This window comes from Sebastes fasciatus, chromosome 1, assembly GCF_043250625.1.
Source record: "Sebastes fasciatus isolate fSebFas1 chromosome 1, fSebFas1.pri, whole genome shotgun sequence".
NCBI classification, from domain to species: Eukaryota; Metazoa; Chordata; class Actinopteri; order Perciformes; family Sebastidae; genus Sebastes; species Sebastes fasciatus.
This window is the reverse complement of record NC_133795.1, coordinates 14,677,858-14,738,805: the sequence shown is the minus strand read 5'-3', so window position 1 is coordinate 14,738,805 and position 60,948 is coordinate 14,677,858. Positions and strand designations below refer to the sequence as shown.

The following is a 60,948-nucleotide window of genomic DNA, read 5'->3' as shown; positions in this document are numbered from 1 at the left end:
TACTCCTGTGTGGATTAAATACTTGACGAATGAAAAGTACTGAATATTTTCTAATTTTAAGAACTTGAGTGCAAAATGAACACAACAGTTTTAAGTGAAAATATAGAGAAAAAAGAGATAAGTATTGGCCTAGCCTATATCGCGATAGAAATGATATAGAAAAATATATATGATAGACATTTTTACATTGTTTTGATGATATATATTGCCCTAAGTACAAAAATGTATTTAAATTCAGCACTTAAGTAAATGTACTGAGTTACTTTTGACCACTTAAAATAACATTTACTAGTTCAGTGTTGGACTACGTGTCCTACAGTATCCTGTCAATCAGTTAGAGCGTGATAGCAGCAGGTTCCTTATGACTCTTGTGTTCCTGTGAACACAGACTGTGACTGCAGGTTGTAGGGATTATAAAGCTAAAAGATGAATACACCAACAATTACAATTCATTTCACTCCTCTGACCCACAAAAGCTCCAGTGCAGCCAGCTTGTATCAGTTGTGCAAACTGATAATAAGGACACTCAGTACCTTTAAAGGGTAATTTAGTTCGACCAATCTTTTACCTTTACAGATTATCGCTGAATGCATTTACAAAAAAGCGCAGAAAAGACTTTTTGTGCTGCACAAGCTACGGAGTTTTGAGGTCAGCCAGTGCACTTTAGACCGAGTATACCAATCCCTAAAGACTCACTTTTAACATTGTGTCCTGGTTGGACTACCGCAGTGTCAAAAGCAAGAAAAAGCTTTCCAAAGTAGTCAAACTGGGCAGTACAATTACAGGCAACAAATAGGCCTCACTGTCCCTTCACCGCAGCAAAGCAGTAAGTACGCTAAAGTGGAAAAATGTTAGATGACCACAGCCATCCCTTAAATCACCACTTCCAGCTACTGCCGTCAGGGCAAAGGTACAGAGCGCCCTGTGCAAAGAAAACATCTATAAAAATAATTTGTCCCTGTCCGCTATAAAGTATCTTAATCTGCGAGGAGAGCAACTTTCTGAAGCCAGCCTGCGACCTCAGCACACAGCACTTTATGTCTATTTATTTAACCTTCATTCAGTCCTCACCACTGACTACCTGGTGCTCCTTTTTAATGTAGCGTCTATTGGTGTATTTTTATGTGAATGTTTTTTAATGTGTCCTGTCTGGATTTGATATGTTGCGTTTTAATGTACCCTTTTGATAGCAGTTTTTGCGCATGTGAACCAAAGAAAAGCCTTTTGTACGTGAAAAACAGACATTAATGTATCTTCTATTTCTATTTCTAAATTAATATTTTTTTCCTTTTCTTTCTTAAAGCTTCAGTAGGCAGAATGTTTTTGGCATCATTTGGCAAAAAATTCCATAATAACCTTTCAGCATATTGTAATTCAAGTGTTCTGAGAGATAACTAGACTTCTGCACCTCCTCATGGCTCTGTTTTCAGGCTTTAAAACATCTAGCCCGTGACGGGAGACTTTGGCCAATCACAGGTCATTTCAGAGAGAAAGAGCGTTCCTATTGGCTGTTCATTCAACGGAGGCAGCTGTCGATCACTCGCAAACTCCGATCAAACGGTCAAACTAGGCAGCGCTGATCAAATATGAATCAATATTCTGTTACTGTAATGTCTATTTCTCTCCTCAAATGTTTTCAGAAACATCATGTAGTGTACTGTTTAACTGTAAAATGAGAAAGTTTGCTCCGCCTGGTGGGCGGTGCTTGGTATTTCCTCAACTGATCTCAACATGGCTGCTGGGTCACAAACGTTCTCATTTTACAGCTAAACAGTAAACTACAAGATGTTTCTGACAACATTTGAGGCGAGAAATAGGCATTACAGTAACAGAATATTGTTGATCAGCGCTGCTTAGTTTGACGGTTTGATCGGAGTTTGCGAGTGATTGACAGCCGCTCGGAGACGGCAGGCTCCAGCTCGTCTCTGATTGGTTGTTTTCCTCCGGTCTGTGAACACCGGAGGACACAGAGGCACATTATTTCTTTTCAGATTATCTGTCTCATGCACTACTGTCAGGATATAGTGACCGCTTTATAAATATAACTTTTTTAAATCACATTTGCTCCAGTTCTACCCACTTTAGCTTCAACATAATATAAGTTGCTGTAATTGTTTAAATGAAGTTAAGCTGAAGTTATTAGAAGGCTTCATCAGTCTGAGTTAGACAAATCAAGTGATATTTTTATTATCATAATCATTTTAGAACCACATTCCCTGTCCTACAGCTCAGCGAGGAAACACTTTGGAAGATAATCACTTGATTTGACTCTTCTTTCACCTGGCTGAAGCCTCGGCTCAGTTCCAGGTCTTATCCAGCAGGGGACACACTGCGTCTTGTGTTTACTGAGTAGGTGTCAGATGTCCTGAGCTATTATCATACTTATTCCTACTGTGGAGCAACGCCATCTGCATACAGATGAGCTGGGAGCTGCAGATGAATCCCTAATGTGTGACTTTTATGCAGAGAGTTTGGTTTAAGGTCTGTCCTGCTACGTTTACACCATGTTTGTGGCAAAGAAAACAGAAATAGACCGTAAAAGTGAGTAAATTAAAAAGATTTTATTGTATAATAGCTCAAAATAGAATTTAACACAATCACTTTTAGATCACTTTTATGCTGAGAGAGGATGTGGGGCGTTAGGCGGGGGAATCAGGATGAGTATACTGTACTGCAAGATGGACAACCCAGTCCAAGGTACTGAAAGCTATAAGCAAAAGGGTTGTTTACATCAATGCAGGAGTTTCATTCAGTATCAGTCTCAAGACAGAGTTTCATCTACTTGGTTCAGTCTGTGGAACATGTAGACAGGAAACATGACAAATACCCTGGAGGTCTGAGCCGCTCTCCTCTGCACATATCTGCCCCTGGATTGAATCATTGTCTTTAGTTTCAGTCCGGCGGTCGTCGGCAGCTCATTTGTTTCTCTTGCACTCACTCGCTGTGTTGCAGGAGTATGATTGTCCACTTTTATTCCCCTGGTTAGGGTTTAGGCATTCTTTACAATACATCTTAACACGGAAACAATGTCAATATATACTTTATACGGTATATAAAATAAATACAAATCTCTTTCTACACCACTGCTCCGATCTATAACTCCCCTCTTCTAGCTGTGGTTCACAAAGTGTATATTTGACATTCTGTATGTGTGTGTGTGTCAGTGTTTTCTGTCTGGATTTGAATGTGCACAAACATAACTACCTCAGCAGTTCCTCACTCCGCTCTGGCTAATGTGCGTTGCCACCGTCTGTCTTTTCATTGATGATCAGAGCTTCAGGACTTTTGATTTCCTGGAGGATGATGCTGTGGTGCTTTCCTTCCCCATCGCCGCCGGGCTCGTTGTCCCAGCTCTGCCCTGCCAGCAGCAGCAGTATGAGTGCGAGGAGCAGTAGTGTGACTGCTGTGGAGGTCAGCTCTGGGCTCAGCTGCAGGCCGGGCTGAGGCTCCGGGACGTCCTTCGTCCTGAGTGAAACGCACTGAGGCTTTCTGCTCTCTCTTGATCTCCTGCTGGCCCGCTTGGTGCCCTCGCTGATCCCTAAATGTAGACACACTCTGTAAAATGTCTCTGCCTGCAGGTGGGTCAGGTTGAAGCTCTGAGTGCCGGCCAGGATGCGTGTGGTGTATGTGGGCGTGTGTGCGTTTGAGTACATGGCTTGCCAGGATAGGCGAGTCGAATGGAGGTTGCGTCCGCTCTGCCAGGACAAGATAGCGTAGTGTTCTCCGACCTCCCTCACCTCCAACCTGGCGTCCGCTCTGAATAACTGATATCCCCTCATATTAGCAGCCATCCCCTTCTTTCTTTTCTTTTCTCTGCCATGCACACCCACAGTAACGCTGCGTGTGTCTGCTCCCAGAGCGTTCTCAGCCACACAGGTATACAATCCTGCCTCGCTAGGGGTGACCTTGTTCATTTCCAGAGTTCCCTCGGGCAGTAGCCGGTAGTGTTTGGAGGGGTTACAGGGAGTATCATCTTGAGGCTGGCTGGAGACGGATGTGTGGTTGAATCCCTCAGAGGCTATCGGGCTGTGGCAGGAAGCCGGTGCCAGTAATCCTTTGGATGCATGGCTCGGCGCAGGACCAAGTCTCAGCCCAGAGGGAGTCACCCAGTACAGCTCAGGCTGTGGATCCGCAAGAGCTCGGCAGTGCAAGACCAGTTTTCCTCCTTCTCTGACCCCGACGTAGGAAGGGAGCGAGCTGGTAGGGATCATTGGGAGGCATGAGGCTGACATCTCCCTGGAGGATACCTCTCTCACCCTGCGAGCTCTCAGCTCCGGGGGTTCAGAGCACAGCGTGGCCTGGGGTTGGATGAAACGCACTGTCCGAGGTGTTTGTTTTTTGGTGTCTTTAATGTGATGGTGAGAGCGGTCTTCAGCGGCCCAGTGAAACAGGCAGTCGCATCGCAGCGGGTTGGAGTGCAAGCTGACCTCCTGGAGGCTCGGAAGGGAGAGCATGATGTGCTGGTGCAGAGCGCTCAGAGAGTTGGAGTTGAGCATCAGACTCTCCAGCCGGCTCAGCTGGAGGAAAGCCTGCGGATGGATGTAGGACAGTCGCGGGTTGTTGGTGATCTCAAGCTTTGTGAGCTCTGGCAGGTTGTCCAGGGCGGCTCTCTCAATGGACACCAGCTCCTCCATGTTGTTCAGGCCGAGCTCCTTCAGGTGGACCATGTCTCGGAAGTCTCCCGTCTCGATGAGTTTGATGCGGTTCTTGTTGAGGTCGAGGAACTTTAGACCCGGCACTCTCATCAGGGCCTGAGTGGGGACCTTTGTCAGCAGGTTATCGTAGAAGGAGAGGCTCTCTAGTTCTTCCAACCCTTCCAGTGCTTTTTCAGCCAAGCCTCTCAGACCCATGCCACCAAGGACAAGACTCCGCAGGGATATCAGGGCCACGAAGCCCCGCTCAGGCAGGGCCTCCACAGGGTTTCCCCCAAGCATGAGAACTTCCAAGCGGGGCAAAGCTCTGAACCACCGAGGGTCAACAGTGGTGAGTCTGTTGTTGTTGATGTGCAGACGCAGGAGGGAATCCAGACCAATGAAGGCTCCGGGTGCTATCGAGTGCAAGTTGTTGTGGCTGAGGAAGAGCTCCTGCAGAGCTGGCAGTGAGGAGAAGGAGGCCTCAGGGAGGTGACTCAGATGGTTTTCCTCCAGGTGTAGAGACAGCAGAGAGGGCAGGGAGGAGCTCTGAGTTATTGTCCTGACACGGCTGAAGCGGTTCTGGGAAAGGTCAAGGTCGGTGAGGTTGGCGAGTCCGTGCAGCACCGCGGTGTTGAGCTCAGACAGAAGGTTGCTCTGCAGGCGCAGGGTGTGCGTGTTCGGGGGTATGGGTAAGGGGAGCTTAGTCAGGAGCAGGTCGTTGCAGTCCACGGTGGGAGCTTCATGGTAGACGGAGTCAGGGGAGAACCACGGCTTGATCTGACACACACACCGCACCGGGCAGGAGACGTGCCATGGTAGCGCGTGAGGTAGCGAGCCCACAATGCCGGGCACACACACGCCAACTAACACACACAGGAGACACTGCGACTGTAGAAACACCAAAGTCGGCCTCATAATCCTCGCAGGTCACAGGAGCTGATTCAGGTGGAGGAAGAGTTTGTTATGAGGATGTGAGATGAATCATTTGGGCCAGAAATGTGTGTGAAAGTCTGTTACTGACAGTTTCAAGGTGTGTAAACTGTGAAAGGTAGGCCAGATGGTAAAATGTGAACCGATTAAAGAGCGATTATATTGTTGACAGCGTTCTAGAGCGGCTTCAAAAACTGAAATGTTTATGTTCACTCTGTAGTCAAAGAGCGTTTCTATGTGTAACTTTGTTTGCAGCGGTAGAACAGCGACTTCACAACGGGTGTAGCTTGACGACAGCCTTTGTTGTCACACCATCGATCTCACATTCTGGCCACAGGTGGAGGACTTGTGGCTCCCAGCGTGGCGGCTCCTCACTGTTTTGACAGAAACACAAGAAGAAAAAGACATTCAGAGAGAAATGAAAATGACCTAAAATCTGCTGTTTTCTACAGGATGTTAAAACAGAAGGTGTCACTTAAACACATTTTTAAGCATTATACCCCATCAGTTCCCACTCTAAACCAAATCTGTGTTAATTTGAAATGCAATAGATGTATTAGCAAGGTTACATGGAGTTTTCAAGGATGTAGTTTGCAGAAATGCTCTGCAGCCGAGAAGAGAAGGTGGATGAGCACGGAGACAAAAGGCTGAAAAACCAAAAAACATGCAGAGGGGAATCTCTGTTTTCCAAAGGAGATCATGCCTCAACTGTAGTTGCACATTTAGACAGAGTAATGACAAACAAATGAAGATCAAAACTGAAAGAAAGAAAGAAAGAAAGAAAGACAATCTGGGTTGAAGAGAAAGAGAGAAAAACAGCGCTCTGCTGTGATCTCCAGTGTTTCTTTCAGCCTACGGCAGAATAGGTAAACATGCAGGAGTGATGAAATCATGTTGCACTTAAATATTTCATGTCAGCGCTTCACATTCAGTGTTCAGTGTTAGAACATAGCGTCCCACAAATGTTATTTATTATGTAACAGTTAAAAAGACCCCAAGGATCTTTTATATTATCATATCTGTTATCTGTATTTAAGGCTGTTATGGGAAAGACTGTGTGAATGTAGCTGCTGCCGGAACAAACAAACACACACACACACACACACACACACACACACACACACACACACACACACACACACACACATGGAGAGACACACGCAAACACACCAGTTACATCAGTATTTATATTTAGAGCATTTGGCAGGCTCTTTTATCCAGAGCATGGTACAACACCATCACATTAACTGATCGCAGACGTTTGGCAGCATTGAGATCATTCCAGTAATCAGCTGACCTGTAGAGTCAAAGTAACAGGTATCAACCTGTCTGTTCTGTTTTCATTTAAATAGTAGATGGAGGTCAGGATATATTTTAAACAATAAAGTATAACTGTACAGGCTTAAGGATTACGTGCTAGTTCTTGTATATTAAAAGGATAGTTCAGGTGTTTTTGAAGTGGGGTTGTATGAGGTACATATCTATAGTCAGTGTCATCTGACAGGAGATGACGGCAGCAAAACATATTTTAGGCACCTTAAAGAAAGGCTCACCTGAAAAAATCAATTTCACTTTAAATGTATGTTATATTTAGAATATTTTCACCGCTTTATCTTGCCGTCAGACGGCCCTTTCAGACGGGGAACTGAACTGAAAGTGAAACTTTTCTATGCTCTCTTCAAAGCCACCAGACTCCGCTGACAAAAACAGTTTAGATAAGTTTCACTTTCAGTTCAGTCCCCCGTCAGAAAATATTGTAAATATAGTGTACACTTAAACTGATATTGATTTTTTTAGGTGAGACTTTAATTTAGGTGGCTAAAATATGTTTTGCTGCCGGCCCCGTCCACAGCAGTACATTGTTTTGCTTCCGTGCGCTAACTCCTGTCTGCTTCTCCAAACTGGGTGCTGACCATCATCTCCTAGGTAATACACTGACTGAAGATAAGTACCTCATACAACCCCACTTCAAAACACCCAAACTATCCCTTTAACGCCCATATGTATATAATTCTTATGTGATTGTCACCTTTCAAATTATTGTGATCATATACGTCCTGGTCATAGAGACATTAGACAATCTAATAAAGGAAAATTGCCTAAAGTCAGAAATGAACAAATCCTTCACAGAGAGGCTTTAACATTGAGCAGAGACCAAGTTCAAGACTGCATTATCTTGTGCACAAATAGCTTGTTAATGGGTTGAATTACATTACTATTGTTGCATTAACAACAATCTGATTATCACTAGTTACAGTATATGGTAAAAGTTTACTTGTAATTGAGTAGATATTGGGAGACGTTTTACTGTTGTCTCCCAAATGAGTTTCTTCTGTGGGACACGCTAGAGAGTTATATTATGCGATACTGGTATCATGCATGACACACACACACACACACACACACACACACACACACACACACACACACACACGCCGAGAAGGCTTACTGCATAGTTGCCATGGAAACAAATCTCCCAGCCTCACTCTGTCTCATGTTTTGAGATTTACTTTGGAGTTTGTTTTGCTGTGTGTATCTGTTGATAAGAACACAGATGAAACAACCCTGACTGGACCGAGGAAACGTGACTTCACATCTGAAGCTGCAAAACTGTATTTCCTCTTTAATTAATCTCCATGGGCTCAACAACATCAGCCCATTTTTCTGTGATGAAATTCTGTTTGATTATAACTAAAGTTTTCACAAGATGAACTTTTAACCTTTCCTGACACTTGCTGTGGAGTTTTTCCATCCTGGCAGCTGGCGTGATGAAACATGACTAACAGGAAGTACTGTACAGCTCCGCAGGCTGTAACGTCTGTTAGCGGATGAGGAGAAAGTTTGGAGAGATGCTTGCCAAGTTTTCCATAAACAAGAAGGAGAAAGAATCAGAACAGTTAATGAGATGGAGAGAAAAGCATTCAAACACTATGTGGTTTAATGTATGAGAAGCGCAAAGTGCAGGACTTTGTTGGCATGTTTTACCGAGCTCTGAGCTGTAACAGTTAAAAACAGAGGAGCAGTTACCTCCTGGGGCTCCTCTTACTCTTCTATCACCCATACACTTTCATCTGCATCCTCTCCTCTTCTCATATATGCAGCCTGCTCAATAATGGATTCATCATTTAATTTTGATGTCCCCCGTTTTTGTCATTTGCTCTCAAAAGCTCTCCACGTTTTTGGCGGTTTCAGGAAACCAGAACTGTGTGGAGATATGTGTGTGTATACAAAGGACTTGTGCTGCCTTGTAATTTGTTCAACTCTTCAGAAAAAGAGTGTGAAATAGATCCGCATGACTCAGCAGCTACTTTCATATCTCTGTCCCTTCCCAGCTCTCCGCAATCTTTTCCCTCTGGAGAAATAGGATGAATAGTTTTGCTCTTAGTGGCCGTTATTGCTCCCCTGACTCCTCTGACTCAGATTTCTTTGAAAGTGTAGGATGACTGCACAGTAGCTAACACATTATCCACCGCAATACCCCGGCCATACAAAGATGAGTAATACTAACAAAAAGACAAAGCTGCGCTGACCTTAATCCAAAATCTGAAGCGACTCTCCAGTCGACAGCTGAGGAAATAGTTTTATGTTACATAAGGAATATATTGATCTAAATAGAAATAGTGATTCAATTGTACTGACCTAAATTCCCACATGCCATGGGTTAAAGTGTTTACACTTTTGTTATAAACAGTTTTAGCTTTCAACTCCAGTTCCCATAAATGTTTTTAGCAAACGCTCAACTGAAAGAGTCAATCACAGTTTGATGTATTGATTTGTAACACTTCATTTTACAGGTCTGCAAATTTCATGGTAATTAGATGATAATTAGCATGTAACCTATTTGAAATTTCTTTGGAATTACTGCCAAATTACGCCAATATTTACCTCAAAATTCATCGAAAAATGACTTTATTATAAACATTATTTCATAATTATATGCTAAAATAGCATATAATGGTTAAAATAGGGCCCGTAGGCTTGAGAAGCGTCTGTGCGCTGCTCTTCATCGGAGGTGGAAAACCAAAACTAATAGAAGACACTTCTGATCAGGCACAAATCTCAACATTGTGTGACTTATTGTCTACACAAATGTAACCTGGTAGTTAATGTAATGATTCAGGGAGTTTTTTTTTATAGAAATTTCAGATAAGTTATTTGCTAATTATTATCTATTTATCAGCAGACATGGAAATAAAGCATATCAATTAACTTTGTATTGTTTTACTGGAAATGTGTTAAATATATTACCAGCTGTTGGGAAATAGCGGAATATAATTACTAAACAATGTTTATAATAAAGTAATTTTTGATTAATTTTGAGGTAAATATTGGGGTAATTTGGCAGTAATTCCTAAATTCTGAATTTGTTACCCATTGATTTATACGTATGCATATGCACCAACATTAACATAAATCTCATTTTATCCCACTTGTCCATCCATTTTGTGAAGCTTCTTAATAAAAGAGTACTCCAACGACTTAGCGTTGCACTCCTATAGACCTTTTCATTGCCATTCTGTTGCTAGGTCAACAGCTTTGGTCCGAGTTTACTTCCTGTCAGCTACTGCATTAACAACGATTGGAACAGGGAATACTTAGGGGCCCATTTATAATGGCTCGTTAGAAGGTAACCCACAAATTGTGAAAGCTTGCAAAAACTGGGGGACTCGCTGCCCGACAACCTATCCTAACCTTAACTGTTCGAGGTCAATGCCTAACCTTAACCATCTTGCACGAGTTTTGCAATTTCCGTATTAACTTCTAGACACGGCCTTTAGAATGTGTATGCTGTCAAGGTCAAAGGTCATTGTCAGACTCACGATGGACAGTTTTTGGGAAAAAATAGTATGAAAATTGAAGCAGAGATATCGTCCTTTTATTCCACGCATTCCTCTTCCTTGTCAAATCCTGGCGTTTATATTACCAACAATGCAACCAGACTGCCGCGGTTTGCTATTCGAGTGTGTTTTGCTAGTAACGGCTAATGTAGACTTGAGCTGCTGACCTCAAACAGTGACGAGGAGCGTGCTGCAGATGAAAAGTAAATACGCTCAGTGCTTTCTAACACCTCCAGATTGTTTTATTTTTCAAACTTGTAATCTTCAGACCCAGAAGCCATTTATCAGACTCCCTCTGGAGCCACAAAAGACACTCTTGTGTCTCGATCTTGACGAGAAGCCACAAGCCATAAAGGTTGGGAACCAGTTGTCTTGCATGCTGTCCATACTGGCTGCAGCATTAGTTAAAGGCCATTACAGTCACTAAAGTTTGCACGATTCCTTCTCACAAAACCGACCACTGACAGTACTAAAAAAAATATCTATTCAAGTCTAGCTGAACCTCTTACGCAGATATGTATTTGTGCATTATTATCTTTCAGAAGATGCTGTTCTACTCAGCATACCAGACTTCTTCTTCTTCTTCTTCTTCTTCTGGATTGTTTGACTTTCATATTCATGCTGAACCCAACAGACGCAGTGAAACTTCAGGATCAAAACATAATCTATCTGTGTTGCTGTTGGACAGGTTTTTCTTGTTTCTTCTTTTTTTCCCCTCCAATGTAGAACATTATTCTCTTATACATCTGTTTTCCTCCCACAGACTTAATACCTATGCATATTAGCTAAACCTCTACTACTTACTGTATCCGCATGTAGATAGATGGCAACCAATTAAACAAAAAATAATCATCAAAATGCATCAAAAATGATTTTCATTTGATCCCCTTTGCAGGACTTTCCTGGCAGTTTGTCATTTCAGTGTGAACCTCCACTTCACATGACACATATACAAGAAAGATCATGTTTACCTTCGAGCCAAGCGAGGAAAGCTAGCTAATACAATTATATAGTGAAGTGGCTCTCACACTGACACACAAACCTTTGCTTTCTAGAGAGAAAGAACTTTTTAAGATTTCTTTTACGCTAAACTAAAGATCTATTTTACTTTCCAAAAGCAGTTCCCTGCAGTATAGCTTGTGCTGTGCAATACTAGATTTAACTGAGATAATTAGGTGAGGGATAATTGATTAGATGCTGGTCTCTAATGGACAACTATCAGGAAGTCAATAGCTTGAAAGTTTTCAGAGCCCCTATGGGATGTGAAAAAACAAAAAACAAACAGGAATTAAAAGCCTGTGTCATTTCAGACAAGAATGCTTCTGCAGAAGTTGAAGTCAAACACGCCTCTCCTTCGGCTCCTTTTGACTTTGCTTTGAAAGCGAGAGCCAGAGAAAAGCTTTTACATTTTCGAATTGGATAAAGGGAGAAAATAGGTATGGAGTAGAAATACATGCTTGCATGAAACGGTCCATTGTATAAGGTTTGTTTGTGCTGTGCAGCTACGACACAGAGAGACACTGCAACAGGGCGGACTAGAGAGAGAGAGAGAGAGAGGGAGGATTTAGAGAGCAGGAGAGAGGGATGTATGACAGAGACACAGGTGCTGGATGCAGATCCAATAATGATAATAATAATAATGCAAAAAAAAAACTTGCCCTGCAGCTGAATCTGTTCCAGCATGCACACAGACACACAAACTTACGATGTTTGACAATAGAGACCCCTCCAGCTTCTCCATTTCCAACACACACCTGCTACCAAAACCTTGGAATCAATACTGCTTTCAGTCAGAGTGAATGATGCGTCCACAGCTGCACGTCTGTTTGAGTGCTGCAATGACCTGTTTGCTTAAAAAATTCTATCAGGTTTCTTACCGCAACTGAAGCACCGACTACATCTCTCTCTCTGTCATTTCTTCCTTTCTTCATCTGCTCACTCTTTTCTTTGCAAATGCCTCACGTACCGGGATGCTTTTATTTCTTCTTCTTCTTCTCCCTCTCAGTCACACGTTTGTGGAAATATCACTTATAGCTCTCCTCTCTCTGTCACTGGAGCTGAAGAGTAAATTGGCACAGACTGAATCTCTCTCTCTCTCTCCCTCTCCCGCCAGCTAAAATGGAGATGAGGTGTGTTCTGCAGCAGAGCTTCTGTCCCTCTCATCTCTCCTCCTCTCTTTCTGTTGCCTGCCTCGCTCTCTCCCTCGTATACTCTTTTCCTGTTTTGCGAGCCGAAGGAAAACCTCTTGCGTTAGTTACAGTGTGTGATTTTTCTGGATGAGAAGTTTTCTTTGGCTCCTGCTGGCATTTTAGTTTTTCTGCCGTCGTCTGCAGATTAAAGACCTGTTTACAATGTCAGGTTGTAGATTACGAAGGTTACAAAGCAGCAGGAGAGGCACAGATTAAATTATGAAAGTTTTATCTTTACCTTGCACATTGTCTCTAAATTCAATCAGTGTGACTTAAATTGTGTCTCATCTCTTCATTAAATATACTTGTTGAATGATTTCATTTTTGTCAAGTTTCAATGTGGAATTGTCTCCAAATCGTACAAACCTTCAGTGCACATCATTTCAGATCTCAATTCTTTATTGCATGAGTTAAAAAAAATGTATGAGCTCAGACATTGCAGCATTCAATAAGGTTTTAATGAGCCTTATTCCAATCTCATCTCACCTAAAAGTCTGTATCATTAAATAATATGGAAAATAGCCAAGAGTAGAAACTGATACAGTAATTAAACCTTTTGTTCAGACCAGCAAGCAACAATAGACACAAAAGATAAAACGATATACAAGAGAAGTATTTTACTGTGGGTACTGTTGATGTGAATTGACTCTTAATTCTTAGTTGTTTATTTAATTTCTCTGATTCCAACGGTCTCGGTATTTTCTGACCTCTCTCCTAACAGCTTCTGTATAATGCCACATTGACAGGTGGTGGTAATTTGTGTATGAAAGAAAATTAATTTAGTCTGGTATGTACAGTATGTGTGCAGGCGTTGAGTGGATCTCAGACTTACTGCGGCATGCATATATTTTCAATCAGACCACCACCGTAGCTCTGTAAGGAATAACGTATGCCATTACTTTGGCTTTATATTGGAATCGCCGAAGGCAATACAGTTTGACTGTCCTGAGATGGAGATATACCTCTACTCTGTGGATCGCTCCAGGCTGCAGCAATACAGCAGTAACATGATAAATAGCATGCATGCAGCATGGGAAGTAATCCTCTGTCATGGGAATTCACTTGGCAGTAAAAGACACTTCATACAAATGGTGTTTAAGGCAGTTAGAGACTCAAGGACAGAACCTGCCAAAATAAAAAATAAATGAATAAGTAGATAAATGATTTGATAAATTAATAAATATGTCATTACATGTAGAAAAATGATATTAAAAATAAATGTAGCCATTGATAAAATGTGACATAAATTGATATTTCTTATTTATGCACTTATTTATTTATTTATTTTGAGTGACAGCCCCCTCATTTGCATTATGATGCAGCAATGCATAAAAAAATAAAAGTAAAAAGAAATGTGTAAAGAAGTGTATAAAGAATATAGAAATAAATAAGTTTGGGGAAATAAATGAAGGGTGAAATGCAAAGGGAAAATTGTGCAGAAACAAATAAATAAATGCATGAATAAATACATAAATACATACATTTAAAAATAAATAAATAAGTAAAAATAAATGCAAAAATAAATGAATAAATTAGTTTAAAAAAAATAAATACATAAATAAATAAAAGGGAAAATTAAACAGGAGAGTAAATAAATAAGATAATTAATACAAATTTATGTCACATGTTATCAACTAATTATCAGCTACATTTATTTTTAATATTATTTTTGCTATATTTCATGACATATTTATTTATTTATTTATTTATCGAGTTATATATTTATTTATTTATTCTTTTATTTTTGGCAGGGTCCATCCTCCATAGAAGTGGTGGTTCGCAGTACAGTTAAAGCAGAGAAGCACTTGTGAGTGTGGAGAGTAAATGTGACTTGAAAACTTAGAGCAGACTGTCAGATTAGTGCAGTGAGATGTGATGATGGATGAGATGATCAGGTCATGCAGCATAATATGACTGAAGTGTGCTTCACATTGGTCTCTAAATCAGCTTGTAGTGAGTTTAATGATCTCGACACAGAATCTGGGCTAGAGTTTGTTTTACTATGTTTAACTTGATGTAATTATTTTTTAAAGCTGCTATAATCAATATCTTTATATTAACAAGTGACTACATGAAATGTGAAACGTATCACTTGTAGTGACAAACCCACAGAGAACTATAAGCGAACTCTTAAGTTCCCCTGGCCTCTCTAGCATCTTTCAGCTCTTTGTTTTGGTTCAGACTCACCCCCGTCATCAGAGTTGTTTAGCGCCACAGCGGGCGGCCGAATCCTGCGAAAAAAGTTCTAAACTCCACTGTGCGTTACTTACTCAGCACCAAACTGCAGACAAAGTTAATGACAAGATGGTGTTGAACATTTTGCCACTAAGAGCCACATATTTACCTCAGGAGTTGGTGGAGACCAAAAACAGAGCTCAAAGAATTAAAAGTCAAAATTGGACTTCCATTCATCAGGTGGACAAAAGGATGGTAGTGGATTCCTCTGCATGTGTCAAATCACAGTGGATATAGTATGCTACAGAGTGCTACAGGAATGAGTCCTGAAACCCGGAAATGTGTTAGCATTTTAGCACTTCCTGTTCTCTCGTCTGAAAGTCAACGAGTTTTTTGAATGGGTTTTTAGTTAGATGACATAAGGTCTGTGGTTAACACAAGCTGAAGAGATTTTAACCTTTTGTTCTACGACAAGACGGCATCACGCCGACTCATCCGCCTTTACAGCCTCATTGTGTATACTCACGCTCATGCGACCGTGGTGTAGTTTGTTTATAGCCTAACATTAGCTTGTTACTTCTGGCGATTGCATTTATATTTCAAAAATCATAAAAGTGGTGTCATTTGTGGAGATTATCTTGCTAAACAAAACATTTAAGTATCATAAACGTGTGTTTGCCACAGAGCTTATTTTCTGTAATAATCAAAAACCCAATGGCACAATCCAATGGGCTTTTTGTCGAGGAAACCAGGGCGATGCTAACTTCATGGTTGGCCTACAAAAATATGTCATCCCTGGAGCACTCTATATGGATATTTGTTTTATGTGAGAATGAAATCTTGCTGGCTAGAATAATTGATTAGGTAAATGTAAAGCTTTCAGCAGCAATAATATTACAAGTGTTATGGATTCATCCTTTCCAGAAGGTATCTGAGGTGTGCAATAAAACCCCCAAATGTGCATAAATACTAAATAATTTTATCACTTCAACCACCGCCTTTTTTTGCCCAACTCTACTGTATTGATTGCTGCGAAAGTATTCAGAAATTGTTAAATAAAAGACAAATTTCAATGAAAGTTTTATTCGATGTGCGTTAAACATGATTAAACATTTAGTCCGTCTGAAGGGACTTGACATCCGGAGTATTTACTGGGTCAAACGATGCTGGCAGCTGCCAGAAACGTGCATGAAGACATGCATTTTTTATTTTAGCACTTATAGCTTATTAAATGATGTGCTTGTGAAGAGTGAAGAGTGGAGTATATAAACACAGCCTCTGGTCAGTGATGAAAAATTGAATCACACAGACTTTTGCAGTATGAAAGAAAAACTGAGTGTCTGTGAGCATGTTTGTGTGCTCATGTAGTTTTACTTGAGACGAGAACAGTTGAGACTCCATCGGTCTCTGTGATGTGATCTAATACTTGTATTGTTAGTACTTTTGACACTTTTCCACCCAGCAAATGACAGTTTAGTTTGCCGGCATTGCATAGTTTACAACTGCGATGTCCTGGGTCCTGTGAAGGGTTTGAAGTGATTCTGTGTCATAGTATATACGATTCACTTTTAGCTTTTATGATCATTGACCTTTTGCTAATGGGAAATAAAAACGACGGACACACACTCATATAGCTCCCCTTACTTATCCTCATCGTTTTTTTCTTTTCATTGTTGTTCACATTTACAGAGAGTAGCGGTGGAGAGGATATGTGTGTATTTGAGTGGGTGTGTGTTAACTGAAAATCAGATCAAATGAAATCGTTCACTGGTTGTGAAAGAGTAAAAAACGGATAGAGAGTCTGCAGAATATACTGTGAGATGAAAAAAATAGAGAGATTGAACAGAAAAGAACTGTGGAGTTAGTCAACTAAAAAGTATGAAGCATTTTTGCATCTTGTGGGCTTATATGTGTGTGTATATGTATATATATATGTATATATATACTGTATATGTGTGTATTATTGTGTATATGTGAAACAGTTTGACTTGGCTCTCTGATGGCTTTCCCCTTCATTTGCTTGATTCATTCAGGAGCCAACACACAAAAGCACACACACCCACATGCCCGGCTGACTGAAAGGCAGCAAGGATAAGTGGTAGCTCGCTGAAAGGAAGGGAGAGAGAGGAGGTCGCCATAGCAACACCGGGGGGTTGTCGCTTTTATTGGAGAAAAGAAAATCAGCTCTGCCTTATCCTCCCATCTCACTCTCCTCACTCTTTCAGTTCTCATTTCTCTGTATCACCTTTCTGTTTTTTTTTCACTTCGTTTTTCTGCGAGCTGACGTCAACTGTCGGGGACGTGAAAATTCAAGTCACGTCTGGTGTTCAAGTCCTTTCTCGTTAGCGCTTTGATTTAGCAACATGGCTGAAGATGCAGTATCATGTATGATGCTGTAGTTTTTTTTATTGCTCTGCTGAATGAGTGCAAATCTGTACTGAAAAATAACAATGAGCGTGTCTCATATTTTAAAAGTACAGTGTGTAGGATTTGGCGGCATCTAGCGGTGTGGTTGCAGATTGCAACCAACTCACTACCCCTCAGCTCACTCCTCCCTTTCCAAGACTGCGGTTGCAAAACCGTAGTAACGCCGCTCAGAGGCCATCCTTACCATAATAACCATATTTTCTCTGAGGCCCACGTTAACGCACTTTCACAAGCGTGTCGGAGAATTACGGTGGCCCTCGGGTAACGTAGAAACGCCGAAGCTCTCTCTAGAGCCAGTGTTTGGTTTGAGCAACATGGCGGACTCTGTGAAGAGGACCCGCTCCCTATGTAGATATGAAGGGTTCATTCTAAAGGCCCAGACGCAACAACCCGACATGAAAGAACTAGTGGCGACGAAGGCGAACCTTTGAGTCACCTCACGTCGCCTTTGTCTTGGCCAAAAAGTTGCACTCAAACACACCACAAAGACTACAGCTGGCAACAAACTACCAAGTACGTCCTGCACCTAAGTGAGATGAATTAACTCTCAACACCAGCAGGTCGCGGTAGTCTGTATTAGTCATTCAAAAAGGGAAACCGGAAGACAGAGGACTGCGGCTATACAAGCCGTTGTTATGATACGTGTGTGGAAAAACGCGCCGTCTGCCGATCATTTTCACACCACTCTCACTCACCACTTACTGTAGCTTCATTCCAGATGGCCGTGTTGTTGTGAAAATATCCATGTATTTGAATGATCAGATGAGATGAAGATGAAAAATGAGAAGAGCCTTCTGTGTTTTTCCTCTTGAATTTACTTGTTTGCTTGCTTTCCTCACCTCCGTTTCTCTTCTCGTGCACTGATTCGTTTAAGCTGAACCGCCAATCAGAGTGATTTCTCTCACCGCCGCCGCCGCCAAAATGCTAAACACTGTTCCTTTAAGAATACAACGTAGAATTAAAGTACTTGTACCTCATCCTTGCCGCAATAGTGAGACTGAGACAGAGACTGACAGTGTCCTGAGACCATTTGACAAATATTTGAGAGTGTGTTCTCAGCTGTCGGTGAGTCAAGGTCCTAAATCACATTCACTGATATTATTAGTAAATTGACTCTTTGTTCTGAGTACATCTGAACAGAAGCAAGCGTATCTGTCAAGTTTAGGAATGTGACTCATATATCAGGAAACACACAGTGTGCACACACTCACACACACACACTCACACACACACACACACACACACACACACACACACACACACACACACACACACACACACACACACACACACACGGTTGGGTGCAAAAATCCCAACGGCACATGATATCCTATAACAGGTTGCATGTGAAAATGTGGTATGCTATATACACGGCACAGCATCCCTTCCTTCCCCGTCACAGCACGCCGTATGAATTCTGTTCACATGCGGACCAGCTGGACCCGGGAACACTCAAGGACTCACGGACAACCCTCCCACGTCATAACAGCTAAATGCATATGTGAGGTTTTGAGAGTGTGTGCACGCATAGAAACATGTCAGAGAGAAAATGATTGAGAATTTGCTGCCATGGTGACGAGCCCGGCAGTATCTAACAGCAAAGGGTTGTCGAGAAGCCCGTTGCAGGAGGGGAGCCGGGTGAGGGTGGAGGTGGGGGGATAGAGGGAACCAACACTGAGTGCTACTCACAGTTTGCACAGTATTCACATTTTGATCATGTTTGTGTGTGCCGTCATACTGTCCACACAGTTAAATGCTTTTTGACATCCTTCCAGACTAAATCAGAAAAGAAAAAAAACACAATTGGAGGCTTGTTATGCCTTAAAATATGCACTCCTACGTCTCCGAGGAAGATCACAGGCTCAAGAATAATCACACACTTTAGAGAGAAACTGCTAATTGTACAACTTAGTCAAACCGGCTCCCCTGCTGGGATAGACCTGAACATAAAAATTAATGTATTATAATTACAGAGATTCACCATTATTCTGTAGTATATATCGTTTTACACAGCAGATGGGTGTAGTTCAGTGGCTTCTTCTTCCTGTCTCTGCAAAGACAACGTGATTTATCACGATTAATCATCATTTCCATGTGTCATATTTCAATTAACTAGCACAGCGTGTGTGTGTGTCGGTGTGTGTGTGTATGTGTGTGTGTACTGCGTGGGAGATGGCAACAGGTCTGTGTTTATCAGCCAGCTCTCTGTGCACGGTTGCCATGGTGAAAGAGTTTGCGGTTCAGTAAGTTCAATGTAATTCATCTCTACAGTAAAAAAAGATGTGTTGTTTTGTTTCAGAGGTTAAGACTGGTCTTGCTCGCAGCATAGGCTTCATGAGCGTTTTGACCATTTCAAAGAGCAGATGACATCACTGGAGGGGGAACTCAACCGCTTCCAAGAATAAATAGTCTCTCTAGTCTCTCGTTCTTGACCATCTCATACAAAATGGACCATAATGGACTCTGCACATGTAGCTTATTGTCTCTCTCTGGTGGTGAGATTTGGTAGTGTGTCTAACACTCAGGTCATGTTGCCACAAAACAATCATGCACATACTGTACATCATTATTTTAAATATTGGCACAAAATTCACTCAATTACATCCTCCAACAGCATTCAAATCACTTCTGCTGACATATAAAGGAAAACTCTGAGGGGAGATTTCAAAGTGCCCACATATTAAAGGTACAGTGTGTAGGATTTGGCGGCACCAATTGGTGTGGTTTTAGATTGCAAACAACTGAAAACTCCTTCGTTCACTCCTCCCTTTCCAAGACTGCGGTAACGTTAAACCTGGGTAACGCGCTCGCCTCGCTCAGAGGCCATCCTTACCATAATAACACTACTTTAGGAGCAATGGAAGTCAGACGGCGGCTGGCGGTACCACGGTTTTACACTGTGCGGCTCACGTTACTGCAGTTACACAAGCGTGTCGGAGAACTACGGTGGCCTTCAGGTAACGTAAAAACGTGAAAAGCTCTCTCTAGAGCCAGAGTTTGTAATTTTTATTTTCAGGTGATTATACACTAATGTACAGATGTTCAATTTTCAATTTCTGAATTTCCCAAAGTGTTACACACTGTTCCTTTAAAACTACAATCCTACCAGATATGTCCACACCGTTGGAAAAAAGAAACTTTTTAAAATGGGCCAATAACACGTTGCCGTTTGAATCATGATTCAACAGTGATGCAAACACACAAAACAATGACAAAAAGTAGACTTCAGTGTGGCTTGAATGAACTGCACTATGCTGAAACTATTATGCAATAGGTTGATATTTTTCACACTTTGTTTATCAAGTAGTTTAGCACTGAGTTGTTGCTAGCAGGGATAATAGTTTGCGGCTGACACTTAAATTATATTTAGAGTGAAAAACAATTGAAATTAAGGACTGGCTGCGCTGCTCAGAGGTGATTATGTGTTTATTGGGAATAGCATGTGTGGAAACCTGTTTAGCAATCCACATAGCAGATACTGCAGTGGTGATGGTATGTCTTGTTTTTAATTTGGAAATCCCAGCAGTGTGGGTCTGGGGTCGCTCCACCACTTTGGTCCAGTTATTATGCAACAGGGAAATTAAGAACCAATACACAAGGTCTCCAGAAGATTAATCCTAATAACTTTGGCGATCCTGTGACTTTTTAGTGCCACCAGCAGATCACTTATCCACTGAAATGATCCAGTATAGCTTTTTCTCAAGTACCAATTAAGTTGATGTTTTAGGTTTATAGTGAAATGCCTTTACATGTATAAGATAAATTAGCAAAACGTTTGCGCAGACTTTCATGAATACAGTAGTGCCACCAGCAGGTCAAATCTTTGCCCACTTCGTTGGTTTAAAACCAAATAACGGAAGAATTATATATGACATTCCTATGTAGCTGTACTTTGTACAATAACGCGCTAAATTTAAATGGTGGTGAACATGGTTTATAACTCAAAGCACTGCTAAGTACAGCCTTACAGAGCTGCTGGCATGTAGACTCTTAGTTTCTAGTCTTAATCAAAACAAAAAAATCTTAATGTGATAAGTAATTGTTTGGGTTTTTATTGTTTAGTTAAAAAGCAGGCATCCAAAGATCCATAAACACACTGAGATATACTGTATGCAGTATATATCAGGTTTAATCCATCACACACCAAATACTTGGTACTTTAATAATAATTATAATATCATAATATAATAATTGGTACTTATCTCTCATTGAGAGGGGGCTCATCTTATCCCTCTAACAGAGCTGAGCCACACAGCTGGAGAACATTTGAGCTCTAGAGCACTTCTCCGCTCTACTGTGAAGAGACCTTTGTAATCTGCACTTTCAAACCGTGCCACTTTAAAATAATAATGTGTGTGGTAGTTATGAAGCCTGGCTACATCATTTTGATGTTTTTGTGTCATTGAATCCTCACAACACCACTAATTAATCCTGGGACATATATTCTGTATACATTAATTTATAATTGCAAATTTCCCCACTTTGGGACTAATAAAGGAATATCTTATCTTATCTCTTACTGTACCTTTAGGATAATATAAGTGTGCATGGGGCTGGAAGGTTGCTAGTTTGAATCTGTGCCCTGGTTGGAAAATGTGATGAATAAGTAACACTCTCCCCATCCACACTAAGAGAGGTGTTGTCCATTGTCAACCTGTTATTCCAGTGCAACCAGTGGTCACCAGTAAAATATTGTGGTTGTATTGGGTCGCGGCTAGAGGGTAACATGCAAATTGCGAAATTTTTGCAAGATGGTTTGAGGTTAGGCGTTGACCTTGAATGGTTAAGGTCAGGTGGGCGGCGAGTCTCGCAAGAGTTTTTGCAAGTTTTCACAATTTGCGGGTTACCTTCTAGACGCAACCTCCCAGGTGCCGTTGTGAAGCAGGCTGCTGCTGGACCTTGTTAACGTTGCCTGGGTTAGTACAGGTTGAAATATATACTGTATTATTATCTCGTCCACACCCATAAAAAGCTGCTATAAATGCTTAATCTAAAGTTGTTTCCTGCCGCTTCTCTTAGTTTTTGTTTTCTTTCAAATGTTGTGGATATTTAAAGCAGGGGTACGTTTAGTTGGTTAGTTTATTTTATTTCTGTGTCATGCCAAACATCTGGCCCATCCCACATGGGATTACAAGACACACTGTTTTACAGAACATTCATCTTCCGGTAATACATATATACCAAAAGCAAAAGAGCAGAAAAAATTAAATAAAATACCACATTATAAAGTACCTTGAACGGTTACTAATTTCCCAATCCACGTAGCAATACAATCCCCAAACTGCTGAGCCACATTCAAGGACAGGAAAGGACAAAAAGCCTGTTGCCTCTCTGCAGTGTGACGGACAGCAAGGTTCATTCCAGGTGATATCTAAACCATGTCTGAGGGTGATAAGGCATGTAGCAGAGAGAACTTAAGGATAACCGAATAAACAACAGTATCAAACAACTTTTGTGTAAATGGAAAATGGTACAACACAAATTTTGCTGTCTAAGAACTATTGGGTTACTTGTGGGAGACAAGTTTCATATACACGTTTTAGTTCAATAAATAAGCACAGTCTGTATTTTATGTAGGTGAGATAAATGAGTGATTTCATTGAATAAGTTAATTAATAGTAATATGCTAAAAGGTTAAAAGTCATTTAATGATAATTTGATTTAATTCATCTTGATGTAAGGTCCTTTATGTGTTACTTTGTAAAGGCAACAATAAGCTTTCTGTTAGATTGGTAAGTAGGTTCGTGTGCTTATTGAGGTAAAAACAGTGGTTTTGTTCAGTCTAGGCTCAAGTTAAGGACCTAGCCACACAATTTTCTCACCGTAGTACAGTTTGCTTATTAGCAGAACTTAGCTTTGAATACTCCTGTAAGAAGATACTACAAAACTGTGGAAATTTTCCCTTTTCAAGTAAATATACATGAGTAAATCCAAGGCGACCGTTGAGCTTCAACCCCTCACATTACTTAAAATATTTTAAATATTCATAAACCAGTGATGTACTCACAATACGTAAACACTTGGTGGAAATATGGAGCAAAGGGTAAACTTAAAAAACAAAATGCTGTTGGAGTGACCTGCACTTTTTGACCAACAACAATAACCTTGAAAAAAGCTAATTTAATCAGATCGTATCATTATCAGAAGGCACTTGAAAGTTATCAGTGCTTTACGTAAATCCAGTGCGACAAACAAACAAACGAATGAGTTCGACTTTTGAGTTTTGCTGAAAAGGCAAACCATATCAAAGATATGTTTCAGATAATGCAGATACAGGGAAAGACCGGGGTGTATAAAAGAGTCCGCCGGTCTTCAGTTCGTTGTACAGAAGCACCATGGGCAAACTACTCATCTGCGTTGGTAAGCTGAGCTCCTTGCTCATAGCAACTTTTCAAACTTTGTTCTTACAAACTTAAATTCATGTCTAATTCTGTCTCCTCTCTCTGCAGGACTGGCTCTCCTGCTGCACGTGCAGCTAGGTAAATATATCCTTTATCCATTCAGTGTTGGTGTGTAGACGTCTTTTATGTTGGCGACATAATGTAAGAGCAATTGTTCCACATGTTGCAGGATCATCCTACATCCTCTCCTGTTATTTCACTAACTGGGGACAGTACCGTCCCGGAGCAGGTAAGTATTTCCCCACCAACGTTGACCCATGTCTCTGTGACCACCTCATCTACGCCTTCGCTGGAATGGACGGCAACATGATCAAGACCTACGAGTGGGACGATGAGAAACTCTACGGACAGTTCCAGGCCCTGAAGAACGAGTTAGTACACACTCATATTGATAGTGTGACACATTAATACACATTAGCATGCATGAAGTGTGAGAGGTTAACGTGGATGTTTTTGCTGCTTACAGTAACAGCAACCTGAAGACTCTGCTGGCCATCGGAGGCTGGAACTTTGGTACTGCCAAGTAAGTCGTGATGAAATGAGGATCAATACTCTCACCGAGAGGAACCTGTAGTACAGGTGGAAGCACTGTGACTGTCTTCTTGTCTCCAGGTTCACCGCTATGGTTTCCTCTCCTGCCAACCGTCAGACCTTCATCACCAGCGTGATCAAGTTCCTGCGCCAGTACCAGTTTGATGGTCTGGATATCGACTGGGAATACCCTGGATCTCGTGGCTCCCCATCTCAGGATAAGGCGCGCTACACCGTCCTGGTCCAGGTCAGTCATATTGCTATTAAATGTCTTGGCTTAGAATGGCTTGTCTTTCGTTGGCTTAGAATGAGCCGTTTATATCTACATAGGAAGCGGGTCCTCTTCACAGAGCCGGCCGCCATGTCTCTACAGTAGCCCAGAACGGACAAACCCAACACTGGCTCTAGATAGGGCCATTCGTGTTTTCATGTTTTCGCCTCGGCCACTGTAGTTCTCCTACACGCTTGGCACATGGTTTCACGTTCACGTTTCAGTTGGTTGCAACCTCACTGCTAGATGCCGCCATATCCTACACACGGCACCTTTAAACTAAAGGTTATACTCTACAAAGCTTTCTCAGATTCGCACAGCACCTGTAACTGTTTCTCTCCTCGCCCATCTGTAGGAGCTGATGAGCGCCTTTGAGGAGGAGGGCAAGAAGACCAACCGTCCCCGTCTGATGCTGACTGCTGCTGTCTCTGCTGGAAAGGGAACCATCGACTCTGGATACCAGATTTCCGCGATTGGAGCGTAAGAACATGATCAGACACATGCAAATCATTACGAACCCTCACATCTGTTGTATAGAAGACTAGAGCTGCAATGATTAATCGATTAGTTGTTAACTATTCAATTATTCGGCAACTATTTTGATCGATTAATATACATTTTTTAAGAAAAGAAAAGTCAAAATTCTCTGATTCCAGCTTCTTAAATGTGAATATTTTCTGGTTTCTTTACTCCTCTATGACAGTGAACTGAATGTCTTTGAGTGTGCACAAAACAAGACATTTGAGGGCGTCATCTTGGGCTTTGGGAAACACATTTTTCACCATTTTCTGACATTTTATAGACCAAACAACTAATCGATTAATCGAGAAAATAATCAACAAATGAATCGACAATGAAAATAATCATTAGTTGCAGCCCTGTAGAAGACAGCCATGACTAAACATTAATCTTCACTGTGTCTTGTTTGCCAGTGTGCTGGACTACTTCCACGTCATGACCTACGACTTCCACGGTTCTTGGGAGCACAATGTCGGAGAGAACAGCCCTCTGTACAAGGGCCCCGCTGACCAGGGCTCCATGATCTACTTCAACGTGGTGAGTGAGGGCTCCTGCTGGGAATTAATCATCATTAAATTACAGAACAGATACTCACGCTGGCCTGCATACTCTCTCGTGTGTAGGACTATGCCATGAACTACTGGAAGAGCAACGGTGCCCCAGCTGAGAAGCTGCTGGTTGGTTTCCCCACCTACGGCCACACCTTCCGCCTGGCTTCCTCCAACACTGCTGTGGGAGCTCCCGCCAGTGGAGCCGGACCTGCTGGACCTTTCACCCGCCAGACTGGCTTCTGGGCCTACTATGAGGTCTGCGCTTCTTCTTTTTTCTGAATCTGTGTGGGCATGCATATACCATAGACTGTATATAATGATGACGAACACTACTGTGCAGACTCTGGCTCCAAATGATGTCAAAATCTCAAGATGGCAACTCCTGCATCTGGGATATTTTGGCTTCACTTCTGTACAGTGGGAGGAAGTGGAGACGCGTCGTCCATCTTTATATACAGTCTAGGGCCTATACTATAAGACAGGACAACATACTGTGTGCATATGTTTTGTGTAGACTCCTAACCTTAATCTCTCTCCCATCAGATTTGCACTTTCCTGAAGCAGGGAGCCACTCAGGCTTGGGACAGCCAACAGGATGTGCCATATGCCTTCAAGGCCGGAACCTGGGTCGGATATGACAACGTTAAGAGCTTCAATATCAAGGTATGAAGTTGTATTACAATAATAAAATTCCTGTCACAAACATTTATGTTTTAAGGTTATTTAACACTTGGTTTCACCTCTACAGATTCAGTGGCTGAAGCAGAGCGGTTTCGGTGGAGCCATGGTGTGGAGTTTGGATCTGGACGACTTCAGCGGCACTTTCTGCGGCCAGGGAAGATACCCCCTGATCAACGCCATCAAGAGCGGACTGGGAACTGGAGCTAGTACGCATGAAACACATATCCTATGGTTAAAAAAAACATAATGAGGCTGTTTCCATGTTTTAAATTCTCTATTTTCTTTCCCTAGCCTGCAAGTCTCGTGTTGACCCCCTGCCGCCAGTCACACCAACCGCGCACGCTCAGCCCGTGCCCGGCGGCGGTGGCAGCAGCGGCGGTGGCAGCAGCAGCGGCGGCGGCAGCAGCAGCGGCGGATCTGGATTCTGCGCTGGCAAGTCTAACGGACTCTTCCCTGACCCAACCAACAAGAACCACTTCTATGAGTGCAGCATGGGAAATACCTACGTCCAGCACTGTGCTGCCGGCCTCGTGTTCGACGTCAGCTGCAAGTGCTGCAACTGGGCCTAAACCATCCACGGTTGAACTTCATACCGGTTGTTTTCAGTTAGGAGCTGGGTCAGCTATCATGTAACATAAGACCATCCAACTAAGGCCCATTCAAGAACAGCTCTGTAACACCTGTCACTGATCCAACCTGAATAAAATATCACATTGAAAGCAACTTCAGATCTCTGATGGTTTTGTGTGTCTCGTGTATGTTTCTAGTCAGTGAAATAATAAAACCTCAAATCACTGAATGAAAATTAAGTTATTCAATGAAGAATAATGTTGATTATCAAACATGAGCAACATAATTTTTTTATCTCTTCACTCCATTATCCCACACAGCAGAACATCAAAAACTGTGTATATAACAAGAAAAGGCAAACAGTAATAGTCACTGCAGACAAAATCAGGATAGTTCAGCAAAATGTAGTAAAATACAGTAGCAGAAAGACAAATGCAACAACAGAGGTTACAACGAGTACATATTCCCATTAAAACTCATGCGTGCACAGCATTACAATTGCTATAAATTGTAAAACATGAACACTGTCTCAATATCCTGTCCTTACTTTATTACCCTGTGGCTCCATTAAACGAAATAAGATACATTAAAGGTACAGTGTTGTAGGGATTTGGCAGGAACAGGTTTGGTTATTAGCAAATTAATTAATAAATAATAATAAAATTATTATTATTAATAAAAATTATCATAAACATTAATAATAAACGGGGAACCACCCTGGAATCAGGGACCAATAACCAAAACGTTAATATAGTCTCATTAAATATACTAAACTATCAATTTGGAACGTTGATTAATAATTAAATTAATAACTATAACCAAAATAGATAGTAAAGGTTGAAGGATATCGGAGTTCTTGACATAGCAGAGGTTGGTATTATTCACTCTTGTACAACATTAAACAGACCAGCATGTATATTCCACAAACATGTATTTACAAGATAATAAAGGTTTAAAACACAATATTAATCTAACTAAATAACTAAACTAAACAAACCAAACAAAGTGTGTGAGCATGTGTGTGTGTGAGAGAGAGAGGGAGAGAGACAAGATGGCTGGCTACTTGTCTCAGGATGTCTGAATGGCCTACAGACAAAATGGCGAGCACTGTAAAACTACAAAGATGGCGGGATCAAAGATGGCCGCCAACATGTCACCACATGGCCTCTTTGTTCTTCGGAGCACATGTGCTCAGGAAGGACAAAGAGGGGGGTGATGTGGGGGGTTAAGATTATCTGAAGCTGTATGTTTATGTTTAAGACTAATTCACAGTTTATGTATGTGATCTTAATGTGTGTCAGATATGCAGCGGGTTAGAAAAGATGGTTAGTTTGCATGCAAGACCTTGTCTATGTGAAGCATAAACTAAACACATCAGATGTGGCAAAGCCAGCTACCCGAATATCTTAACTACAAATAATATCACAACAGTCAAACTCAATGAATAACATGAAACCAAATCAATATAAGTACATTCTAGAAATCAAAGTTGAACAGTCTTGTTCAGCCATGTGTAATTGCTACTGCTAAGGTAAGCCCAGTACATTACCAATCCATGGAAGAAAAGGGTTTGTAATTCCATGTGCTGAAGTTGTGGTTCCAAGTCAAAGATGTCGTCTTTACTGTGCTCAAATCAAGTTGTGCAGATTGGAGGAAGCTGATTGCTCCAATACTTTCTTCCCAGCAGCTTGATAGCTTGGTGCTAACTTCCTTGCGGTTGTTGCTTGAAGTTAGTAGGTAAAAAGGCAGGCTCTCGCGTCTTCTGCTTAGAAGATCCTTGTGTGCCTATGGCTGTTTCCTAACAGGCCATAGATCAGAGCAGAGCTGCTTCTGGTCCGGAGAGCAGCAGCTCACCTTCAGCAGGGCCGAAGGGTGAGGAGGGGTGAAGAAGGAGCAGAAAGAGGAGGAACAAAGAGATTCCTCTGGTTTTGTCCTCGGTGAATTTCACACCTGTGTGTGAATGCTAAAGTAGCCAATGGCTACTGAGCTGAGTCCTCAGTCAATGGCTACTGAGCTGAGCTGAGTCCATGGGTCAAGGATCATGTTACTGAGTTCATGTGGTCACTTGCCACCAGTCACATTGGTGGGTCCCTACAGTGTGTAGGATTTTGTGACATCTAGTGGTGTGGTTGCAGATTGCAACAAACTGAGTACCTCTCCGCTCACTCCTCCCTTTCCAAGACAGCGGTTACCTGAGCTACCGAGTGCCAAACCGTGGTAACATCGTTCGCCTCACTCAGAGACCATCCTTACCATAATAACACTATTTAAGGAGCAACGGAAATCAGACGGTGGCTCACGTTACCACAGTTTCACAAGCATGTTGGAGAACTACGGTGGCCTTCAGATAATGTGAAAACATGAAAGGCGCTGTTCGGTTTGTCCGTTCTGGGCTACTGTAGAAACATAGTGGAGCAACATGGCGTACTCCGTGAAAAGCAAGCCTCGAAAGAGCACCGGTCGTTGATCCCAATTTTCGTAATGGCCAAACGGCGGTACTACAACTTCCGTGTCCCTCACAGGATGCCACTTGGCCCAAAAATACTTTTTCCCACAGACTTACATTGGGAAAGAGACGTCTGTAACTCAGCGGATAATTTTTTTTTTTGGGTGAATCAACTTCCAAATACGAACACTTGAATAGTCCTTGTTTAAATAATTAGGTCCTAAAAGTTGTAAAATGCACTAATAGCCAAATCCAGAGTTATTCCATGTGACGGAGCGGACTGCGCCTCCTCCATGGGCCCAATGAATGCGGAAGATCTCCGGAAGATTTGGGTACTTTTCCACTCGGAAGTCGAGCCATTTTGGCATCATGCGCCACTGAGCAACTTTCAAAGGAATGAACGGGGCCCCGCCTCCAACGCTGTATCCAGTTCTCTTAATACATCCATGGGACCCGCTCCCTATGTAAATATGAAGGGCTCGTTCTAAGCTAATGTAAGACAGGTTTCTTGTTTCCTTAACTATAAACTTTACTTTACTTTACGTTACTTAATTAAGCTACTGTAGGGCTGTGGGTAAACCAAGAGCATGGGGAGATTTTAGTCTGTGCAACAGGATCCACTTTAATGTCTCAACTCAAGCGTAGGACAACTGAACACCCATAACCAAAAAGGTGGCACATCACTTCTTACTTCATATCACCCCGCCAATCTTAATCATCACTCACCTTACAAGCAAGTAAGGTGTGCCATATTATATAGTTCCAGATCTAACTTTAGGAGCAGAATACAATATGTATACTGTGTAAAATAAATCTTTACAAAAATAAATCTTATCTTACACTAACGGAAACTCAATGATTCTTAGTTTCAGGTGATTATACACTAATGAAAACATAGTTATGAATATTATATTCCATTTCTGCTAATAGATCCCCCGAAATGTTACACACTGTTCCTTTAAAACGTGCACACACCACTACCATTGCTGTCATTTTCAAACATAAATACTGTCTCAATATCTTTTCCTTACTTTATTACCCTGTGGCTCCATAAATTGAAATAAGATAAATTAAAAGGAAGGAAGATAAAAAAGAAAAACAAAAGGAAAAAGCACATATTAAAACTAATTTATGAAGTACTTCCTATAATACTAGTAGTGATCAGCTGTTAGAAGGATGACGTCACCGCCCACCTGTCACTCATGTGGGTGGAAATATGGAGCAAAGTGTAAACTTAAAAACCAAAATGCTGTTGGAGTGACCTGCGCTTTTGACCAACAACAATAACCTTGAAAAAAGCTAATTTAATCAGATCGTATCATTATCAAAAGGCACTTGAAAGTTATCAGTGCTTTACGTAAATCCAGTGCGTCAGACAAACAAACGAATGAGTTTGACTTTTGAGTTTTGCTGAAAAGGCAAACCATATCAAAGATATGTTTCAGATAATGCAGATACAGGGAAAGACCGGGGTGTATAAAAGAGTCCGCCGGTCTTCAGTTCGTTGTACAGAAGCACCATGGGCAAACTACTCATCTGCGTTGGTAAGCTGAGCTCCTTGCTCATAGCAACTTTTCAAACTTTGTTCTTACAAACTTAAATTCATGTCTAATTCTGTCTCCTCTCTCTGCAGGACTGGCTCTCCTGCTGCACGTGCAGCTAGGTAAATATATCCTTTATCCATTCAGTGTTGGTGTGTAGACATCTTTTATGTTGGCGACATAATGTAAGAGCAATTGTTCCACATGTTGCAGGATCATCCTACATCCTCTCCTGTTATTTCACTAACTGGGGACAGTACCGTCCCGGAGCAGGTAAGTATTTCCCCACCAACGTTGACCCATGTCTCTGTGACCACCTCATCTACGCCTTCGCTGGAATGGACGGCAACATGATCAAGACCTACGAGTGGGACGATGAGAAACTCTACGGACAGTTCCAGGCCCTGAAGAACGAGTTAGTACACACTCATATTGATAGTGTGACACATTAATACACATTAGCATGCATGAAGTGTGAGAGGTTAACGTGGATGTTTTTGCTGCTTACAGTAACAGCAACCTGAAGACTCTGCTGGCCATCGGAGGCTGGAACTTTGGTACTGCCAAGTAAGTCGTGATGAAATGAGGATCAATACTCTCACCGAGAGGAACCTGTAGTACAGGTGGAAGCACTGTGACTGTCTTCTTGTCTCCAGGTTCACCGCTATGGTTTCCTCTCCTGCCAACCGTCAGACCTTCATCACCAGCGTGATCAAGTTCCTGCGCCAGTACCAGTTTGATGGTCTGGATATCGACTGGGAATACCCTGGATCTCGTGGCTCCCCATCTCAGGATAAGGCGCGCTACACCGTCCTGGTCCAGGTCAGTCATATTGCTATTAAATGTCTGGCTATAGATGAAGTACACAAGCCACCATTACTGTGGTTATACACTGTATATAGGATTCTATATACAGTATAATCTGTCCAAGAGATTTCATTGAACTTTATATTATATATGTTATATATGTTGAAAATATAGTCATCGAATGCCATTAAAGGAACAGTGTGTAACATTTAGGGGAATCTATTGGCATATATAGAATTTAATATTAAAGTAGGCTATGTTTTCTTTAGTGTATAATCACCTGAAAATATGAATCATTGTGTTTTTGTTAGCTTAGCCGTTTATATCTACATAGGAAGCGGGTCCTCTCCACAGAGCCGGCCGCCATGTCTCTACAGTAGCCCAGAACGGACAAACCCAACACTGGCTCTAGATAGGGCCATTCGTGTTTTCATGTTTTCGCCTCGGCCACTGTATTTCTCCTACAAGCTTGGCACATGGTTTCACGTTCACGTTTCAGTTGGTTGCAACCTCACTGCTAGATACCGCCATATCCTACACACGGCACCTTTAAACTAAAGGTTATACTCTACAAAGCTTTCTCAGTTTCGCACAGCATCTGTAACTATTTCTCTCCTCGCCCATCTGTAGGAGCTGATGAGCGCCTTTGAGGAGGAGGGCAAGAACACCAACCGTCCCCGTCTGATGCTGACTGCTGCTGTCTCTGCTGGAAAGGGAACCATCGACTCTGGATACCAGATTTCCGCAATTGGAGCGTAAGAACATGAGCAGACACATGCAAAACAATACGGACCCTCACATCTGTTGTATAGAAGACTAGAGCTGCAACGATTAATCGATTAGTTGTTAACTATTCAATTATTCGGCAACTATTTTGATCGATTAATATACATTTTTTAAGAAAAGAAAAGTCAAAATTCTCTGATTCCAGCTTCTTAAATGTGAATATTTTCTGGTTTCTTTACTCCTCTATGACAGTGAACTGAATGTCTTTGAGTGTGCACAAAACAAGACATTTGAGGGTGTCATCTTGGGCTTTGGGAAACACTTTTTTCACCATTTTCTGACATTTTATAGACCAAACAACTAATCGATTAATCGAGAAAATAATCAACAAATGAATCGACAATGAAAATAATCATTAGTTGCAGCCCTGTAGAAGACAGCCATGACTAAACATTAATCTTCACTGTGTCTTGTTTGCCAGTGTGCTGGACTACTTCCACGTCATGACCTACGACTTCCACGGTTCTTGGGAGCACAATGTCGGAGAGAACAGCCCTCTGTACAAGGGCCCCGCTGACCAGGGCTCCATGATCTACTTCAACGTGGTGAGTGAGGGCTCCTGCTGGGAATTAATCATCATTAAATTACAGAACAGATACTCACGCTGGCCTGCATACTCTCTCGTGTGTAGGACTATGCCATGAACTACTGGAAGAGCAACGGTGCCCCAGCTGAGAAGCTGCTGGTTGGTTTCCCCACCTACGGCCACACCTTCCGCCTGGCTTCCTCTAACACTGCTGTGGGAGCTCCCGCCAGTGGAGCCGGACCTGCTGGACCTTTCACCCGCCAGACTGGCTTCTGGGCCTACTATGAGGTCTGCGCTTCTTCTTTTTTCTGAATCTGTGTGGGCATGCATATACCATAGACTGTATATAATGATGACGAACACTACTGTGCAGACTCTGGCTCCAAATGATGTCAAAATCTCAAGATGGCAACTCCCGCATCCAGGATATTTTGGCTTCGCTTCTGTACAGTGGGAGGAAGTGGAGACGCGTCGTCCATCTTTATATACAGTCTATGGCCTATACTATAAGACAGGACAACATACTGTGTGCAAACGTATTGTGTAGACTCCTAACCTTAATCTCTCTCCCATCAGATTTGCACTTTCCTGAAGCAGGGAGCCACTCAGGCTTGGGACAGCCAACAGGATGTGCCATATGCCTTCAAGGCCGGAACCTGGGTCGGATATGACAACGTTAAGAGCTTCAATATCAAGGTATGAAGTTGTATTACAATAATAAAATTCCTGTCACAAACATTTATGTTTTAAGGTTATTTAACACTTGGTTTCACCTCTACAGATTCAGTGGCTGAAGCAGAGCGGTTTCGGTGGAGCCATGGTGTGGAGTTTGGATCTGGACGACTTCAGCGGCACTTTCTGCGGCCAGGGAAGATACCCCCTGATCAACGCCATCAAGAGCGGACTGGGAACTGGAGCTAGTACGCATGAAACACATATCCTATGGTTAAAAAAAACATAATGAGGCTGTTTCCATGTTTTAAATTCTCTAATTTCTCTCCCCAGCCTGCAAGTCTCCTGTCCCCCTGCCTCCAGTGCCCCAGCCCCAGCCCAGCGGCGGTGGCAGCAGCAGCGGCGGCGGCAGCAGCAGCGGTGGATCTGGATTCTGCGCTGGCAAGTCTAACGGACTCTACCCTGACCCAACCAACAAGAACCACTTCTATGAGTGCAGCATGGGAAATACCTACGCCCAGCACTGTGCTGCCGGCCTCGTGTTCGACGTCAGCTGCAAGTGCTGCAACTGGGCCTAAACCATCCATGGTTGAACTTCATACCGGTTGTTTTCAGTTAGGAGCTGGGTCAGCTATCATGTAACATAAGACCATCCAACTAAGGCCCATTCAAGAACAGCTCTGTAACACCTATCACTGATCCAACCTGAATAAAATATCACATTGAAAGCAACTTCAGATCTCTGATGGTTTTGTGTGTCTCGTGTATGTTTCTAGTCAGTGAAATAATAAAACCACAAATCACTGAATGAAAATTAAGTTATTCAATGCAAAATAATGTTGATCATCAAACATGAGCAACAAAAAATGTTTATCTTTTCACTCCGGTATCCCACACAGCAGAACATCAAGAACTGTGTATATAATAAGAAAAGACAAACAGTAATAGTCGCTGCAGACAAAATCAGGATAGTTCAGCATAAAGCAGTAAAATATGGTAGCAGAAAGACAAAGGCAACAACAGAGGTTACAACGAGTACATATTCCCATTAAAACTCATGCGTGCACAGCATTACAATTGTTATAATTTGTAAAACATAAATACTGTCTCAATATCCTGTCCTTACTTTATTACCCTGTGGCTCCATTAACCGAAATAAGATACATTAAAGGTGCAGTGTGTAGGATTTGTGGTGTGGTTGCAGATTGAAACCAACTGAGTACCCCTCCGCTCACTCCTCCCATTCCAAGACTGCGGTAACGTGAGCCGCCGAGTGCCAAACCGTGGTAACGTCGTTCGCCTCACTCAGGGACCATCCTTACCATAATAACACTACTTGAGAAGCAACGGAAATCAGACGGCGGCTCACGTTACCGCAGTTTCACAAGCATTTTGGGGAACTACGGTGGCCTTCAGCTCACGTGAAAACATGAAAGGCGCTCTCTAGAGCCAGTGTTTTCGGTCTGTCCGTTCTGGGCTACTGTAGAAACATAGTGGAGCAACATGGCGGACTCCGTGAAGAACAAGCCGCCCAAGAAGAGTGCCGGTCGCTGATCCCAATTTTCGTAGTGGCCAAATACGACAACTTCACTGTCCTTCATGTGATGCCATTGGGCACGTGATGCCATTGGGCCAAAAAATGCTTTTCCCCACAGGCTGACATTGGGAAAGAGACCTCTGTAACTCAACGGACAATTTTTTTTTAGGTGAATCAACTTCCCAGTACGAACAACTAAATATCCCTTATTTAAATCATCAGGTCCTAAAGGTTGTAAAATGCACTAATAGCCGAATCCAGTTATTTCTCTTCCTCCGTTCATGTGAATGAGACCCAGACCGAGGTTGGAGCGAGGGCTGGGAGGCGGAGTGAACAAGCCGTGACGACAGCGTGACGGCTGTGACCCCTTGATCGAGCCATGTGACCAGGCGGACACTACTGCGCCTGTTCTATGGTCTCAATGAATGCTGAAGATCTCTGGAAGATTTGGGTACTTTTCCAGTCGGAAGTCGAGCCATTTTGGCATCACGTGCCACTGAGCAACTTCCATAGGAATGAACGGGGCCCCGCATTCAACACTGTATCCAGTTCTCTTTATACATCCATGGGACCCGCTCCCTATGTAGATATGAAGGGCTCGTTCTAAGCTAACGAAAACTCAACGATTCTTAGTTTCAAGTGATTATACACAAATGAAAACAGAGTTATGAATATTATATTCCATTTCTGCTAATAGATCTCCTGAAATGTTACACACTGTTCCTTAAAAATGTGCACACACCACTACCATTGCTGTCATTTTCAAACATAAATACTGTCTCAGCGGTGCCTCACGAAGTCCCTGAGGGTCATTAAGGACAACACACCCCCACAACAGCCTGTTCTCCCTCCTGCCCTCTGGTAGAAGATACAGGACCCCCAGGACTCTCACCAGCAGACTGAGGAACAATTTTTTCCCCAGGCCGTCAGACTTTTAAACAGATAAATCATATAACACTCTCTCCTTCACAAAAAGTGCAATAAACAAGTGCAATACATCTATCAATGCAATATGTGCAATATTGAAAAAAAAAAAAAAAATATCTGTGCAATATTTTTTATAGTATGCAACCTCTACTGCTCCTATATATATATATATATTTGCTTCTATAGTTACCATATACCAAGAACTTCCTTTATTATTATACTGTATATTATTTGTAAATACACATATTATTATTTTTTTTTTTTATTTATTATTTTTTGCTACTTAACTTAACTTAAAGGAGCTTCCCAGCAAAAAGTATTTCACACGATTGTACTTGTATAACCAGTGTGACAATATATCCTTGAATCTTGAATCTTGAAACTTGAATATCTTGTCCTTCCTTTATTACCCCTGTGGCTCCATAAATTGAAATAAGATAAATTAAAATGGAAGGAAGATAAAAGAAAACAAAAGGAAAATAGCACCTATTAAAACTCATTTATGAAGTTCTTCCTATAATTATACTAGTAGTGATCAGCTGTTAGAAGGATGACGTCACCGCCCACCTGTCACTCATGTTTCTACAGGTTAACGCCCACAATCTTCCAATCAACCAATCATCCAATCTTCCAATCAACCAATCTTCCAATCATCCAATCATCCAATCACAGCCCTCCAAACAAACCAGCAGTATGAAACTAACCAGGCTTGTTTCTGCAGGAGCTGCTGGTGTTTTGGAGGAGTTGAGGCTGCAAACCTGATGACTGGTCAACAGAACCGTGAGTACCCGCTGATGTGTAATAGTTTACTGTAAATAATCAGCTGTTTCTGAACTGTTGATACACAAACGCTGTTATTGTTATTTTCTACTTTCTACGTTTTTTGGGGATCAGCAGTAAAACCCGGAGCAGAGTGTTGAGTTGTCTTTATCTCTGTGGCTGTGTGCTGGACTGGACTGAACTGTTTTGGGTTGAGGGGAAAATACAGAGTCGATTGAACTCTGAGACTGTGGGACTCTCACTCACAGATCAATATCTGTTTTTACAGTGATGGTTTGTGGGGTCTATTTGTTTTTGCAATTTTTTTGCTAGGTGTACCTAATATATTGGCAACTGAGTGTATATGCCATTGTTTTAGGCTCAATACTATTTCTGACTTTGTTGCCCCTCCAGTGGTTTTGTCAAAGAGAGAGCAATGCAACCTGTTGTTGGGAAGAACTGAAACAACACAGACATGACATATACAGTACTCATCTAGTTGAGCTTTAAGGGAAGAACTTCATAATGCTTAAGTTGTAATATAAGATGCTGACACTGAAACCCACGTGAGATCAGTTTTAATACATGTATCTGATCTATATAGATATGGCATTTAAAGCAGCTTGACTTCAGAGATGGAGAAATAAGTTGTTTATTGTAGAGTATCAGAATTGAGAAACAAAAGATGCAGTTAGTATGGAGTTACTTTTGTATCATTACTATGCAATCAAACAGAATATATATAATTGAGTACAACTTTCCACACTGCAATCAAATAATGTTTTACTGCAAGTAAAATACATTGTGCATAAAAATGTATTAATGCAAATCCAAAAGTTTTGTTGGCGAATCCAAAAGTTTTGCTTGCTGTTGAGCTGAATCTTGTGGGTGGGACCTTTGGATTCGCCAACAAAAGTTTGGGATTCAAAAACAAAAGTTGGGGATTTGTGAACAAGATTTTAATCACAAATATATTTTACTTGCAATAAAACATTTTTTGACAACAGTGGGGAAAGTTTTGCCCCCAGACCTATTCTGTTTGATTGCATAATAAAGACACAAAAGTAACTCCCTAACATAGACACAGTCACTACTGACAGAACATTAAACACATTGGATGAAAGAGGTTGAGATAAATACAAATCCATGGATCATTGACAAAATAAGAACCATTACCTGATTCTAAAGCCCCCCTAAGCGATATTGTTTATACGTACATTGATTCAAATGATTTCCTTTAACATGAAAGCTTTGCTATTATTGTTTTAAGTAGCTTTCAGCTGCTTTTCACTCATTGTTTTCTGTCATTGGTCTGTGTGGTCGAGTCCTAAATGGCTCTGCTCCACTCACTTGTAAACACATGACCTCACACAAGCTGGTTGCATGCTGCCGGCCTCAGCAGGTAACGGTGCATGATTTGTATTTGAGTCGCTCTCTGCCTCCTGGAGGTCATAAATCCCTTCATGTAACTTTAACTTTCAGTACAAAGTGTTCACAGATTACACTGCTGCACCAAAGTGAAGGAGACACACATCAGAGTCATGAACTCGAGATTACAGTTACGTTTGCTTATGGTTTGGTTTTATGGCTCATCCTCAGCCGGCAGCCTTCTTGTGAGTAGCGTTCTCCTCGATGGACCTCCAGATAGGGATGCCATTCTTCAGCTGGAGAGCACAATGACTTCAGACGCTGTGGAAAGAGAGAGCATCATTTATTTTTCACGTCTTTAAATTTGTGGGAAAATCTTAAGCTGTGCAAAATGCAATGCTTTGAAAAATGTAGAAAAAGACAACGTTAGTGACCCACCATACTTAATCAGCTATCATAACACACATACACACCTTCCAGGGGCTTCCCTTTGCTCTCATCAGCTTATACACAGCGATGACGGGGACCCAGAGGAGCATAAATACAGCCATGCACCAGCCCAGAGACAAACCCCAGGCTGGGAACTGGACTCCTCCATAGGAGGGTGGCGTAAATGACATCAGAGACCAGATCAGGATCACCTAGATTACAAAGGCAGCCGGTTTCACTCATCAAACATGATCAGAACTAACGTTGATGTATACATGTGTATGTGCGAGAAGGTTGAATCTGAATTTACAGAACCAGTTTAGACAAGGGTCAGTTTTATTTATTCACTATTTTACATACAAACATGAAATCAGAATTTAACTGCAATTCAATTTAAGAACTTGAAATACGAGTTCAGCGGCTGCCGGCAGAAATAATACCACCTTTTTTCATTTCTTTACGTATGTTTTGAGGCAATAATAATTCTCGATTTGATGGCACTCTTAAACATGCATGTAGATTCAAGCAGATGCTGCCAGACATGTGATTGATACAGTCTTTTGACACCCGGTCTCACAGGAAGGGGTATAAATAGCACAACATTACAAGGACGTTCCGCGTGTCATGAGAACACATTTTAAGCTTTTTGAGTGCTATTTGTTACTTTTTGCGTGTCATTTGTAAGCCACTTTTCGTGTGTCATTTTGTGCAACAACACTACGGTAACATCTGCAGTTAGGTTTGGGCAACAAATCCACTTACTTAGGTTGAGGAATAACATCATATAGTTGGGCTTAAAATAATTACATAAACTAAGTAAAATATGTGCGGAAACGATGCAACATAAGTCTCCTGGTTGAAAGTCCTGTGTTTGTTGGATTAATCCACCTCCCCTCCCCTCCTGTCCGCTATAAACAGTCTTTCTCGCTTTTTATTCTACGTCTGTAGCTCTGAGCGGAGTATATTTACGCGGATGTGTTTACATTGCGGTCAATACAGACTAACTGGCGTACAAATGACAGGCCAAAAACAAGAAAGTCATTCTCATTGCACGCTAAATGCCTTGCATATTATTGTGTCATTCATGTGCCTTTTCATGCTGCTTTTGCTTTAGGGGCATTGTGTGAGGTTGTACTCACCGTTATGATGCCGGGGCTGATGACGAACCAACACGCTCTCCACCACAGCCAGAACATGAAACTCTTATTTCCAATCATCATCTCAATGTCTTTAATAAAACGGTTCCCTCCTGTAATGCATGAGAAGAGTACATACAGCTGGAGGTTAAAAGGCTCTCTGTCACCTTTATGTGTTAGATACATAATATCTCATATTTACCATATATATAGCAGACACCAATGATCTCCAAGAGAGCCAAAAATAGCAGCACCCAGGTGGCAGCAAACTGGTCGATTACAGTCACCCAGTATATTCCTGCCTATCTCAGACACACACACACAAGCTGAGTATAACTAGGCCGTTGTCAGACAGCAGTAACACAGAGCTACAATGAGGCAGACTTACCCTTGTGACACATGGCAGGCCCAGCAGGTAGAGGATGGCAGATATCGTGAAAGTCAATAAAGCTCGTTTGGATTTGAATATTTTAGGGAAGGCATCGAGCAGGCAGGTGGTGATCACCTCTAATGACAACAGGAGAGATTTCAGGATACAGCAGTCTATCGCAACAGCAGTGTTATGCAAGTATGAATGGCAACTGAAGATCTAAAATAAATTAAAAAATAAATTGAATTGAATCTCACCTATTCCTGCAAACTGAGAGTCCAGGCCAACAGTCAAAAGCATGAAGAAGAACAAAATGGACCACAGAGGGGAAATAGGAAGCTTAGACAAAGCATCTGGATATGCAATGAACGCCAGGCCAAATCCTGAACACATAGACAAAGAAACAAAACATCAAAGGCTGCTTGAAGTCTCCTAAATGTTTTATTAATTATTGCCCACATGGTGTTTTCCGTCTGACCTTCCTTCACCACTTCTCCAACAGGCATTTTGTAGATATGAGCCATGTGACCCAATATTGAAAATATGGCAAAGCCCGCAAGCACACTGGTACCTAGGAAAAGATGAAAATAGCAAAATAGATGAGTAACTGATTTAACAGATTTAAACTTTCTTTAGATAATGCTGTTACAGTAGCTGTGCTCCTACCAGCATTGGTAAGACATACGACAAATGAGTCCTTAAACATGTTGTTGTGGAAGTTGTTATAGGAAGCAAGAGTCATGACTCCACCCCAGCCAATCGAGAGAGAGTAGAAGGTCTGAGTCGCCGCGTCTTTCCAGACCTAAAAAACACACATCTCAGGCTTTCAAAAAACATTTTCAAAATCAGTCAAACTGTTTGGCTGAAAAGTGAGTTTTTCTTATCATACTACTGTATATCTACACTTTGGGCACATTGGACTTCTGTTTTTGCAATAGACTCCGTTATTAGGACTGTGTATTAGCAGAAATCTGGCGATACAATACATATCACGATACAGGGGTTACGATTCAATATAATGCAATACTGTAAGCAAGGCGATATATTGCAATTTTTTTTAAACTAATTTTAGGAAAACTGTATCCTCATTTGCCTTCATCACAGTCTCTGTAATATCAAGCATCACAGCACTACTTTGAGACGGCACATACACTGAGAGGGTGCATCTCTCTTCAAATGAAATAAAGTACTGACTTAGTCAGTCTTTGCATGTAAACTGTTATTAATTAAAAATCAATACTGCGTTTTTGAGAATCGATACAGTATCACAAAATATAATATCACGATATTCACTATTTTTGCTATTTTCTTACACCTATCCAATATATTTCATGAAAAAAATTGTCACATGTGCCCAAATACTAGATATAGTATATTATGAAAATGTCTGTATCTCAGAAACTAAAACTAGCACAATCAAGTATTTGGTATTTATGAACTATATAACAAGTGGAATATCAAAGATATACACACATGTCCAGTCTAAAAGAAAAATTCATATGGAAAACATTTAATGATCTGATTTTGACTATTAATAAAAGTGTGATTTTTTCATGTGATCTAAAAATGTCAAAGTTGTGTTGTCAAGTCAAGTCTTCTGACCAAACAGAGCAAATGTGGCATTTTTCTTTATCATACTAAATATAGTTTTTGGCAGAAACAGGTTAAAATGGGTCCCGACCTGTGCTTCTGTCAGTTTAGTCAGATTGGATTGGGAACCGATGTAGAACTCAATCCCATCTCTGGCTCCCTCCAGTGTCACACCTCTGATCAGCAGGATCACAATCACCACATAAGGAAATGTAGCTGTGAAATACACAACCTGGGGAGACAAAAGCCAAGAGTTAAAATTGTGAAAAAAAATTCATATTTGTTTTGCATTGCTGCTTGGAGTTTCAAGCATAAATTGTGAAACCTATCAGGGCTTTCAATTGTAAATGTGTGTTGCCATGTTGCACTTGACGTGTGCCTTTTTGTCTCTGCAAATTCCTCACAACTGTAATCTCAAGCCAGTTTCATCTAAAGTCTGCATAGAAATGTGTACATTTTTACAAAATAGTTTGACATTAATTGCGATACACTTATTCGCTTTCTTGCTGAGATTTAAGATGAGAAGATGAAATAACTCATGTCTGTATGTGACATATGTAGCTGCAGCAAAGATACTCTACAAAGATCATGCATTTCAAGCTCTGCCAATGGTTTGATATGGTATACACTTCCTGTTTCATAAGTGGCCGTGGTCATGGCGCGTTCACCTCTCTTGGAAGTGTTGTGAATGCAACATGTTCTCATCCCAACTCGTCACATACCGCTACTTTGCATCACGTTAGTTTTGGCATCAAAACCACTATAGTTAGGTTTAGGAAAAAACATCATGGTTGGGCTTAAAACTACTACATTTATATAGTGAAAATGAAACTGAACGTTGTGAACACGGGACACGAACGAGCAGCTGATTGTAACGTGAAACTTAACGCACAGGACACGATCAGCGGTCTCCTGGCTGAAAGCCTTGCGCTTGTTGGACCCATCCACCAAACTCCCATTGCCCGGTGTGTGTCTTTTCGCTCTTTAATCTATGTCAACACAGCACTTTCCCACAGCGTTTACTGTTACCGTGGATGGGTTTACATTGTAGTTAATGGAAAGCCTGGTGTGTTTCATACTGGTGCAAATAGGGTACCTTGTGTGGCAGTACCAAACGCCGACAGGCCGTGACAAAGCCTCAGTATTTGACATCCTGGGAATGAGAACGGGCTGGTGAATGTTGTGTGGATGGATGAAAGCAGATTGGATTATATTTGCAAAATGTATTTATATTTTTTGCTAACATTAGATATTTACACAGCTAACAGCAATATTCAGCATTGCGAAAATTAGTTAGCGAACGTTAGCTGCCAGATCTTGTGAGAGTGCGTTGCTGAGACAGAGAAAGGTCTCGAACAAAGTAAATTTTCTTCTGATTTGTCCGTCTGAAAAATTTAATTTTAGTGTCAGAGTGTTCGAAAGATATGTGGCTTGTGAAAAACAGCGCCAATATTTTCTTTGTTGTCTATGGGGTGAAATAATCAATCGCAATCTCTGTGTTCATGTTCACTTCTCCCATTCTCCCACCCAGCAAATAAAAATGACAGGGCATTTGGCTGATTTTTGCAGTGGGCTTGATAGTCTATAGTATGCATTGGCCTTGATGTTGGACTGTGCTCTGAGGTGGATGTTGTCTTACTTTGCCTGATGACTTGATGCCTCTGACGAGCGCTGCAGCAACAATCATGGAGCTCAGCAGCAGACAGAGAGCCAAGTGCCAAACTACTGGTCCTGTTTCATCTAGACCGCTGGATCTCTGCAGAGCCACACGACTGAGGAGGAGGAGGAGAGACATCTGACTGTACAGCCACAGCAGTATGACAAATGTGTGTATTTGTGCTTGTTTGCAGGAGTGTGTGTGATTCTTACTCCCAGTACTGCTCACTCGGGCTCTGCACTGGAACTGTGATCAGGTCAGATGAAGGACAAGTGCTGTTGTCCTGAGTCCAGTTGGCCACTAAAACACCACTTACATTGCAGTACACTAAAAAAGTAAAAAAGAAGGATGTTTTTAGTGAGCATTAATTTCCCAGAATGAGTTAATTTGATTATTTAGCTTTGACCTGAAGTAGTGCAGAGAGCACCGTAAATAAAAATAAAAATGCACCGAACTGCAGTTTTTGTTTTGCATACATTTCAATCTTTCATTTCAATCAGATTATGTCACACAATCCACACAACTCTTTACTAGATTTTGAGATGAACAAAAGCACCTATAGGAGTGTTGCTGCAGTTACTGTCAGCCTGACTGAGGCAGCTGGACCACGGCAGAGGAAACTGGAAGGAGGCGAACATGTAGTACAGGCTGTAGGCGACGATGACGTTATAATAAATCGATACTATGAGGGTCACCAGAACCATGGCAACGCCAACACCTGGAGAGGAAGAGCGAGAGAGAGGTTATAAGGCACGTTCTCATATGAAGCCTCATTAAAAACTCATTTTTTTTGGTCAATTCACGTGTACTGAAAACTATAATTCCCTTTGTAAAGAAAAAAGTTTGTCTTAAACTAAGTTAGAGTCTGCTGATGTAGAAACTGCTATTAGATGAATAATTCTGTGATATAGTTTTACTTCTCTATCCCCCAGAGTAGATTAACTTCATAACTTGAAAGCTGCTAGCTGGAGCCAGAACTTCACACAGTTTTGTTATTTAGTTTGTTACACATTACACTAAATTAAATCAAATAGTTGCTAGTACTGCCAAGCTCCCTGCCAAGGTTGGAAAGTAATATTCTCCTAATTTCTTTTCAATCCTCAAGAGAAACCAGCAGAATCAAAGTTGGAAACTGTGAACAGACTTTCTGCAACAGCTTTAATTCAACAAAGTTAACCTTTTTTTTCAGTGTCATTATGGCTTTTTGTTCCTTTGAGTAATGTGTTGTTAGTCATATATTTGTAATGTTTACTGTCCTCAGTATTACATCATAAAATGTGACTTATCATATCCTCAAATACGATTTTCATTTCTAGGTCAAGTTTATTTGGAAACTTGGACTACACCCCAAATCACAGTCTCATAACTTTAATTAAACTTAAACAATAAGTTCACAATTTTTCAAAATGTGTCTTAAAGCAATAGTGAGGTGCCAATATAATCACTGAAACATTTTTTTTTTTTGCCTTCATTTTTAAAGCGAGACTCCCCAGGCAAACATTTAATTTTGAGATTTTGGGCTATTTGGCTTCACTAACATGTCTTATTTCAGACAAGTGGAAAGAAAATATCCAAAATACACATTTAGGTGTTTAATTTACTACTTTGTCTAATTGCGTCCGTAGATTCCTCCTCAATTAACCAAAAGTTAGCATTATTTAATAAAATAAAATTTCAGAAAACTTAATGTAAGTAATCAACTGTGGATGTTTCATGATGATATCAATTAATAACTTCTTTTACACTGTTCACCTGTAGTGTCTTGCAAAATGTCTGAAATTTTACAATACATATCTTTAAAGGCCAAAATATTTTTTTTTTCTCAGACTCTGAGCCAGAAATCTCCACTTCAGTAGCACTTACATACACCAAACTTCCCAGTTTCATTCCTCTCTATATTCTGAAGGTTTTTACTGAGGGGTTTGTTCATGTATCATTCATAGCCTGATTTATAGAACATTTCATTTCTAAGAACATGGTGAAAATGAATATTTTATGGCTGTTGAGTATTTTCGGATTTATTGAGTGATTAAAAGAGACATCCAAAATTCCCTCTGTAAAACCTTTGTCTCTAATATGTCAACAAAATGAAACAAGAATTTTGAACCTGACTTCATGTAATGTTCCAATTTTTTTGTTCTCGGAAAGTATGTTAATTAGCAAATATTTAATAAGATAGTACCTCATTTGTATATTTAAACAATATTCAGAAAACTTGCAATACAGAACATATTTGCCTTAATGTAATCAACTGAGGACGTTTCATGGTGGGATGTATTAGTTAAAACCTGGGGTGTCTCCCCTTCATTGTTTTAATGTCCAGTATGAACAGGAAGAATGATTACAGCAAGAAACACTTGTTTCACTTTCACTTGGCACCTGACCAGAACATCTTCTTCTTATAGCTTTGGTTTAGATGTTCGATGGATATGCATTGACCTTAAAGGGTTAAAGCCTTCAAATCAAACAACCAAAAGCTTCCTTTGAAGTCAAGAGTCATAAAAAAAGACTGTTTTTTTGTTCCACAGTTGACCATTAACCAACAGCCTCATTAAATCCCTCACGTTTGACATCTTTATCTTTAGATGCACCTGACTGATCTTTCACAACTTGAATGGTGGTCTTACCCTGCAGGATTGGCACTGCTCTCCATACGTTAATTGGACCTTGGCTGCAAAACTGCCCGAAGGCGCTTTCTAGGAAGAACAGAGGAATCCCAGCCAGCACCAACATCACAAAGTAGGGGATAAGAAAGGCACCTGCAGGTACAGATTAAATACAAATATATCAACAGTGATGCTATCAGACAGGATTTCCAACGCTGATGCATTAGACACCAAATACGTACCCCCTCCATTCTTGTAGGCCAAATATGGAAACCTCCAGATATTTCCCAGTCCAACAGCATAGCCGATCGTAGAGAGGATATACTCCTTCTTGTTGGCCCAGTTCCCACGCTCCGTATTCTCATCACCATCACCAACATGTGGATCCTGCTCATTGAAAAGTTTCAATAACAGTTGTAAAATGTCTCAGATATTGTATGTTGTACCTAGGACATCTTAAGAAAAACAACTGCAGTGAGAAAAGTAAAATGCAAAACACATTTCTGCAATGCTGTCTGATAATATTTTATGAAAATCTCCAGATATTGTACAGTGTTTCTCTGCTGTGTGCTGAAACCACAGAGTCACTACTGCAGCCAGTTTCACTGTTGATCATCTCGACTACAGTCATTCCTCCTCACTGCTACAATTAAAAAATGAAGATCCATCCATCCATCTGCAACCGCTTATCCCGTTAGGGGTCGCGGGGGGGCTGGAGCCGATCCCAGCCGACATTGGGCGAAGGCAGGGTACACCCTGGACAGGTCGCCAGTCCATCGCAGGGCTGACACATAGACAGACAACCATTCACGCTCACATTCACACCTACGGGCAATTTAGAGTCCACAATTAACCTAACCTGCATGAACTGTGGGAGGAAACCGGAGTACCCGGAGAAAACCCACGCTAACACGGGGAGAACATGCAAACTCCACACAGTAGGGTCCCAAGCCGGATTCGAACCTGCAACCCTCTAGCTGTGAGGCGCCAGTGCTAACCACTGCACCACCGTGCAGCCCCTTAATACATGAAGATATTAAACATATCTCTTTTCACTGGGAAGTTTTAAATGATTTCCACTGACATTAAGAGTGGATTGTGGTGGTTTCAGCCCACAAACTTCAGTTCATTCAATAAGTGACATAAACTCCAACGTCAATCATCACCAGACAATTTCACTTTTGTGTCCCCTTAAATTAAGCAATTATTTACTTATTTGAGATCCTGTTTCAACTTCTGCTGCAACACGTCTTAAAAAAACAAATTTTTCTAAACTTATTACAATTTAAAAACAGAAAATGTAGTATTTTTCTAAATTTAGCAAACAGGTAACACTTTATAATAACCATCATTTATAAATGGTGAATTGATAGTTATTTAAACTTTAACAATAAAATAATTATTAACTATCAATGAAATGATAATAATAATGTTGACTAATTATTAGTAATGCTATAATTTCTGTTAGAACCTTATCTAATGTAACTATTGTGTTGTAAATCATTGAGAGAAAGTCCAACAGGTTTGAAATCCTACCTGGTCGACAACAGCAGGATTTCTGAAAATGAAATCCTTGAAACGGTTCCAGCTGTAATTCCTCATCTCCTCTCACCTGCTTGTTATAAGACGTTCACATCATTCAGGTCGGTCTGGTTTAAAGCCCCTCTGACAGATAAGGGAGTGATGTTTTCCAACCAATCACCTGACCCGTAACCTCCCCCCTCACAACACAGCTGAGCTAGTTAACTTTTTAAACTGGAATCATTATTTAATGCAAATTAGTAAAGGAAGTTTTCCTCTTGATGACATTATAGTGACTCACTTACCTCCACTCAATCTGATATAGAGCTGGTTAGTGTTGCTTTCTGTATTATGTCAGTATTTCTGACCCATATATTTCCTACGATGCTCATTTTTATATATCATCCAGCAAAAACAGACCTATACACTGTATGGGACTCCTCGCCTCAGACTATGTTAGGAGTGATAACAACATTATATCCTCTGTATTGATAAATGGACAAAACAGTGGAGCCGTGACTGCCGCTCACTCTGTATGCAGTGTGTGTGATGTGAGTGACTCTACCAGTGACCACGTCTTAACAACTACTCCCCTAAAGCCACCTGTGACTGATGCTGGATAGTTCTCATTTTGGTCGGTGACATCGACACATAATCACTGAGCTGTTAGCATCTGTGTCACCCGTAATCACAAGCTGATGATGTGACCACAACCATGTCAGATGTCATGACTGGTGACCCAGAGAGAGGTAAATGAAAACGTCCTGCTCTACCCATTAATCAACAGATTATTACAACCAACAACCATTACACGTATGATAATAGTCATAGATAAACAGACACACTCACATCCCAAAACTGTCAAGTGGGTTGAATTAATTACTTTCTTAAAGGGAATAAGCTATTTATGAGTGTACTGTTCGTGAAGGTTCTCAGTCATCCAGGTCATGGTATCCGAGGAAGGGTTAAATCAGCAGCAACTGGACCTGGTTTAGCTTCTTGAAAACGTTTCACTTCTCATCCGAAAAGCTTCTTCAGTTCTGACTGAATGGTAGGGGAACCCAGGAATTTAACCTCTGTGGGGTCGTTAGCAGGAATATAGAAACCACTCTGTACAATGGTGCTCTTAGGCGTGGCAACCGTAACCAAGGGCTGTTAAAGTCTGCTGATACCTAATGTGAATGGCTGTCGGGTGCGTTCAAGTGTGAATGGTTGTTTAATCTCCTGGGCAGGGATGCCAGGACAGGTGTAGGTGGAAGATAGGTGATGCCTTAGGCCACCTCCTCTGTTGAGGGATGGTTTCTCTACTTTAGCATAGATGGCCTCTTTAACTCCTCTTTCAAACCATCTTTCCTCCCTGTCCAAAATATGCACATTATTGTCATCAAAAGAGTGTCCCTTGTCCTTCAGGTGTAGATAGACTGCTGAGTCTAAACCTGAGGAGTTGGCCCGTCTGTCAGACGGATGGCTCAACACAGAGTGTTTTTTATATTCCTGCTAACGACCCCGCAGAGGTTAAATTCCTGGGTTCCCCTACCATTCAGTCAGAACTGAAGAAGCTTTTGGGATGAGAAGTGAAACGTCTTCAAGAACCTAAACCAAGTCCAGTTGCTGCTGATTTAACCCTTCCTCGGATATGAGTGTATTCTGCCCCTCATGTTTCTTAACAAGGTGTTTGAAATGGTTTGTCCTCATATACCATTCATGAATAATTCATATTTGAATGTGCAATAACTGTTTGTTTTTTTAACCACATTTTCTTTTTGATATTTTTTTCCACATATGTGAACATAACATCCTTGAAGTTGATTTGTTGAACAAGCAAAAACAGTTGCGTATTTACTCGGGCTGTCAACGCAAATTCGTTTTGACGCCACTCATTTCTTTAACGCATTAAAGCAACTTGGGATTTTTAAATTTTAAAGCTAGAGTGAAGATCCTTGCATCATATGAAACTAGAAAAACCCAAGGAATCCATTGGTACCAACATCTGTCCCTTGACCTCTGACCTCAAGATATGTGAATGAAAATGGGTTCTCTGGGTACCCACCAGTCTCCCCTTTACAGACATGCCCACTTTATGATAATCACATGCAGTTTTGGGCAAGTCATGGTCAAGTCAGCACACTGACACACTGACAGCTGTTGTTGTCTGTTGGGCTGCAGTTTTCCATGTTATGATTTGAGCATGTTTTGTATGCTAAATGCAGTACCTGTGAGGGTTTCCGGACAATATCTGTCATTGTTTTGTGTTGTTAATTGATTTCCAATAATAAATATATACATACATTTGCATAAAGCAGCATATTTGCCCACTCCCATGTTGATAAGTGTATTAAATACTTGACAAATCTCCCTTTAAGGTACATTTTTAATAGATAAAAAATGTGTGATTAATTTGCGATTAATCGTGATTAACTATTGACAATCATGTGATTAATCACGATTAAATATTTTAATCAATTGACAGCCTTACTATTTACACATCCAGCAGTTACAGTGTGTAACATTAGCATTCCTGTGGAGACGCGTTTCTTGCCACCTTGCAAATGTGGGTCCAATATATCCATCTCTGTTTTGAACTCCTGAAGGAAATATCTGACTTTTTACCAGCTATGTTCACAAGCTAGTCGCTAACTGACTGTCATTTGGTGCTGAGCAGGTAGAGTCCAGTGGGTTTTCAGAGTGTTTTTTGCTGAAAACAGCTGCCTACAGTCTTCCCACTGTACAGAAGCCAAAATATCCCAGATACGGGAGCTGTCATCTTGCGATTTAGACGTCGTTTGGAGCCAGAGTCTGCCCATGTCCCATCCGCTAACATGGAGGGGGTGGGATTTATGACCTATACTGCAGCCAGCCACCAGGGGGCGAACCAGATGTTTTGGCTTCACTTTTGTTCATGTCGTCCATCTTTTATATACAGTCCATGACTCAGATATAGAGCATGCATTATTTACAATAACTGACTTTCTTGTGATCCGTCATATTGAAAAACTGACAAAACTGGCTTGTAAGTTTTGAGTAGAGTGGATAGTATCATCAGTTCTCGCTGACCTCTTGGCACTCACACAGACGGGGTGTGGGTGTAACTCTGCTCACATGTGTAATGTGCTTTGCTTGATGCTCTTTTGGTTTCTGAGCCATTTTTGGTCAGTGACGTGTTGCCACAACCCTAATCACTGTAAACCTATAATATACATTAGCTGTAATGACGGTATCTGCTGGTGTGGCCACAGATCACAAAACAGTGATGGAGAAACATGTTATAAATACACATCCTGTGTCTGACTGTCCCACCACGGGCCAGCTGACACACAGGAAAGCTCTCCCTCTGCAGCAGCTCAACCTGATGATCCACTTACTGTCAAGCTCTAACCTCACAATCATGAGCAAATAAGTCTCCTTACAGATAACATGGCATGATTGTGGGGAGCAAACAGTCTCAAGAAGAATGGAAGGTGACGAAAAGCCAGACTATTTCATGGTGGTCTCTGCTGTTTGTTTTTTGGTGGTATTATTTCAATCTTCTTCTACAGAGATTCTTGGAAACATTTATATCAGCCCCACAGAGTCATAGTTTGCTTTTGCAGCATTGTTGAAAAGCTTTTAATCTTCTCATGCGGTTCATTGCCTATATTAACCTATCTGTGCCAACATCCTCTTAAGAGCGGTCCTCTGTGTTATCTATTGGTTTTATTTAGTAGTCAAACATACCATCAGTCACAGTGCTTTGACTCTTTCCGGTTTCCTCTTTCCAGATGTACTGACCTCTTCGTGCACCACTGGCAGTGACGGTAGAAGTACTCAGATCCGTTACTTAAGTAAAAGTAGTAATACCACAATGGTAAAAAATACTCAGTTACAAGTAAATGTCATGCATTTTAAATTGAACTCAAATAAAATTACAAAAGTATTAGCATCAAAATATACTTAAAGTACTCATTTTGTTGGACAGCCCTTTTTATAATAAAATATATAATTGTATTATGATTATTGATTTATTAATGTGCATATCCCTTAAATACTACAGCAGGCTGATTTTAATTCATTTTTATATTCATGTACTGCTTGGTAGCTTGTGAAAATCACCCTGGGGATCAATAAAGTCTAATTAATATAATAATATCAGAATCAGAAATATTGATCCCCGGGGGATTGCTCTTGTATAAACATAAGAAATGTAAGAAAATAGAAATAAAGGAGTATGTAAATCATGCACATAATGCTACAATATAAACAAAATATATGTAAAGAAATATAAGTACTAACATTAAAAATAAGAAAATGAGAATATAAAAAATAGGAAATATGTACAAATATTTGCATTAAGACGTGCAATATATAGCATATAACCACAGTGCCAAAAAAGTAAATACAAAATGCTGAGAAGTGGGATCTATAAAGTGTGTTAAATATAAATGCCAGAATGGTATAAATAAAAAAATGAATAAGAATATTATCATTATATAGATAATTATTGATATAATAATATCATTATTTACTTGCTGTAACTAGTAACTAAAGTTATCAAACAAATGTAATGGAGTAAAAAATACAATATTTGCCTCTGAGATGTAGTGAAGTAGAAGTATACAGTGGCAGAAAATGGAAATACTCAACCTCAAAATTGTACTTAAGTACACTACTTGAGTAAATGTACTGAGTAACTTTCCACCACTGACCTCTGGTTCAGAAAAGTACATAAAGACTCATTTAGCTGGAGAGGATTCAGCCTCTAAATCTTCTCTAGAGTCCAACACTTTGCAGACGTTCCACCTCACAAACAACTCGGATGTGGCGCAGGAAGTCCCTGATACCATTTAGTGAGCAGAAGATCTGTCGTCTTTTGAAGCTCCTCATATTGTACGTGTGTAAATGTTTTCTAAACTCATAAAACTTCTCATATCCTTCACATTAACTGTTGAGATAACAAGTGCCTTTGTGTATTTAATAGCCAAAGAATGTGTCGCTGCCTGCATCCGTTCAGTGTGAACAAAAGCCGACTGTCCTGAGCAAACTATGTTACTGTGCTCCTCTGTTTCTTCTTCTTGAATCCACCCTTAGTCCATAAAATCACTGAATCAAACCCACATCACACACAAAGACAGTAAAAGACACTACAAATACCGGAAGACAAAGAAAAAGTACTTGTTGTTTTTATTTATTCTGTAACCCACTTGTCAGTACCAAGCCATGTAATGCATACAGTAACTCAAGAATCCTAAATCACACACCTAAAAGCCCCTCGTGTGTGATTCACTACAGTATGGAGATATTTATCACATGGTAGATATCTATCTATGTCACAGTTTTTTTGTTGTTTCTTTATCACAAAGAAAAAATAATGTACCCAACTGCCATAAGATATCACTTTGGGACACGGTTGTCAGAGAAGTGATGAAGATATCGTAATGCTTCTATCATACACGTTACATACTATTTTTTATCATCAGACAAAACAATCAAAGGCATGCTTTGTAGGAAGAGAGATAACAGCACTGATTACAAAGATCCTCGCAGCAACATATAAGGAGGATCAGATCATTTTCAATACGCAAAAAAAGAAATATTTGGCTCATACAGTAGGCTATCTTATTAGGTTTATACACTGTATTTTGTTGCGAAGGGGCTCATTTAACTTTACAAACAAGACTTGGGCATTTGTCCAAATTTGTTAGGGAAACTCATAACATTTAAAGTTTAACTTGTTTGTATTTTCCACAGAAAATGTCCTGTGAAAAATGACATATCTGGTAAAGCTTCTCCAATTACTGTAAAACTGCTGTCATATAAACAACCACATATGACAACCTTTGCTTTCACTGTGATGTTAATAGTGGATATTACAGTACAGTAAGAACTGCTGCCTCCTGCTGTTGATTTTTAGCTATATACACACAGTTAGACCTCAATGGTGGAAGTCTGGCGCAAGCAGCGGTTTGTCTCTGTAGGGATGTCCTGGCGGCTGATCTCATTCCCATCCAGTCGCAGCGTCCGGAGCTTGGAGAAGCTGGTCACGTCCATAACGCTGCAGAAACTTCCCAGAGTGAACTCTAGAGGGACAGATGGGGAGGTGGTAAAGACTGTGTTTGTGTCACAGCACCTGTATATCAGTTAGGAAATGAAACTGCTGAGAGGTCCTAAGTATTTTTTGCCATAATATTAAATATTCATGACTAAATAGGAAAAAAAACAACTCCTAAATTAATGTTTTTTAAGATTATCTTCTTCATCAGGACTGCGTGTGTGTAGTTTGATCAGATTTGATTGACTGTGGACTGAAAACATCAGCAAACAACCAAAACTTGCCCGTTCTCATTCCCAGGGTGTCAAATACTGACGCCTTGTCACGCCCCTCGGAGTGTGATACCAACGCACAAGGCACCCTTTAATGTTACCAGGCTTTCAATTAACTACAACGTAAACCCATCGCTGTCAATATTCAATCAGAGAAAGTAGTCGGGGAGTGTGGTGACTTAGTTTAAAGAGCAACAAAAAAACACATTGGAGGGGTGGTGGACGGGTCCAACAAACAGGGCTTTCATACAGGAGGCCGCGGTTCATGTACCGTGTGAGACCAACAGCGTGTTGTGTGTCTTAAAGGTCCAGTGTGTAGGATCTGGCGGTATCGAGCGGTGAGGTGTGGAGATTGCAACCAACTGAAGCCTGAACTGAACTGGAGTGTGTGTGCGAGGGAAGTGAGTGGTGAAGCGTTTTTTCCTAAACCTAACTGTTTTGTTTGAATACACAATGTTAACCACAGCATCATAGTTTGATGCGCTGGGCTTCCCAGAGCATTAGAAAGTGACGCCAAGGGGTCCTGACAAAGCGTCAGTATGTTTGGGATGAGAACGTGTTGACCAAAACTGTATTTATTTAGAACCTGATTGCTCATAGAAAGAAGCTGATTGAGAAATGTTTGGGCCCTTTAATAACTTCTATAAATTGCTTTCTAATTTTTTTTTTTTCTAAAAAGACGTGTGTAGTGCTACACAAATGATTCATAAAACATGTAGGCTATGCACTTTACCTTTGATCTGGTTGGCTTGCAGATAGAGATGCTGTAGTGTGGTGCTCACTGGAGGGATTCTCTCCAGTTTATTGAAGCTCAGGTCCAGCTCCACCAACCCGGTCACATTAAAGGTGTTGGCAGGGATACCCTTGTCTGTCAGCTGGTTGTGAGCCATCCTGACATACTGCAGCTGAGTGAAATGGCCCAGGAAGCCCTCTGGTAGAGAATCAATGGAGTTGGACTCCAGGTAGAGCTGGTGCAGATGTTCGGGGAGTGCCTCTGGGACCTGGAGTCAGTTAATGAAAATATTATGGGAGGACTGCAGATTCACTTCATGGGACATTTGCAAACACAGATACACACAATTACCTTTGTCAACTTGTTGCTGCTGATGTCCAGCAGTGTGAGGGATTGGAGTGCCTTCAGTGATGTGCCCATGTCTGTGACAGCGTTGTCATGGAGATACAGGATAGTGAGGTTATCCATTCCCTCTACGTCTGCAGGTGTTACCTAGGCAACAGTAATTTTTTAAGTCTTATGTCTGTGACGTACGGTCAAAACGAGTAAATGACAACAGAGAGGGGCCCTGCGTGAATATCAAACTATTGCAAAACATTACCTTTTCAATCTTGTTGTGGTTGATTCTCAGGTCTCGCAGGGTGCGAGGGAGGTTTGAAGGGAAGGCAGTCAAATTGTTGTGTTGTAGATATAAACGCTCTAGTCTCTCCAACTGCAGAAATGCCTACAAAAGATAGATGCCTGATAGTTAGATGCCTGAAATAAGGTTTGTGGTTAACACAAGAGATTTTAATGTTTGTTCTACGACATAAAATGCATCAATAAATACCCCACTCGTGAATCTTGAAGCCTTGATATGTCTTTAAAAAAGGCGGCTGCTAACAAGTGGCTAAATGAGACTTCTAAATGTCATCACGCCGTCTCGTCCGCCTTTACAGCCTCGTCGTGTATACTCACACTCATGCAACCTTTTTGTAGTTTGTTTATAGTTTAACGTTAGCTTTTTATTTCTGGCGATTGCATTCACACTTCAAAAATCGTAAAAGCCGTGTTCTTTGTGAAGATTATCTTGCTGAGCTGCTAAGTATCATAAACAAGATTATCGGTATCTTATTATCATTATTTTCATTATATAATAAGAATAATTATTAAATTATCATTATTATTATTTTTTATTATTATCATTATAATAAAAGAGATTATTTTCTGCAATAATCCAAAATCCAAAGGAAAAATCCCATTGGCCTTTTGTCGAGGGAACCGGGGCGATGCTAACTTCCTGGTAGGCCTACAAAAATACATCATCCCTAGAGCACTCTATTGAAGAGTTAGAATGACATTAGTATCGAAACCAATCTAAGTGACATTTGTATTTTACATGCTGTTTAATGTGCTGTAGCTGAGCAGCTAATTTGTTTGATACCAGTGCACTTTTTTCTTTTGCTGGTTGCTCGTTCAACAAGCTAAGGCTCAGGGCAAGACGCTGTAAGTTAGACGCTAATGCAAGTTGTTGTTTGTGTGCAATAGTGTGCTGTAAATTGAGATTTCAGACACTTATTTATCATCATCATTTTGCATCATCACTGGTAGCTGTTGGCTCGTGCAACTGTGACTTTCGCATCTAAAAAATGCATCGTGGGGTTGTTTGCGGAAAGTAGTTCACATACAATGGACATGACTTTCTTCGTTCCTTTGGGGAATATTTTGAGGGCACTACTGTCTATATATAATGGATATATTTAAACATTCTGTCACTCTAATAAAATGGCAGTAAATGTGGTGCACTAATAGAAAGTGATTTGGGACGCTGCCAGTGTAACTGTCTGCCTATGATAGAACAATGACGTTATTGCTTGTTTTGCTCAATGCAGAAGTTTGATTGGCTGTATGGAAACATCTACATACAGTAGGAAGAAAAGTAACGGTATTATGATGGATTAATACAAAGCCATCATGAAACCAAAACATACAAATGTCTCCCTTTTGATGTCTGAGAAAACACATGTAATTTTAATTAATGTCAGTTGGACATTAAAACTAAGAACCACATGTCCAACTGCATAAAGCCAGCCATCTGACAACCATTTAGAGCAGCATCACCGCTTCATGCTCTGAGCTCACATGTGTTGCTGGATCTGACTGAGACCACATGTGGGGTTTACCTTCTTGCCAATGGCATCAGATGTCAGCTGGTTGTGATGCATCATGAGCCACATCAGGTTGGTTGCATTTACTAGAGCTGAGTCGGGCACAGCTGTGATGGCATTGTTTTGGAGGTACAAGTATTTCACGCGGGAGGGGATGGTCGGCATGGCTGTCAGGCCCCGCCCGTCACAGTACATGGCGGCTGGGAAGGAGGGGGGGCAGTCACACTCATCTGGACAATTCCCTCCTGTGGTGTCTGCCTGCAGGGAGCCAAATCTTAGGCTCCGCGGGCCGTACAGCCAGGCGAAGGGGTCCCGTCCATGTCCATGGGAGCGAGAGAGTGGAAGCAGGGCAGACAGGAGGAAGACAATCACCCCACGCATGGTCACAGTCACACAAATCTTCACTGTAATCTAACCGAGACAAAGACAAAGAGAAAAGGCAATACAATTCAAGATAGAAATGAATTTATTCACAAATTGACAGAGCTCTTTTGTTAATAGGGCTATATTGACTAGTATTTTCTTTAATATTTTGAAACAGATACACTTCAGAGTCTGTACTCACTAAGGGAAAGTTCCTCACTTATATAGTAAAGAGGTATGGATTTGCAAAAACGAAATAAAATCTTAATTAAGCCACTAAAATGTCAAAAAAACAAACTTCTCTAACACCTTTAGAGAAAAAGCTGCTAAATGAACAGTCAAAGGTGCAGTGCAGCTCACTGACTTTGTTTTGGAAATGTAACTGCCTGCAGAGAGGTACATTCTTCGGGGTCTTAATCCACGGGGAATCCAGAGAGGAAGCATTAAAAAAAAAGAAAGAACCTCGCCATGAATGCCAGCTTTGTTAATGGTTCTTCACTGCTGCCCCCAAAATTGTGGGAAAATATCCAATAATTATACCCTCTGATTTGCAGAACAAAAGCTCAAATGAAAATATGACTCTATCATCACGTGTTTATTCATCTCCTATAAGGTTTCATAGATAAATACCACAGAGACAGACAGTGTTCACACACATGCATGCACATACAAAAACACATACACACACACACACACACACACACACACACACACACACACACACACACACACACACACCTACCTGATCAGATTGGCTCGCCCTCCTGGTCCCCTCTTCTCTCTCAGACTGTGCTCAGGACTGAAGGGGGACTCTGACAAACACTTTGTAAAAAACACTTTCCTCCCCTCCCTGCTCTCTTTGCCGTCCCCCCTCTCCACACCCTCTCTCTGTTCCTGCACCCCCTGTTTGCTCAGGCATGGCCCAGCACACCCCACACCCCACTCTGGTGCCTCTTTTTCCACTAATGTGAGTGATGTGCAGACGCAGCGGCTGTGAGGGATTGTTCCCATCTGTGTGCAGCACATTCAGGTCCTTTTAGCTGAACCCCATTATTTCTTCTATAGTAAGACATTTGCACCTTTGCAACCCCCTCTATTGTTGTTAAAACACCTGAGTGTGTGTGTGCATGTGGTTTATATGACACAAGTGTGTTAAATTGTTATTGCGCATTATGCTCTTTTAGCTAAATAATAGTCAATCTACATCCACGGCAACTTACTTCCTGTAGTTGACAGTGGGAAAGATGTCTGTAAGGTCATGTCATTGTTAAAGGTGATTTTATTATTTGACTAATTATCTTGCAGTAATATACTACACTATACTAAACTACTATAATACTATGGGTTACGTGACAATACTATACAGAGACGATAGTTTTTTGCTTTCCAACATTATTCAGATAGACTGATAATGGATAACAAAATGGTATATCCCAACCATCTTGAGCCCACTTAGCAAAAATCCCCGTGCCAGAGACAAAGTTTTTTTAACAGGGGAGGATCTAACTCTTTCCATTCCTCTCCAACAGCCTTAAAGGGTTAAATGAAAACATGTGTGACAGTCTGTCTGGTCTTAATGCGGGCCTCTTCCTGCCTCTGTGTCCTTTCTCCGACACGATCTCCATCTGAATTAGTTTTATCCCTTTTTTCTTCTCTATATATCCTTCTCTTTTTCTTGTTATTGTGGGACACCATTTTATAATGTCCCTTGGTCACATTATAAAAGAGTAGTGTGATTGTTTGATAGCTAAACATGTTTGCACAGGAAAAGGATGTATCTGGACCTTATTTGTTTTGAACAAAAGCATCACTGAAAGTCTTTTCCTTTGGATGTACCATTTCATGTTGAGTACAAACCCACTGGCTTGTGTTTCCTCCAGAGATCCACATATAATATTTTTACATTGCATGTTTCATCCTCTGCAGTGCAGTAAAGGGCCTGTGAATATGTGAAGTTTGCACATTAAATGTGTAAACATATACTAGTGGTGTCATGGGCTACTGTAGCGAAAGGAAGAGCTGAGGACGTTGACTCTGACCTGGATTAATCGCTTTCTTTCCAAGAGTTAGATGAGAAGATCAAGTACACACTTATGCCAGGAGACTGTTAGACATACACAGACATACATTACATAAATGATTGGGGTGGTGAGATGGGCTGAACCTTATGTTTTCTTCGGAACACTCCTCTTATAGAAAAATGCAAGACCCTTCCTGTAACATGTAAAGGCCCTGACACACCTAGCTGACGGTTGGCTGTTGGACAGTTTGGGGCCGTCGGTGAGAGTCCATCAGACAAGTTTTTTCGTTGTGTCCTGTACCGTCAGCTCTAGTCTGCCCGAGTCTGCCCGAGTCTGTGATTTTGTTGGCCGATTCAGCATGTTGAATCGGCGGCGCCCGTCTGTGAGAGGAATCACTCTGATTGGCGATTCAGTTTATGTGAATCAGTGCACGAGGAGAGAAACGGACGTGAAGAAAGCATGCAAATGAGTAAAGTCAAGAGGGAAAGCTCTTCTTATTTTTCATTTTCATCTCATCTGATCACTCCAATACAGAGATATTTTCACTACGACATGGTCATCTGGAATGAAGCTAAGTGGTGAGTGAAAGTGGTGTGAAAATGGTCTGCAGACGACGCTTTATTTCATGTACGTATCATAACAACGGCTTGTATATCTGCAGTCCTCGGTCTTCCAGTTTCCCTTTTTGAATGCCGAATACAGACTACCGCGACCTGCCGGAAGGGAGAGTTATTTCATCTCACGCAGGCGCAGAACGTACGTGGTAGTTGGCCGTTGGCCGTTGGCTGTAGTCTTTGCGGTGTGTTGGAGTGCAACTTTTTGACCAAGACAAAGGAGACTCAACAGTCGGCCTTCGTCGCCACTAGTTCTTTGATGTCGGCTTGGTGTGTCCCCAGTTTAAGAATAACATAACAGTGTTAGTTGGGTACAACTTGTTTAACCATGTACATTGTACACCAATTTAAACTAGGTCTATCAATCGATTCAAATATTTATCTCAAGTTAATCACACATTTGTTATCTGTTTAAAATGTACCTTAAAGGGAGATTTGTCAAGTATTTAATACTCTTATCAACATGGGAGTGGACAAATATGTTGCTTTATGCAAATGTATGTTTATATTTATTATTGGAAATCAATTAACAACACAAAACAATAACAAATATTGTCCAGAAACCCTCACAGGTACTGCATTTAGCATAAAAAAAGTTTTTAGCTTGGTGCCTGGCGACCTCACAGTGTTTGTTTTCCTAGTGTTTATGCTAAACTAAGCTAACTGTCTCCTAGCTGTTCATATTTCACAGTGGCATACATTTTTTAATCTAACTCTTAGCAATAAAGCAGGTAAGCATTAGTGTTGTTGAAGTGTTCTTGTAGTGGATTTGGAGAATTGTTACACCCCCATATTTCCCAAAATGTTGAAATATTCCTTTAAGCCTGTTTTGCTTTTAACATTTGTCCAATGGCTGCACCATCTTGGTGAACGATCAAAGAGCAAAGAGCAGTCCTGTCAGCACACGTAGGAAAGTATGCTATGTAAACTGGCTCAGTGCCTTACACATGTTAATTAAGTTACTTGTTATAGCCATTGTGTCAGACATCTGACAATAAAAGTCTTTATAGATCAAAAAGTGAAGAAATGAATAACCAGATGGCCACATTGTGTTAAAGCTGAGCTGGAGACCTGGGTGAGGAATTTACAAGGCTGAGACAGTGATTGTTGAAGCTCGATGCAGCTGAACAGACCGGTCAGTCCTCTGCCCAGCCTTATGAAACACTGAACCAGTCATATTTATTATTGAAAATGGGATTTTAGGTGTGTAATATTCTTACTTCTCAACACAGCTTTATTTTTCTCTGAATGGAGAAGCCCCTGTGAACTGAACCAGGATGAACTCCAACCCTTCACTCGCCACTGGCTTATGAGCTGTTTGAGGTTAAATACCTCTTGCAACATAACATCAAAGACCTGTTTATATGAGGTGGTTAAA

At 41.1% G+C, this 60,948-nt stretch overlaps 5 protein-coding genes across 5 annotated transcripts; 2 read left to right on the top strand and 3 right to left on the bottom strand.

Moving 5' to 3' along the window:
• Positions 1-2,554: 2,554 nt before the first annotated feature.
• Positions 2,555-12,589, bottom strand: lrrn2 (leucine rich repeat neuronal 2). The gene is made up of 2 exons (XM_074631324.1): positions 12,280-12,589; positions 2,555-5,938 (listed from the first exon to the last, which is right to left on the bottom strand). Exon 2 carries the CDS (start codon positions 5,547-5,549, stop codon positions 3,231-3,233), a length of 2,319 nt encoding a protein of 772 aa, XP_074487425.1. The 5' UTR covers positions 5,550-5,938; positions 12,280-12,589; the 3' UTR covers positions 2,555-3,230.
• A 10,844-nt stretch (positions 12,590-23,433) lies between these two features.
• Positions 23,434-26,870, top strand: LOC141765233 (acidic mammalian chitinase-like). Its single transcript, XM_074631315.1, has 11 exons — positions 23,434-23,553; positions 23,643-23,672; positions 23,764-23,965; positions 24,061-24,117; positions 24,207-24,372; positions 24,752-24,876; positions 25,329-25,452; positions 25,539-25,721; positions 26,010-26,129; positions 26,215-26,353; positions 26,439-26,870. The coding sequence occupies exons 1-11, from the start codon at positions 23,529-23,531 to the stop codon at positions 26,714-26,716; spliced, it is 1,449 nt and encodes a 482-aa protein (XP_074487416.1). The 5' UTR covers positions 23,434-23,528; the 3' UTR covers positions 26,717-26,870.
• A 3,726-nt stretch (positions 26,871-30,596) lies between these two features.
• On the top strand, positions 30,597-34,227 carry LOC141765226 (acidic mammalian chitinase-like). The gene is made up of 11 exons (XM_074631304.1): positions 30,597-30,707; positions 30,797-30,826; positions 30,918-31,119; positions 31,215-31,271; positions 31,361-31,526; positions 32,142-32,266; positions 32,719-32,842; positions 32,929-33,111; positions 33,400-33,519; positions 33,605-33,743; positions 33,829-34,227. Exons 1-11 carry the CDS (start codon positions 30,683-30,685, stop codon positions 34,071-34,073), a joined length of 1,416 nt encoding a protein of 471 aa, XP_074487405.1. The 5' UTR covers positions 30,597-30,682; the 3' UTR covers positions 34,074-34,227.
• A 3,149-nt stretch (positions 34,228-37,376) lies between these two features.
• Positions 37,377-47,476, bottom strand: slc6a14 (solute carrier family 6 member 14). Its single transcript, XM_074651232.1, has 15 exons — positions 47,411-47,476; positions 46,117-46,261; positions 45,896-46,027; positions 43,825-43,986; positions 43,481-43,595; positions 43,251-43,383; positions 41,703-41,843; positions 40,688-40,823; positions 40,500-40,592; positions 40,279-40,404; positions 40,040-40,158; positions 39,854-39,953; positions 39,655-39,764; positions 38,560-38,727; positions 37,377-38,407 (listed from the first exon to the last, which is right to left on the bottom strand). Exons 1-15 carry the CDS (start codon positions 47,474-47,476, stop codon positions 38,288-38,290), a joined length of 1,866 nt encoding a protein of 621 aa, XP_074507333.1. The 3' UTR covers positions 37,377-38,287.
• Positions 47,477-52,535: 5,059 nt separating this feature from the next.
• Positions 52,536-57,807, bottom strand: fmoda (fibromodulin a). The gene is made up of 6 exons (XM_074651219.1): positions 57,678-57,807; positions 56,588-56,983; positions 55,027-55,149; positions 54,777-54,917; positions 54,426-54,693; positions 52,536-53,448 (listed from the first exon to the last, which is right to left on the bottom strand). Exons 2-6 carry the CDS (start codon positions 56,951-56,953, stop codon positions 53,297-53,299), a joined length of 1,050 nt encoding a protein of 349 aa, XP_074507320.1. The 5' UTR covers positions 56,954-56,983; positions 57,678-57,807; the 3' UTR covers positions 52,536-53,296.
• Positions 57,808-60,948: the final 3,141 nt, after the last annotated feature.

What these genes read in the sequence shown, in the direction of transcription:
- LOC141765226 (XM_074631304.1), top strand. Translation starts at nt 30,683, where the DNA reads ATGGGCAAACTACTCATCTGCGTTG. An exon ending in TTCCAGGCCCTGAAGAACGA is followed by an intron (nt 31,120 to 31,214) that starts GTTAGTACACAC and finishes TGCTGCTTACAG; the next exon opens with TAACAGCAACCTGAAGACTC. An exon ending in TTAAGAGCTTCAATATCAAG is followed by an intron (nt 33,520 to 33,604) that starts GTATGAAGTTGT and finishes TCACCTCTACAG; the next exon opens with ATTCAGTGGCTGAAGCAGAG.
- lrrn2 (XM_074631324.1), bottom strand. Translation starts at nt 5,549, where the DNA reads ATGAGGCCGACTTTGGTGTTTCTACAGTCGCAGTGTCTCCTGTGTGTG.
- LOC141765233 (XM_074631315.1), top strand. Translation starts at nt 23,529, where the DNA reads ATGGGCAAACTACTCATCTGCGTTG. An exon ending in TTCCAGGCCCTGAAGAACGA is followed by an intron (nt 23,966 to 24,060) that starts GTTAGTACACAC and finishes TGCTGCTTACAG; the next exon opens with TAACAGCAACCTGAAGACTC. An exon ending in TGGAACTTTGGTACTGCCAA is followed by an intron (nt 24,118 to 24,206) that starts GTAAGTCGTGAT and finishes TCTTGTCTCCAG; the next exon opens with GTTCACCGCTATGGTTTCCT.
- fmoda (XM_074651219.1), bottom strand. Translation starts at nt 56,953, where the DNA reads ATGCGTGGGGTGATTGTCTTCCTCCTGTCTGCCCTGCTTCCACTCTCT. An exon ending in CTGATGCCATTGGCAAGAAG is followed by an intron (nt 55,150 to 56,587) that starts GTAAACCCCACA and finishes TATCTTTTGTAG; the next exon opens with GCATTTCTGCAGTTGGAGAG. An exon ending in GCAGCAACAAGTTGACAAAG is followed by an intron (nt 54,694 to 54,776) that starts GTAATTGTGTGT and finishes AACTGACTCCAG; the next exon opens with GTCCCAGAGGCACTCCCCGA.
- slc6a14 (XM_074651232.1), bottom strand. Translation starts at nt 47,476, where the DNA reads ATGAGGAATTACAGCTGGAACCGTTTCAAGGATTTCATTTTCAGAAAT. An exon ending in AGCAGTGCCAATCCTGCAGG is followed by an intron (nt 43,987 to 45,895) that starts GTAAGACCACCA and finishes CTTCCTCTCCAG; the next exon opens with GTGTTGGCGTTGCCATGGTT. An exon ending in TCAGCCCCGGCATCATAACG is followed by an intron (nt 38,728 to 39,654) that starts GTGAGTACAACC and finishes TTTGTAATCTAG; the next exon opens with GTGATCCTGATCTGGTCTCT.